Consider the following 72,089-nt stretch of genomic DNA (forward strand, 5'->3'; position numbering starts at 1 on the left):
TTTGAAAGACATATATATGTTAGCGGCAATAAGTGAAATTAGGCATTAACGGCTTAAATCCTAGGCAATAAGCTAACGCCTAGGCAGTAATTCTATTGCATTAATGATGTTAGGCATTATTCTTGAATCCTAGGATTTAAGCTTAAATCCTGCAAAATGTGTCCAGGCATTAATCTTAATGCCTAAAATGTAAATGCGAGAAAATAAAAAGATATCTATTCAAGGTTAAAATGCATTAATATTATTTCTTATATTATTCACACACTGTAAATTAAAATTTATGTGTGTCTTGGATGTGCACTAGTGAATGGTAAATATTGATACGTTTCTGTGTGACTTAACATCAAGAATTCCATTATTATGGAATCGATCACCTTTGTACACTTCGGTATCTAAATAGAGGGTGGTAATAAAAAGGGGAGGGGGGGGGGGGGGTCTCAACACGGAAACACGTGAAATAACAAATCGCAAAAACGTTGCACGGAATAAAACACTCTGGAAAAACGAAGCCAAGGAATAAAATCGTAAATATTTAGGGAAAAAGTACCAAAAGTTATTACTCAGCCGTTCTTGGAGATCATGCAGTCATTATAAATTGACATGGCGACCCTGCATGAGGTCACTTTTTTAGCGTCCTCTAGTTGCATACGATTTATCATAGTAATACAATAGGCTATTAATAAATATCTTGGGACAAGTTAATTAGTTTATAATTTAAAACAATATCTGGGCTGACTTTGAGGTAGTCCCGGTTTATTTTTAATCAAATGCGGGACATGCACGAGAAAATAAGAGTACCGACACGAAACACGGAAAATAATTAAGGGAAAACACGAAGCACGCACGTCGAAACAAACACGAGAAAACGAGAAATAAAACGTCGAAACACGAAATCACGTGAAATAAAAAGGCCGAAAACGTTGCACGATAATAACCATTTACCACCCTCTAAATAGGTCATACTTGATGTCGACACCTCATATTAGAACTTAAGTAGATGGTCAATTTCATTTGCTAGGTTAATGAAATCTTCAACTTACTCTTATTTGCCTGTGAAGACCATAAAACCGTCATCCCTATTGACAGTGTAATTTGATGTTTTCTCTCCATTGGAACTTATCTAAGATTTTAATGAATAGGGCAGACAGATGCAGATCTATGCATGTTGGTGACAATGGGCGCTCCTATAATGTGTTTGTATAACAGTCCATTAAACTCAGATTCATTGTTTCTAAGAATTAATTTAACAAATGCAGTTAAATCTATTTTGTTGAGAATCTTTAATTAAAAGTATATTCTCCTGTGTGTCATTAAATTCTAATGCATTGATAACAGATTCTTCTAAATTATCAATGATCATATTTGTGTACATTGACGTACATCATAGGCAATAAGAATGCATACTTTTTAACCTCGTGTGACTCTATTTTATTAATGATTTTTTTTGTATCTTGAATGTAAAAGTTATGCCTCTTCAATAATTGGATGTTGGATGTGTACTAATTGATAATTTAGTCTTAGATGCATGATTTTTTTTATTAGTTGTTAGTGGCTTTGAACTAACTGTCAGTAACTGCGAGTACTCTCAGATCTGTACTTAGTGTCTATTTGTTGTTGGGATATACAAGTATCCGGCCACTTCCACTCTGTGTAGTATTCTGTTTGCATCCATCTGATGAGTTAAGCCTTTTTCAACTGATTTTTATAGTTCGTTCTTATGTTGTACTGTTACACCACTGTCCCAGGTTAGGGGAGGGTTGGGATCCCGCTAACATGTTTAACCCCGCCACCTTCTGTGCCTGTCCCAAGTCAGGAGCCTGTAATTTAGTGGTTGTCGTTTGTTGATGTGTTACATATTTGTTTTTCGTTCATTTTTTGTACATAAATTAGGCCGTTAGTTTTCTCGTTTGAATTGTTTTACATTTGTCATTTCGGGGACTTTTATAGCTGACTATGCAGTATGGGCTTTGTTCATTGTTGAAGGCCGTACGGTGACATATAGTTGTTAATTTCTGTGTCATTGTCTCTTGTGGAGAGTTGTCTCATTGGCAATCATACCACATCTTCTTTTTTATATTTATAATTAGATCAAGTAAGTATCTCTCGCGGGAGAGTTACACTTATTGATAATTGGTCGGTAACGAACATTAATGTGTCCTGCTAGCTGACCAGTTCGCAATGCCTCATTACTTATTTCTAGATTAATTTTATGAATTTTTGGAAGAAGGTACATGTGTCCTCCATGTTTTGAATTATTATTATTCTTTCAGAAATTATACGTCTGGGAATCTTTTTTTTTCTCTCATTGCTTTATATTCAACACTTCTCTCAACATGACAAAATTGATTTACAATAAAAAGAAAATATTATCCTCCACACACATGGCCAAGATAACACTGATATATAATTTCTTATTCAGTTGAATTAATAATTAGAATAAAAAAGTTCTAAGATTCACGTATTGTCTTTTTTTTTTCAAAGCAACTTGTTTTATGAATTTTTGGAAGAAGGTACATGTGTCCCCCATGTTTTGAATCATTATTATTCTTTAAGAAATTATACGTCTGGGAATCTATTTTTTCCCTCATTGCTTTATATTTAACACTTCTCTCAACATGCCAAAATTGTAATGATTTACAATAAAAAGAAACTATTATCTTCCACATACATGACCATGCAAACACTGATATATAATTTCTTATTCAGTTGAATTAATAACTAAAATAAACAAGGTTCACGTATTGTCTTTTTTTTTTTTAAGAAATCAACTTGTTCTGTATTTTTTCATGAATATTTAACGTTCGTGCTTTATACAGCTATTCATAAAGGAAACTGTAAGGTTAAAATCCGGGTCATTGAATTCGTTAGTATTATTGACATACTATAAAATGTAAATTTACTTTTTGATATGCATAACGTACACTTTGTGGCGTACATGTGACTTTATGCTGGCTATGCATATTCCTTTTCAGTTTCTTGGCGCAAATCATAGCACTGAAACTTTTAAATTTCACAGTTGCTGAAGAGGTACCCATTAGTTACTGCACTAACAACTAATGATAAGACACCAGTTAATCTGATTTTGGAATTCCTGCTTTTGTCCATATTCAAAGCCTCTAAGAATGGCAATATACAATACAACACACATTTTTTTTTACAATTAAGGAATCACACGGGGACATGACAATTGGCAATAATAATTCGAGACATGCAAAAATATAGAACTGGTCACTAAACAGAATAAAGATTCACAACGTTCTGTAGAAAAAACAGCATGACTGTTAAAATAAATATTAATAGAAAACGAATTCGTAAGGAAATCCAGGCGTGGAGAAAGGAATATAAATACTATAAAACTTCAAGTTTCTGATTATTTTTGCCATTTAAAATGTCTATCAATCTATTAAAGTTTTCCAGATTATAGGCAAAAACGCAAAATAATGGTAAATATCGTCATTAAAGAGCAATAACTGACGATTTCTGCCATGTTTGACTTATTCATAGATCGCGCCTTGTCGATAATTTTGCTGTTTAAAGTGTCTATATATCTATTATAGTTATCAGGATAAGCAAAAAAAAAAAAAAAAACACACACAAAAAGTATGTAAAAATTAGTTTTTAAGATTAAAGGTAAAAACGCACATATTGGTAAAAATTGTCATTAAAGGTCAGTAACTCTTATAAGGGGTCGACTGGCGATTTCGGCCCTGTTGATTCTGTTGTGGATCTTTTAGTATAAAAAGTGTCTATCTATTTATTATAGTTTTCAAGAAAGCAAAAAAAGAAAAAAAAAATCGTAAAAAGAGTCGTCATTAAAGGGCAATAACTTCAACAAGAGTCGTATAAAGATTTCAGCCATGTTGATTTATTTGTATATCTCGTCTTGCTGATCATTTTTTCTGTTTAAAGTTTATCTCTATCTATTATAATTTTCAAAATAATAGACAAGATGATTTTTTGTTCAGTGAAATTCGTCTTTGAAGGGCAATAACTACGTTAAGAAGTCGTCTGACAGTTTTGATGTAAATAGACAGTAGGTAGGACTCATCATTCTAAAATCATATTTTCTATATCTATAGCTGTTATAAGATGATAGACAAAGCCTGCATTTTATCCCTATGTTATATTTTTAGCCAGCAGGCGGGGTCATCGGACACATTTTTAAATTGTATATACTATAACGATGATTATGGCCAAGTAATGTTGAATATGGCATATTAGTTTCAGAGGAGAAGAATTTGGTAAAAACCCTTTTGGCCAGGTGAGCTAATAAAAAGGATGAACATCGATCCAAAGACAAAAAAAACCTAAACCAATAACGACAAAAAATCTACACAATGTCTTCGACAATGGACAGAGTGATACAAAAACAGGTACATGTATACTATAGAATACAGAATGGAAGCGGGAAATGTGTCATAAGAGACCAAAGAGCAGAAAACAGCTCAATGCCACCAATGGGCCGTCAACGCACCGAGAAATTCCCGCACCCAGTGGCGGGCTTCAGTTGGCTCCTAAACAATGATGTATACTGGTTCAGTGAAATGGACACCACACTAAACTCCGAAACATACAAATTAACCATAATAAAAAAAAAACATACAGGGCTAGCAAAGGCTAGAGGTTCCTGACTTGGCATAGGCGCAAAATTGCGGCGGGGTTATACAGGTTTTTTGTTATACTAAGTATCTTAACCTATACTTCTAGCCAATGTTGAATAAACAAACAGACAGCAATACGCAGAGTAAAATTCAGTTTAAAAGAAGTCAGAGTATAATGTAAAAAGGTAACAGAAGAAACTAAGCAAAACAATAATGATAACATATGATACGGATAGAGATCGACCTTATGCAAATGAATATCAAACATTTACATCTGTTAACTTATTTCGAGTTGAAAAAATCTCTATGCAAAGTCTGTAACTGTTTGAAAATTGAGTTGATATAAGAACCCTACAAAACACCCAAAATCATCTTTTATTTCGTATTTGAATGTTCTGACATCAATCCAAGTCTTATACATATACATGTATACGTGTACTTGCATAAGGTCGATTTATATCCGACGCAGCTCATATTATTTAATAAACAAAGGACTACTACCAGTACTGCCATGCCATTTCTAGGCATTGATTAAACTGATCGAAAGATTATGTCTTCATCATATAAAAATCAACCACAATCCTTCCCGAGATACAAATAACCCTAGTCTTGAAAATATTGTCAGAATAAGTTTAACAGAGAGTATCCCTATCAAAGGTCTACAATCAACATAAAACCCCCGAAGTATCTTTTTGGTTTATAGCTCTTCAACGTTTTCGGTCCTTACACATCCTTGGCTTTCAAATATTCGGCTTTGAGCGTCCTGATGAAGGTAAATCCAGAAAAGCGCTTCTAACGTGTTGTTTTCATTTTTTAACAGCACTGAGTCGATACCTCTGCTGGTGGACTATCAGTCTCCGAGGGTATCATCAGCTCAGTAGTCAGTACTTCGGTACTGACATGATTTTTAACAGACTATCTAAAATTGCCCGTTTATAAATTTTGAAATTATACAGAAACTAAGGTTTCAACTCACTCAGGCAAAGTTTTTGGTTATTTTTTTTAGGTCCTTTTTGGTTTATAGCTCTTCAACGTTTTCGGTCCTTATACATCCTTGGCTTTCAAATATTCGGCTTTGAGCGTCCTGATGAAGGTAAATGCAGAAAAGCGCTTCGGACGCATGACATTTATAACGTGTTGTTTTCATTTTTTAAATACAACCATTGAATTTTCTGCCTTGAAACAACCACATGACAAGAACTCGTGCAGTTACTGAATTCAATAGATATAAGAAGATGTGGTATGAGTGCCAATGAGACAACTCTCCATCCAAGTCACAATTTGTAAAAGTAAACCATTATAGGTCAAAGTCATATTTGTATGGACCCGGGACGATTTAGAGCTTGACATGTTCTAAAGAAACTTGTATGTAGCCCTATAGTGGTCTTTAAATTATTTTTATCGTTTGTTTGCTGTCTCATTAACTTTCATTTTTTATCTCCTTGAAATGCTAAAATCATGTCACCCCGCACTAATAACCGCGTATCTGGCCGACTCAGAAATGTACATCCTATAAGGAGGAGCTAAAAGGGGGAAAAAAACCTCAATGAAAGTCACGTTTGTCATAATTATTTATGAAGATTATCATGAGAAATTGTAGCAGCAAGTTCTTAAAAAGTACAATGCAATTGCTGGTGAATGCCACATTTTTATTCTAAATTCACAATGAAATTTTCCTAACACTATAGTTGTGATTCCCATCTACATGCCATAAAGCGTTTGGACCAGAAACTTGGTATGATCTTCTTCGTATCGTTCGGCACCATCGTATTGCTACTCCGGCTTCGTCAACTCTGATGAGGGATTCTGCTACTCTTCGTCTTTGCAAAACGATTCCTTCTGTTTTCAAAATTCCTTGGACCATTCGTTGACCTAACGATCTGTTAAACGGGGTTATCCTCCTTACATGATTATCTAAATCGGCGTCACTATTGACTGCATAACGTCTCCTTATGAGTATTCTGTAGTCCCTGAAAATAATTATTTTCTATGTTATTTAGAGTATGTTCGGGATAGTTTACTTAGGTTTCACTGAACATATCAATTATTTTTATAAGTCTATTCAATTATCGAATATATATATCAGAGTAGTTTACATGCAATGGGTAACTCCACAGATACCACTTGCACTTAAGAGTATCAAAAACTGCTAACCCTTCTGATGCAAATGGGATAGAACCGGTTTTTTCGTTCGGTTAGTGTTGTACAATATTTAGTTTTCTTTCAAATGTTTTGTTATTGCTGTTTGCATGTTTGTCCTTATTTACTTTGGAGATGGTGTTGTCTTTTTCTTAAGATTTGTTTTATTCGCCCCCCCCCCCCCCCCCCCCCTTATTATTTAGTTATATAATCTAAGATATATAATCTTTATTGCAAAATTACACCCACAAGGGTCAAAATACAAACAATTATACATTTTAAATACAATGCAATACAATGTATTACAATCAGGCATGGGGCGAATTACATTGCAATGTAATGCATTATATTACAATTACTTTGACCAAACCATGCATTATATTACAATTACAATTACATGCATTTATCAAAGTAATGCATTATATTACAATTACTTTTGCAAAGTAATGCCTTGAATTACACATTACATTTGAAAATTTTATTAGTGAATAGAAAAATTAAACATTTTGAAAAACAACTACAAGTCACAAAAGATTCTAGCATATGCAGTAACTGTTCCATGAATTGAATATAAGTATACATGTAAAAAGTCTATTTAATTTGACTTTTACAATTTTTAATTATTTTAACTTAATGTTGACTTTACTTTTATAAATATATTTTTTGTTGTTTTTCTTTAAATTTTAAACAAAATATTTAATTACTGTGAACTACTTCCCTAATTATAAAATAAACATAGACCTTAATTAAAATTAACATATTCTTAATTAATCAAGAAATCTTAAATTTGGTTTAGTTAAAACTCCAACAATATGTTAAAGATGTAGTATGTGAAAAAAGAAATGACATGTAATGCCATGTAATGCATGAAATTACACAACTTTTTGCTAAAGTAATGCATTATATTACAATTACATGTAATGCACAAATTGCTGCATTACACATTACATGCAATTACTTGGAAAAATGTAATGCATTACCATGCATTACAATTACAAATTTGCATTACCCCATGCCTGATTACAATACAATATAATAGAACATATTTTAAAAGTTCAATTTTAAATTTATGTAAAAAACACAATCATGAGCTTGTCTGACATGGGTCTGACCCCCTCAGTTCTAAAGACTGCTTAATAAAGACTCCAATATGACAAACAAGTTCAGGGATGGGGTTTAGAATGTGTTTTAGTTTATTAAAAGCATCAAGATGTTGAAATAATGGTACATAGTCTTTTAGATAAGCAAAAAAATTGGAACGCAATGATATGTTAATGTCACAATACAAAAAGAAATGAAATTCGTCATCTAGGACTCCACATTTTTTACATAATCTTTGTGCTCTTGGAATGTTTCTGTACCTTCCCAATTCAATGCCTAGGGAATGATCATTGAGTCTAAATTTTGAGAGAAACTGCCTATGTATAAAATTATTGCAATTTAAATATTCCTCAGACTGACAATTAGTTTTTAATTTCCCATAGAGACAAAGTTTGGATGAGAAATCCAATTTTGAAAGTTTATTTCATATTCCTCTGAAACACACTTTTTAATATTACATTTTAACACGTTTTTTGATTGTTTAAAAGGTACATTAATATTAGAGTAATTTTCTGGGTTTATTTTCATATCTTTAAAATTTTTATCTGCAAATGAGTACCAAGAATAAATTCCTGCCGAATGTAAATTTATGTTTGTTTGTAGAGATTCTTTAACCAGGGGATTAATATCATTACAGTTTATTCTATAAAAATACATGAGTGTTTGAGTTTTTATATAAGAGTCCAAAGAAAATCTACCTAATTCTGATCTAGCACCTATGTTAGTGGCTGTCTTTTTCAGTCCTAATACTGCTTTACAAAATTTAGAATGAACCTTCTCAAAAGGATATTTTTCTGCTAATGCAAGAGTATCATAAAAAGTATTATTTACAGCAGCTTTATTAGATGCCCTAAAAGCTGACTGAAAATTATCCATAAACCAAATTTCAGAGTTGTATGTCAAAATAGGTCTTATAAGAGTATCAAATAATTTACATGACAAATTATTGGGAACAAAATTAAAATTGGATATATATTTTCTCAATAAAAATAAAACTTTAATACCTTTTTTAGACAGCTCTTCAGTAGTTTTTGTAAAATTTCCCCTATAGTTAATAATATTCCCTAGAAATTTAAAGTCCTTAACTTCAGTCAAAAATTTATCATTGAACAAGAGGGGTGGGGATTGTTTATAAATATTCTGAAAAACTAGAATTTTAGTCTTGTTTGTATTTACACTCAACTGCCATTTAATGCAATATTTATTTAGTGTGTCTAGCGCATTTTGAAGCCCCTGGTGTGTCTCAGACAGTAACACTAAATCATCTGCGTAACTGAGAGTTTGGATACTTGAAGTATCAAGAACTGGAGGGTTACAAGTTTCATCAAAAATTGAATGTAAATCATTAATATAATAATTAAACAAAGTAGGACTTAAACTGTCCCCTTGTCTTACACCTCTAATATTTGGAAAAACAAAGAGTGTTCATTACCAATCTTCAGTGCAGACTGGGATAAGCTATACATATTTTTCAAAGTAGTATAAAATTTCACACCAACACCATCATTTATCAATTTATACAACAGGCCATTATGCCAAACAGAGTCAAAAGCACCACGCAAATCTACAAAACAAGCAAACAGCTTTGTCTTATTTTTTTTCAAGTATTTGGTGACAAGAGTTTTTAAAATAAATATGCTATCAGACGTTTTATGGTTTGAACGGAATCCAAATTGATGACTGGAGAACTTATTTTCATAATGCTTTATTAGTCTTTTATTTAAAATAGAGCTATATAATTTTGCTAGACAGTTTAAAACCTCTATAGTTACATATGTCTTCTTTATCTCCAGACTTATGGATTAAAACAATAAAAGCTTTTCTCCAGCTGGTGGGGTAAATACCAGATGATAAAATAAGATTAAAAAGTTTAACTATGGCTGTAACTGTTACAATGCTACTACATTTTATTATTTCATTAGATATTAAGTCAGGTCCAGCGCTTTTCCCTGATTTCAATTCTTTTATACAGTTCTTTACTTCTGATATTGAAATTGGACTATCAGTACAAATATTATGTTCTAAAGTACTCTCAAGCATATTTAAATCTTTTTTTACTTTTTCTTTAAAAGAGTTATCATATGTTTCAGCTTTACCAAGATTTTGAAAATGTTCTTCATAGTTATTTAAGTTAATATTTGAACAAGCATCCTGTTTAGTGTCTTCATTTTTTAATTTTTTAAGGAGTTCCCAATATTTTTTGGGGTCCTTTTCTTACAAATTTGTTAATGTTTCAAATAAGTTCTTTTTAAATATAATTTTCTTTCTCTTTACTAATTTTTTAAGTTTTTTAGCATGTGTAAAAAAATTACATTTAAGCTCTAAATTAAATGGTTCTCGTCTGAGTTTAGCTCCTTTTGCTTTGATAGTTTTTTTAAGATCACGTACTTCATGGTCTACCCATGGTTTTCTGTTTAGTATTTTTTGTTTAAATTTTTTATATCTTATAATTTTACAGGCTTTATTTGCTAGGCTCTCAAAAATATTTTTTATATTAGCCTTGTCAATTCCTGAAAAAGTTTGTTCAAACTATGAGTCTTCAAAATCTCTAATTTGTTGTATAATAAAATTTTCCCCTAGTACTTCAATCATTTTGTCTCTTGATGTATTCTCCCATCTATATTTCACTCCTATCTGAGTAAAGTTTTTATGACTTTTACGTTCTGTATGACATATATTACATTTAAGTATTACAGATATAGTGACATGATCTGACAAATATGTTAGTTCGCCAATATAAAAATATTCGATAGAGGACATCAAATCCATGTCAGACAAGGCATAATCAACAGTGCTGGAACCATTATGCTTATAACATGTTACATTACCGAAAAGGTCACCTGCAAATCTACCATTAAGTATTCTGAGCCTGGAGGCAATACATAGATCAATTAGTTGTTTTCCATGAGAATTTAATACTTTGTCTAAAGAATTTCTATATATATGTGAATCACCCAGATAGTCATCTGGCAATAAATTTAAAAGATCATCATGAATATTATTTTCATCAGAAATAAAATCTAAATGATTACTGACTCTAGCGTTAAGATCTCCAATAATAAGAATATTACCTTTGGATGACAGCTTTGAGATTTCATTTTCAAGTAATATAAAGTCATCATTAAAGTATGTAGATGACAATGGTGGAATATAACATGCACACACATATATATCTTTTTTTAAACCAAAGAAAAATTTATCAAGCTTTAACCATAGCCTGTTGTCAGATTTTTTTACATTTAAAACTTCTGATATACCTTTATGTAAGGTAGATTTATAATATACAACGATACCTCCACTGTATCTTTTGGATCTTAATTTCTTTTTTCTAGATTTCTGAACATAATTAAAATGTATAATGTTTGTACTAGAATCAGCGCCCTTCCAAGTTTCCATTAAAATATATATGTCATATTTTAGACTAGATAAAAAATAGTCATCTTCTAATTTACCTCCCAGGCCCTGAATATTCCAACTACCAATCGACAAATTTGTTTTCATTTTGAAATCAATTTCTGGTGTAAAGCAAGATATCAATGAAATTCACTGGGCAAAGGGAAGTAACTCGAATTTTTCCCAGATGCAGAACTTTCACTTTTAATAAATATTTACTCTTTTTTTTCCTTTCCTTTTCTTTGTTTCTTTCTTTGATGCTGCATTAAGATAAATTTAAACTATGAAATGATATGTAGAACAAATAAAATTAACTAGACAAAGGGAATTTTCTCTTTAACCCCTCAATAACATTCAATGAAAATTTAAGGAAACTCATCTTTTTTCCCTTTCAGTAAATATATACCAACAAACTTGAAAAAATTGTAATACATGGTATGGTACATGAAAACTTTCATAATTTTTTGATTACGAGAACAAATTTTAAAATAAGAAACATAAAAAAAACAATTCCACAGTTCTACTCTTATCTAGAAGACTTTCATTGTAATTTTTTTTTTTTTTTTTTTTTAACCAATCATTAATACAAAATGCTATTTATAAGAATAGTAATCAAAACATTTTAATGGTAACAATTAACAGTACATTATGGTGCACATGGTCAGTAACCAAAACATTTTAATAATGCAAGACTTCAAGAGCCCAGCGTAGCAACTTGAGATTCATGTCTGAATTACGAAGACTTGTTTGGTGGTAGTCATTGAAGTTGTTGTTTCTGAATTTGTCTTGCCACTGAGAGGAATGGTCCTGATGTTTGTCCCACGGATTTCTATCAAATGTGTAATGACGCTCATGTTGCTGATTTCTCCAATTACTCTGTCTACTTTCGGTATATTGTGGATTTACGACTCCCACAAGAGGGCTTACAATGCTTTTCAAATTTCTCACATAAATTCCGATTCCTGCATATACATCTAAGTGAATGCCATCACTAAAGTGAATTTGTGTTAGGTTTCTATGACATACAAATTTCAAGTTAAATTCTGTGCATAGCTTTGCCAATAATGCATTGCAATCTAATCTTTTAACTTCATAGTCTTCAGTGTGCTTATAATTATTGTAGTATCTAGGTAAGAGTTCATTAATTATAATATTTGAGCCAGGCACCAATCTTTGTGTGGTCAATACCAATTTTTTCATATCACTTACAACTTCTTCTGCAGACTTCTCGTCTGAGTCATTTGATCCTACTTGATATGCGATATTATCAGCTTTCAATTTTCCAGTTTCAAGGAAAATATAAGATTGCTTGCTGTATCATAAATTGTTAGAATTGAATTTGATATTTACCTCAATCGACGCTTTATGCTAGATACTGATACACGTAGAAGACTTGCCATACATTTTCTAGAAAATCCAATCTCAACCAAAAATTCCAATTGTTCACGAGAGATGTGGTACCTGGGGCGTCCTATTCCGCCATATTGAGATAGCCTTAATCCAATATGTTCTGTTTCCGACCTGTAAAAGAGCGATGAATAAATCTAGTATCCAGATCCATCTCCTCGTTTTACTATTGACAGTTTTTTTTGTGAAGTAGAGTCCTGTAGAGAGTCTATAACAAAACTCTGCATTCCCCGCCTACGACAGTAGAGGGGGCACAATGTTTAGGTATGGGTGTCCGCCCGTTCGTCCTTTTGTTCGCCTCGTATCTGGTTAAAGTTTTGGTTTAAAGTTGAGTAATGTTTTGGTTTGAAGTCCTTTTGGTTATAACAACTTCACACTTAATACACAGATGAGTTAATGCCACAACCTCGTAACGGAAAATGTGTCACTTTTCAGAAAATGATATACAAAGTTTGAATGCCAATATAAATTTCATTTTACTTCAAAAATGTATCAAATTAACTTTGATTGCGCAAATACTCCTAATGGTTATAATTTTATAATTTGATGCTAATTGGATGGCAGATAACCGATACAAATGCTTTTGAAATGTTTAACGGATACTAGTATATAGGCATTCTATAATGATTAAATTTAATGCAGATGTGTTTGCCATGAGGTCATAGCTAGTGATAACATGAAAAAATGGATCAAATTTAGCAGTTAGAAAAGAATTAAGTCGCTATCCATTAGAATTAAAAATAAAGGTCCAAAGTTTACTATATTTAACAAGACTTCTAAATAATTGTATAAATCCCTTATTGTATGCGGCTTTCACTCTATCAAAGAATCTAGACTCAGCAGGATGTTACACATGGTTTACGTATATAAAAAACATTGCAAAGGAAGCAAATGTAGATTTTAAACATATTGAGGAGTGTAAGAATCTAAACCAAATAAAAACACTTAAAACTGAATTAAAAGTTAAACTACTTAATCATTATGAAAAATTATATAAACATAAATTTGAGAAAATAGATGATAGCAGTAAACTTCTATTATATAAAACATTAAAACAAAGTCATAAAATAGAAACATATCTGAATTCTAATATATTTGAAAATAGACGTAATATCACTAAATTAAGATTAAGTGATCATAAATTATTAATAGAAAAAGGGAGACACCTAACAATCCCTAGGGAAAACCAGTTGTGTCAGTCCTGCAATACAATTGAGGATGAAAAACATTTCCTTTTGTATTGCAGGAAAAACGCTTCCATTAGACCAGTTTTTATTGAAAAATTAACAAAGGCTAAAAATATAGAAAATTTTAATAGCCTCAATGAAAATGAAAAAAATGATAAATATTCTTTGCCCATCAACACAAAAACAGGTAGAAAGCGTAGGTTCTTTTATTAAAAAGTCATTGGCACTAAGGATAGGGGACTCATAATTGAATTTTGAACTATTTTCATTAGTTTGTTTAATATGATTATACATGCTTTTTTCTTGTCATTATGTTAATGTTGTTTTTTCACAAATCGTATAAGTTGGTTTATATGGCAATAAAAGTTTGATTTGATTTGATTTGATAACAGGTATCCGCTCTTAGGTATATCATATTTTAAATTTTGTTTGAAAAGCATCATTGCATTTGCAAGCAATGAGAGATTGTGGAATTTAGAATATGAATAAATATAACTGAATGAATTTTATTTACTTTAAACGTTATATAAATTTAACAATGATATACATACACACAATGTTATAAAGCATTGTTAAGGAAAAAAGATGATGTAAAGCAATACAGTAGATGAAGGAATTATGGAAAATGGATTTAAACTGAAAAATATTATTCAATTCGCAATTTCCTCAACCAATAAGAGATGGTTACAAAATTTCTGAAACATATGTCATTGTCTTCATAATACTTGTTTGACCTTTATAACACATAATACTATCTACACAAAGACCTTGGCTTGATGAATTTATTGTGTGAATTAGTATTCATTGAATCTTAGACATAGAAAAGCAATAAAATGTATCGAAATTCCAAAAGAAAATATAGTGTTATAGCTGTGTTTCACAAAAGAATATACAGTAACCCCAAATAAGATTGAAATCATAATCCAACAATGTTTGTTGGTTTTTCGAAATCGTTAATATCATTTAGCTCGTATGAAAGAAAAAAAATACTGAATTAGAATTTCCTTTCAGTATATTTCTTTTCCACCAAAGCCAAGTTATCTTGATTGTTTTCTGTTTATATTATATGATTTTCTTTTAGAATAGACTTTAAAACTTACTTACTGCACTATTTATCACACTATAATATACCATAATATACCATGACAGATTTACCAAAAAGTATGATAAAATACAAAACACAATTATGTAATACAGTTTATGTAATGCATACCGCATTCGGTATATGCTAGAAAAGGAGCAAGTCTCAATATAACTTAAGGTTTTATTATATCTGATAATCCTCATATGCATGGACATTGTAAGATGTTGTTTTCCAAAAACAGATCAGGGTGTAAGTCTGGGGTGGTGTTCTCGAAGCTATCTTAGGATTAGGACGTGACTGTCCTAAGACCATCTAATTACATGTCTTATTTTTATAATTTATTATTTTTCTTCATGAATTTACAGGTATCAACATATATTTATCTTGTGGTACAATAATCAAGCAAGTGAAATAAATAAGCATGATAAGCATTCTATGGACTAACACTATGAAATCTATGGATGAAGTATAGTAATAACATTTTCATTAATATAGTAATAATAGTAATAGTAGAGCAAGAAATATATGAGCATGCATATGGTATAACTACTAGTATACAAGTTCTTTCAAATATTCATGTATATACACATATGTATATACATTAACCTAATTTAAATTTAATTAATGATCTTAGCCCAGGGGTTCCAATACAAGTTGTGTTCTTCCATACTTAAATATTTTGAAGAAATATGTTTCTCTAAAATCAAGTTTTCTTTTATGTAATTTTGGAGACCTTTAATATGAGGTTTTATATCTTGCATCTTACATCTGTAAATGAAATACTTTGTCAGTAAGATAACTTTATTTTTAATAAAATTCAATTTATAATTTTCATAGAGGCCAAAAATGACAATTTTCAAATTTAGTGGAATTTCTATATGAACTATATCGAAAATCCAAGAATTTAGATTGTGCCAAATGTTACAATATGACAACCCCAAAGTAAATGTTCTATAGTTTCAGGCTCTTCCTAGCAAAATGTACACAAATTACAGTTAACAAGTTTCATTTTAAAGAGTAGAGCATTAGTCCCTAAGATATAATGAATAATTCTATATTGAAACCAACATAATTACACGTCTTTGTCTTAAGTCGTGATCTCGAAGCTCTCTTAACTTAGGATACATTGCATTTTTCGTCCTGGTGTTTTTTTGTGTCAGATAGTAATCCTATGTAGAAGCTAAGTTATTGTCTTGGAATAACACCTGACCTCGAGTTAACAGTAAATGCTTAAGCTGGTACAGTCTGTTTAACTTTGCATTATCTTGGACTGTCCCTCCATCAAATTGTTGGACGACCATATCTGGGGTGGTGTTCTCGAAAGTATCATAAGATTCAAATTTAGGATGGATCATCTTTGGACACTCTTATGGTAATGATATACGGTTAAAAAATGCACTAAAGTTGCGATTACAAGACCAATACAAACAGTTGTGGAATACTCAATAACAAGAGTCTACAAAAGCAGTAAATAATATAATTTTTAAGTTAGAATTGAATTTTGAAAAATATTTCGATATCTTGGATTTGCACGAAAGTATTATTTTATGTAGATATAGAACCACAAACCACAGACTCCCAATAGAAACAGGGAGATGGAATAATATTAATAGAGATGAAAGAAAATATAATTTTTGTAATATTGGTAGTATTTGGAGACGAATTTCATTATCTGCTAGAATGTCCATTTTTTTTATCGACAGTAGAAAATTATACCTTGATAAGTACTATATATTTTGCTCTTGTTAATACACTAAAGTTTAGAAAATTGATGAGCAAATTAAACAAAAAGTCAGATCTAAAAAGATTATGTAAGTTTATAAAGTGTATAAATAAATATGTGGGTCCTCCTGGCTAAAATGTATATTATTTTGAAAACCACTGTATTGTATATATGTTTTGTAAATAGATGCATATTCATGTACATATTTTGCACCCTCTCTGTACCTATGTATCTGCAATGGTTATGAGAATAAAAATATTGCTTAAGTTGTGTCTTGAAGCTATCTCAGACGCATCTTATTTAAGGACGGCCTAAACATATCCTAACTTTAAAGTGCGAAATTTCAATTTGTTTAAGTATTTTTTTTTATAAAACATTTATTAATGACGAAACCAATTAATAAAATTGTTTACAAATTTTATAATGACATGTACATGTATACTATTAAATATAAAAAAGAAGATGTGGTATGATTGCCAATGAGACAACTCTCCACAAGAGACCAAATGACTCAGAAATTAACAACTATAGGTCAATGTACGGCCTTCAACAATGAGCAAAGCCTATACCGCATAGTCAGCTATATAAGGCCCCGAAATGACAAATGTAAAACAATTCAAACGAGAAAACTAAAATTGGATGATCTTAAGTCACTAAATTATGTGTTCTAAAATGTGATAAATCCTAAGTTAAGGGAGCTTCCAGAACATGACTTAGGACTTACATATCATAAGATGGTCTTAATTATGTAAAAAAGGATTGTAAACTGGAAAACAATTTGTTTTGAAATGAGAATTAAATTTTTAGTATCATCGTATCGTGAAACACGAAGTTCAAAGTTTAAAAGCCAGCACAATCTCTTTATATACAAGTTAATAACCGATGGTGCGTTTTATTTCATGTTTATCTACACGTAAAAATTGAGCAAAAAGTGAAATTCAAACTTTATTAAGTTAGAATGAAGAAAGGATGATCTTAAGACACCTAATTAGGTGTTCGAAAGTTAAGACGAAAAATGCAATATATCTTAAGTTAAGAGAGCTTCGAGAACACGACTTAGGACAAAGAGTTGTCATAAGTTGGTCTTAGGACACGTCCTAATCATAAGATAGCTTCGAGAACACCACTTCTTTGGTGTTTTCTGTAACGGTCATCTTTACGAATCGGGTCATTAAATTTATAGTTAAAGGATATGTGATTCAGGTCTTTTCAAATCTCCACTATTTCAGCAATGTTATTGTCCTCTTTTAATGTTTCGCACGAATATTTTCAAAATTGTATGTCGAAATAAATGAATGTTCTCGTCTTAAGATTTCCCTTATGTGAATGAAATACACAATAAAGATATTTTGTGTATTCGAAGCGCTTAACTTTCGAAATCCGTGAGTATTTAAATAAATATAATGTTATGATTATGACCAAAAAGGACCGTTAAACCGAAAGGACCAAATATTTCTAAATCGTGCATATATTTAAAGTGCTGTTTTTGTATAAGTAATACATTTCATAGAAATGTCTTTAAGTTTTCGTTTGCTGTTAGTCTATTATGAGGTGATATTTTGTTTTTTTTCCCTAAGTTTTGAAATATTTTAATATATTTATATTATCTTTTATACAATAGAAACTACAGAAGCCGATAAGGGTCATTCGAAAAAAATAATTTATGTCGTAATTACGACATAGCATGTCGTAATAACGACATCCTTATGTCGTTATAATTACATCGCTATATATATAAACAAAGAGTATGTATTATGATTGCCAAGAGACTAAATGACACAGAAATTAACAACTATAGGTCATCATAATGCCTTCAATTATGAGCAAAGCCACTGCATAGTTAGCTTTAAAAGGCCCCGAAATGACAAATGTTAAACAATTTAATTCAAACGAGAAAACTAACGGGCTTTATTAATGTACAAAAAATGAACAAAAAACAAATATGTAACACAGCAACAAACGACAACCACTGAATTACAGGCTCCTGATCGCTATGTCATAATTACGACAACCTTAGCGTTGTCACTTTTTGAGGCGATAGAAAATTCAAAATGGTCGTCAGTGAGGGCAAAGTTTGTAGCGTAAACAAATTCATCTTTTTTTGGAGAATAATGAACACTAAATGCAATCAAGCTTAATTAAAGTTATTTACTTGCACATACTAGAACTTTATTTTATAATCAAGTCAAATGAGACCCAGTTGAACAGGGGAGCGATTCAGGCTCCTTGGAGCCTCTAGTTATATTTGGCATGTACAGATTCGTGTAAAATATGACTGCATTTCCATTGCAGATTCTGAAGAAGATGAATTTTAAGCTTTTCCAAATAAAGACTATGTTAAACTTTGGACTCCCAGTGCTCAGACCTATGGACCTATGTACCTTCATTTGTACACAATTGCATCTTAATGGCCTACTGATGCTTGATGCAAATTATAACTGCATTGCTACTGTTAGTTCTTAATGAGATTCTTACAGCGTCCTCCCCATTGAAGCCTGTATTAAACTTTGGACCCAAAGTTCTTTAAACCAATGTTCCCCAGGACAACTATTCCTACAAACTTAGGGGGAGGGTTAGGATCCCGGTAACATGTTTAACCCCGCCACGTTCTGTATGTATGTGCCTGTCCCAAGTCAGGAGCCTGTAATTCAGTGGTTGTTGCTTGTTGATGTGTTACATATTTGTTTTTCGTTTATTTTTTGTACATAAATTAGGCCGTTAGTTTTCTTGTTTGAACTGTTTAACATTTGTTATTTCGGAGCCTTTTATAGCTGACTATGTGGTATGGGCTTTGCTCATTGTTGAAGGCAGTTGGTGACCTATAGTTGTTAATTTCTGTGTCATTTGGTTTCTTGTGGCAATCATACCACATCTTCTTTTTTTATATTTAATCCTCATCATATAAGGATCATCCATTCTCTAAGATTGATCCAATATGGCCTGGTAGTTCTTAAGGAGAAGATTTTCAAAGCTTTTTCCATTGGGCCCTATATTAAACTTTGGTCCCCTAATAATCGACCCTAATGGATCCTCTGACCTTCACCTATCACCTAAGGAAGTTGTGTCTCGTACTCGAAGTGGTATGAGAGCGATTGCCATCGTTTGTTGTCCGTCGTCATCTGTCTTAAGCGTGTTTTAAAAATCTCCTTTGAAACTAATGTGCAAAATTCTTTAAAAGTTAGTTTGATTTTTCCTTGTTTAATGTTTCCTTCACAATGGTCACACATTAGTTTTTTTGATAATGTCTCGAATATCGTTACATTTATCTCAAATCTGTTGAGGGTTCATGATGACAAAATGGACCTATGCCGAAAATTTCAGAAAGATCAGTTTGACCAATACCTGAGTTGTGTCCTCTAAAACATTTTTTGGGATAGCTACATTTACTGTCATCACTTGAAGTCCGTCGATTTTGACCAGCAACCAACTGCATGGACACTTTTACTAAATAAAGGCAACAGTAGTATACCGGTGTTCAAAGGTCATAAATCGACTGAGAGAAAACAAATCTGGGTTACAAACTAAAACCGAGGGAAACATATCAACTGTAAGAGGAAAATAAACGAACAGCAGGAACACTAAAGTGAACAAAAATAAACCCTTAACATACATAGAACGAACTATTTGATAACAACTGTCATATTCCTGAATTGGTACAGGACATTTTAAGAACAAATGGTGGGTTGAACTTGGTTTAATGGCTAGCCAAACCTCCCGCTTTATGACAATGATAAAAATGTCGCTGAAATGATAACACTACATGACAGAAATACAGATCAAACACACGCAAGAACATTCATCCCAGAGAAACGCACAAACAAATAATATACTACAGTGTAGTAATAGTCGCAAAACATGTAAACTGCAGAACAACAACGAACATATTTCATCAACGACAAACACCACAGGATATAAAAAACAGTTACGCGCTTTCCACAATACTATACAAATAGACCACATAGCGAAATAACAGATTTTTGCCTCGCCTGCGATGAACGTCAAAAATAACTAAACAAAGGAATTGATTTTTCGGCGACGGTGGCTAAACTTTTATCAACATTTTGTGATTTTTGTAATCTTTAATAAAAGTTTAACGGTAACTACAGACGACGACGGACGACACGCGATTGCAATAGCACACATAGTCCTTCGGGTACTAAACACATCTTCTTGATGTGATCTACATACATGCCAAATATAAATAGAGGCTCCAAGGAGCCTGAATCGTTCACCATTTCAATGGGTCCCATTAGACTTGATCATGAAATAAAGTTCTATTATGTGCAGACATATATGGAGTAACTCACTTTAATATTAATTAACTTTGCCCTCACTGGTGGCCATTTTTAACTTCGGATCAGCTCAAAACGTAAAAACTCTTTTTAAGGACCTGGATACTAGGTACACATTGTATATTTATACTAAATTTAAACTCAGTCATTTCAGCAATCTTGAGAAGAAGATATGACATAAGGATGTCATTATTTCCGCATAATATGTCGATATTACGACATAGCGATGTCGTTATTTCCACATAATATGTCGTTATTTCCACATAATATGTCGTTATTACGACATAGCGATGTCGTTATTACAACATACTATGTCGTAATTATGACATACTATGTCGTAATTACGACATACTATGTCGTAATTACGACATAAATTAATTTTTTTGAATGACCCTTATCGGCTTCCGTAAGAAACACATTTTGTTTTGAAAAAAACCCAATTATTTGTTTGAAGTTTTGTATGTTTGAAATCTTACTGAATACTTCATTTGTAAATTTTAGAAATCATAATTACATTTAAAAAAACACATCTATATAACAGCAAGAAACAAAAACAACGAAATCATGATATTAATGCAAATTAGTTGATTGAAATTATACAAAATATGTAATTTTCCTAAAAAGATTTTTTTTTTATATAAATATTATGTTTCTTGAATGTTTTGTAACATTGCAAACTCATATTACAGGCATGTATAACAATAACATTGTTATTATATCATGTATATAATTCAAAATAAATTCTTTTAATTATAATATTCAAAATATAAACCAATTTATACATACACCTTTCTAAATTATCTGAATATGAAAAATTCTATATCAAGAACCCATTTAAATCATAACAATTTAATTTACACTATATATACTATGAGGTCATGTCAGATACACTTAATTGATGACCTGCTGATATTCACTTCATCTTTGCAGCTGTAACCCATTATCTGATGTTGATGGGGATGTGGTTTAAGGTGTCAAGATAAATCAATTAAAATGTCAAATGCAATAACCAAGGAATTCGAACTTCTGTGTTATTGCATTCGATTTTGCAAACGATATCAGTGGCAGGTATAGAACTTTTTGTAAGAGGGGGGAGACACTGACTGACCTAAAAGGGGCGCTCCAGTCATGCTTCAGTGATTCCCTATATAATCAACCAAATTTTTTCCACAAAAGGGAGGGCTTGGGCCACACAGGGCCACCACCCCCCCCCCGGATCCACCTATGGATATTTGTTATTAGGAATGCAACAAAACTTATCTATCGTAACCGTGTTGTGGTTTTGGGGCAAGCTATTTAATAAAAAGTATATTACCTGCATTAATTTTATAAAGTAATAAGAGATAAGTCTTTCCTGCTGCCAGACTTTCTATATCAAACTGATAATACATTTGTCGTACTGACTTTTCTGCTGCGTCTGATGACTTTTAGCGCCTGGTGTAAAACAAGAGAAAGTTCTAGTAAATATAGATGTTTATTTCTTGAAATCAGTAATCAAAGTGCTACAGATTTTACACAATAAAATAGCAAGTCTCACTTGATAATAAATTTAGAATTTCACAACTGAACTAAATTAAGGGACATAACTCTATGCAAATTTTAATCAATTAAATAAAAACTTGCCCAAACTCTATTTTATCAAGTGAAACAGCTTTACAAAACTTTACGTACAGGTTAATGCATAATACAATATGTTAAATAAACCGAATCGTTTCTACTTAAATGGATACTTAATTTCAAATGTTTTGCATAATTATTTGTTGCTATGGAAACAATAAACTTTTAAAATTAATAAAATCTTTGTCATACTATCTTAATATTTAATCGCATAAAATCTAATACCAAATACAACTTATTTATGAATAAATTGGTATGTAAAATAACCTTGCATAATGCTTAAACAGCATTTACTCCTTTTGCAAAATATTAAAATAAGGAATATACCCATGTTGCTAAGCAACAAACATGTACTTCTGTCACGAGTTCCGTGTATGTGTGTAATACAATAAATTAACTAAATTCAACTTAGATATAAGTTCTAAAGTCAATTCAAATGTTCAAACAATTTTGTTAACAAACTGAAAATGTGAAATCCTGCGGACAAGTGTCGCTTTCCAAAACCTAATTTATGAATCTATATACAAAATATAAAAACACAACTTACAGAATAATGAAGTAGAAAATAAGGTTTCATGTCTTTGTTATTTAGCTTTCGATAAAACTCTATAATCATTGCTTTATCAACAAAAGACATTTCTCCCGGCAAATAAAAATTACAAACTATCTCCCCTGGACATTATAACACTTAAAAGTTACTACGGATACAATGTGAAATATTTCCGGACTTTCAATAAACTTTTGAAAATAACTATTATAAAATTAACTAAATATTTCTAAACATAGAATAGATATATATTAAATAAATTCTCGAAACGTTTATCAATTGTTTACATAAACTAAAAGTGACTCGTCCTAAGCGTAACCAACACAAAAATAATATTAATCACAATGGAAACGAAATACAATCTATACAAAACTATATACAATTAGTTTAAGTGAATTTCTTAAATGAATTTTAACTTTCGTTAGCTTTTCCCAAAAATTTAAAGTAATTTAAACTCTTTAATTTAAATAAAACAAAAATACAAAAAATAAAATTCAACTTACCTGGTGTAAAACAAGAGAAAGTTCTAGTAAATTTAGATGTTTATTTCTTGAAATCAGTAATCAAAGTGACCGTTGAAAACATAAATTGTTTCCATGCGGGCGTGGTCACATGATCACTGATTTCTTAACTTTCTCCTGTTTTCACCAATCAAAAAGTACCTTGTGAAGCTCCCTTGACCACAACCTATTTTCACTGGTTGGCCAATAATCAAGTCATGGGTGACAGGTGTTATTAACAATTTCACACATGAGTAATAGGAAAAGGTTGTTTAACAAAAGCCTTAATTTACATGTAAGGTACATAATCCAAGTAAATAATTTAGCGCTTACATGTCTCTTTGTTATCCGTCTTAATTACGTAATCTAAATATTCAAGTTGTATGTCATTCTTCTTTATCAAAATTTAACATTCCAAAAATAATGTAACTTACATAAGGAGAAATTTTAGAAATAAAATAAAAAATTTAAACTTCAAAATACTTTAACTTAAATTGTAAAAATTGAATAATTTTCACTTTAGTTTGGTCAGTAAAATTATGAATTGCCAAAGACAAAATTTTAATATAACACATTGATGAACATGTCAATTAAAATTTTACTGTATATCCAATTGCTCTAAAAAAAAATGTGAAAATATTCTTTAATACCATTACGTTATTTAAAAAATAAAAAAATCTCAAAACTGCAAAATTTTCAGTTAAGTGGTTGTTGCATTAAACCCTCGATATGACCGATATTTCAAGGTTCACTTATATGGACTCACAAACTTATTTAACAAAGTTTCAGATAAAAAAATCATATCATATCTTATTTTCATCAACAAGTTCTATACTTTTTGTCGTAATATATTTTATTGCATATAAAGGGAATATTGTATGGTAAGGCTTTTTAAATATCGCACCCGTATAAACCCGAAACGCCAATATAATCCCGAAAGGTGAGCGTTAATATAGAGTGCATTTCTTTCGCACACGTTTAGATCATTTGTTTCTAACATACGTTTGCAAAGACTGCATAAACTTTGACAAACTATACACTCGCTGATAATGCGTCTACTGTTTGTAGTTCGTCTTTTGTTAGTGCAAACGCTGCATTTTTTTTCTAACTTTACATTTAATGAATTATCTAAACATATTTTTCCAACTAAAAAAGAGGTTTTATAACTCAAAGCAATGTCTAAAATTATTCAAATTTAGGTATTGCCGTCCTTTCTTTCATTGCTGATATTTTCAATAAAAAGGCTTAATCATCACTATCTTCATACATTCATCTGATGAAGACAATGAACTGACAATAAAATTAAATATGCATAGAGGATCGATGTCCTCTGTGTCTATAACATCTTATACAGAAGCTATTTTCCCGCGTAATAAGTTTAAATACCAACAACATGTGCATTTTTGACAGTTCAAACAGGTTTAGTAATCAATGATTAAACGATGCATTTCTTTCTACATTTGTAACGTTTAACAAACTATAACAAACGACACACAAAAAGACAGCTTCCCAAATCACTTTATAACGCCGTATTTGCGTGAAAACAATCGCATTACATAGTCGTAAACTTTTCCTCCAAAACTACTGAACCAAATGTTTCCAAACATATCATATTTGTTTTTCGTTTATTGTTTTGGACATAAATCAGGTCGTTAGTTTTTCGTTTGAATTTGTTTACGTTTTGTCATTTCAGGGCCTTTCGTGGCTTACTATGCGTGTATGTGTTTTGCTCATTATTTCCGTATGGTAATTATTCATGGTTTTTAACTTCTATGTTATTTGTTCTTTGGTGGGGAGTTGTCTCATTTTGGTTATCATACCACATCTTCTTATTTTTACATGTTCAGGTATATTTATAAATCTCCTGAAACAAGATTATCTACGTTTCTCATGCAGAACATGTGGACTGATTTAAGGTGTGGATCCTCAAACAGAATTGTCTTATACTTTTCCTAAATGTAGATTTGATCATGCTTTGTTCAAGCTACAAGTCATGCAAAATTGGGAAAGGAGTATAGGTCCGGTAAGTGCCGATTTTGGCCTCAAATTTCAGGTTCATTGCTCTTCTCTGTATATTTTTGTGTAAAGATTAAGCTAATGCGGCAACAAATACCGCAAATGCTACATTAATTACCGCAAATGCACCAGATGAATATATGAGGTCCGAGTACACAGTTATTTCGTAGTGCATTTCTTTTAGACAATAAATGAAAATTAAAAAAATCACATCTGCGCTTTCTCAATAATATTTTTACAGTGTGTTGTACTACTTTTGGGACAAATTATATCAAAATTATAGAAAACTTCATCAGCTCTAACTCAAAATATGGACAATTTCATGTTAAGGGGGTCTTCAAATCTTTTGACAGCTTCAGAAGTGCTAATTTCTAACATTTTTCAGCTGGACCAAATCACTACTTTACTTTAAAATTCATGACCCAAATTGTTTTACAGTGTCATTTCACCCCCTACTTACTATTTGAGTCATAAAACATGGAGAAATAAATTTGGAAGGGGTATAAAAAAAATCGACAAGTAACACACTGTCCACACTAGGGACTATATTCGTAATCAAAGGACGATAACTGTGTACCCGGACCTAATAGGGTAGAAAAAGTTGACCAATCTTAATGAAACTTGGTATGACCAAAGCTTATTAAATTATAAGACTGCTTACAAAGTTTCATGGCAATAGGATTTACATTATAGACAATATGACTAATTCTATATTCAACTTTGCATGTTAAATTTAGACGTTAAAATTGAAAATTTTCAACTATCAACATTTGGGGCTTAAAAAATTAAAATATTGCAAAAAAATACTTTTGAAATGCCTTAATATATAATATATTATGTATTAAAAGCAATAGAGTACTCATTTGATTTATCAGACTTATCATAATTATTAAAAAGTCAAATTTATATGAGCCTGTGGCTAAAAATGGAGGTTTTCCAATGAAGGGGGCCTTACATGAAGATGTAATATTTTCCAGCAATTTTAAATTTGTAAAGCTTTTTGGTTATAAATAATCCTTACATATGTATTTAATGTACTTTAAATGGAAAGAAAACTTACAAATAACATATCACATTAGTTTAAAAGGGTCTTAGGCCAAGTAAGACTGAAAATAATTTAGGGTCAATTTAGGCCGTATCACATATTTACATTTAAAAATGCATATTGAATCTATAGGAAATAAAATTTTGTGTCTTTTCTATCATTTCTATACTCAGGTGACATGATACAATAAATCTGAGCACAAAAAGACTCTTGCATTCAACTTTTTTTGCAGACAGTATGGTCTGATACAAAGATTTTTCACTTTTTAGTGAAAAACATGCATGCAATTTTAGTCTCAACAGGCTTATATTTGAACCACTTGCTATCCTACAGAAGAAAAGAAAGATATTATGTGACATAAAACAGGTACAAAAGACATTGTTAAGTGCTTTTTATACAAATTTAGTGAGGTCTTTATAATGGACTTCAACTTTTATGTTCCAAGCTCCTCACATTTAACTTGATCCAAACAGGGCGTTAGACAAGGATCATATATACAACACATTTTGCACATATTGTCTGAGATAATCTTCTTTTCTGTAGATTCAGAGTTCACAAATGAGTAATACAACTGGATTGAAGCATAGAAACACAAATATTGACACATAAAAACCTGTCAGATAGAAAGTCAGAATGCCACTTATGCATCAAAATTGAAAAAGCTATGAAATGCTTATTTTGACCATAAAATGCCAAAATTGGTCATTTTTGCAGAAATTCTATCATAAAAAAGTTTAAATCCTTTAGTTTTATGCTATTTGATAAATTGACACCATCAAATCATTCAGGGAAGTTGCCAAAGTACAGATTCTATATTTCCTGATTTCACCTCTTAGGTCCGAGTACACAGTTATTTCGTAGTGCATTTCTTTTAGACAATAAATGAAAATTAAAAAAATCCCACCTGCGCTTTCTCAATAATATTTTTACAGTGTGTTGTACTACTTTTGGGACAAATTATATCAAAATTATAGAAAACTTCATCGGCTCTAACTCAAAATATGGACAATTTCATGTTAAGGGGGTCTTCAAATCTTTTGACAGCTTCCGAAGTGCTAATTTCTAACATTTTTCAGCTGGACCAAATCACTACTTTACTTTAAAATTCATGACCCAAATTGTTTTACAGTGTCATTTCACCCCCCTACTTACTATTTGAGTCATAAAACATGGAGAAGTAAATTTGGAAGGGGTATAAAAAAAATCGACAAGTAACACACTGTCCACACTAGGGACTATATACGTGGACAACGAAAATCAAAGGACGATAACTGTGTACCCGGACCATGAGCCTAATGGTATGTTAGCCGATAGGATTTGCTACGAAATATTACAAGAAGCGCAAAAGCTACAATTATATAGCATTTGCAACATTAAATATAGCATTTGCAATAAATTAGTGCTTTTGCATGAAAAAATTACTTTTGACCCTTTTGATAATTTGGTTGATTATGTAGGGAATCACTGATGCATGAATGGAGCGGGCCCCCTCTTTAGCAGTCAGTGGGCCCCCCTTTTGAATTTTTTTCTGGATCCGCCACTGGTTGAGACATCCCTGTGCTGTATGATTATTCTATATTTGTATGCATCCTTTTAACATTGTCCTTTGTTGGATAGTGGTCTCATTGGCTTTCATACCAAAGGTCATTATTTTATATTTAAAAGAAAAAAAATTGCAAAAACAGGTCATATAATTAAGTTATGGCAAAACACTCTTAAACATTTATTTTTAGCCCTCATGTTGGCTTACATACATAGTTGACCTATTATTCATTACAAATGAGATACTGACCTATTTGTGTCTTAAAAGGGTTTTGTATCGCTCCCATAGAATTTTTGCATAAAATTGATATTTTGCAATAAGAATAATTATGATTGTTTCTGGGCAATTAAGTCCTTAATAAAGTTGAATGCTAATTTTGGCCATGTCAATTGATTGGAAAAAATAATCCTGATTGTATTTTTTGCTGTTTCAATCTACTGTAGTTTCACTGACAAATAAACTGTTAACACAGAGATATGTCTCGCCTATCTGTTATTTTGATAATGCTAATATTTGTTGAAATTAAAATAGCAATACTTTAACATGTAAGTTATGCAAATATTCAGTCAATGAACCATGACTGAAGGTACAGGGCTAAACAATCTCCATGGAAATGAGATGTGTCAATGCTTATACAACTGCAAACCAAATACCATTGACTTAAACAAACCTAGTAAACACAAACAGTAACTTGTAAACTAAGCAAAAGTTTCAAAGTCAATAAACCAAGACTGAGGGGTAAAGACCAAATATTCTCCATGGAAATGAGATGTACTAATGCTTATACAACTGCATACCAATTATCACTGACCTACCACTAACAGTTCCCCTTAAACTGACCTAATCACAAACTAATACATGAAAACTAAGCAAAAGTTTCAAAGTCAATAAACCATGAATGAGGGGGCGGGGCCAAATAATCTCTATAGAAATGGGATATGCCAATGCTTATACAACTGCATACCAAATATCATTGACCTACCACTAGTGGTTCCCCATAAACTGACCTAATCACTAACTAATACATGTAAACTGCGAGTACTTTCAGATCTGTACTTAGTGTCTTTTTGTTGTTTGGATGTACAACTACCCGGCAACGTCCATTGTATTTGTATTTTATCCATCTGATGAGTCAAGCCTCTTTCAACTGAATTTTATAGTTCGTTCTTATATTTTACCGTTACACCACTGTCCCAGGTTAGGGGGAGGGCTGGGATCCTGCTAACATGTTTAACCCCGCCACATTCTGTATGTATGTGCCTGTCCCAAATCAGGAGCCTGTAATTCAGTGGTTGTCGTTTGTCTATGTGTTACATATTTGTTATTCGTTAATTTTTTGTACATAAATTAGGCCGTTACACCACTGTCCCAGGTTAGGGGGAGGGCTGGGATCCTGCTAACATGTTTAACCCCGCCACATTCTGTATGTATGTGCCTGTCCCAAATCAGGAGCCTGTAATTCAGTGGTTGTCGTTTGTTTATGTGTTACATATTTGTTATTCGTTAATTTTTTGTACATAAATTAGGCCGTTACACCACTGTCCCAGGTTAGGGGGAGGGCTGGGATCCTGCTAACATGTTTAACCCCGCCACATTCTGTATGTGTGTGCCTGTCCCAAATCAGGAGCCTGTAATTCAGTGGTTGTCGTTTGTTTATGTGTTACATATTTGTTATTCGTTAATTTTTTGTACATAAATTAGGCTGTTAGTTTTCTCGTTTTAATTGTTTTACATAAAAACTTTGAGAAAATAAGGATTTTACAAGATTTTCAAATATGGCTTTTGAAACTAAATGTTATAAAATTATGAAAAGAAAAGTAGGGCTTAGTGGGCAAAATGTTTTAATGGCACTATACATGGATAAAACCAGAGGATTACGAATATCTGACAAAAATTCAAAAACAAGAGCGAACATCTGAAATGTCTGGCCTGCTTTAAAAATACTATTTATAATTTATTTTATGCTGATAGTTTTGGGTCATGTTCAGATAAACCAAGCCAGAAAGACACCTTACAATCATTACAAACACCCGGGGTGGGGGGAGTGTTACTTCCTATATTTTTAGTGGTACGAGTGTGGATCGAGCAAAACAGGGTCGCTTTTTCATGCCCTGTTGGTTAGAACAGGGTCCCTTTTCATGTCCTGCTGGTTAGAACAGGGTCGCTTTTTCATATGCCTTTCTGGTGAGAACAGGGTCTTACAGGGCCTTTTTTTTAAACAAAGTATTCGTCTAGACCAGGATCGCTTATTTAACTGCTTAAGATACAGTCTAGAACCCGGGTCTAGAACAGCATCTATTCTACATTTTCTTGAACATGTCTAGAACAGGGTATGTTTTTAAATATTTCTGTTTAGAACAGGGTATATTTTTCAATGTTTTCTGGTTAGAACAGGGTATGCTGTTTAGAACAGGGTATATTTTTCAATGTTTTCTGGTTAGAACAGGGTATGATTTGGCAAGTGCTGTCGGTACAGTTAAACCAGAAAGGATAGTCAGTAACCCCACCCGGGCAAACACCAAATATAGTTGACCTATTGCTTATATAGTATACAAGAAACAGACCAATTAATATATATAATTAAATCATGAATACTAGACATCGATATTTGTAATAATGATAATAATAATAATTTATTTATATTCAACAAAATGTGTTTAAATAGTTTTAAGTATTAATTGTTTTGATGTTCTTAAAGAAACTGATCCAGTTAAGTAGTGCCAGTGTCAAAGGCGAAAAATATAGTTCAATGGTTCGTTGTTAAAAACTTGGACTAAGAAAAATGTCCACTTCTATGTATTTAACTGCACACCTCAGTACCCTTATTACTGTCATTATACTTTGAACAATGAATGAAGTGATTCCTATTACCAAATTTGTTTTGGGTGAAAAATTTAAAACTTCGGATGTGTTTAAATCGAAACTAAAACAAAAATCTAGACTCAAATTTTTATCTTCAAAAAAGTGCAGAATGGAATTGAACTATATGCAATACAAACGTGTGAAATGACGCATCACTGGTTTGTAATGGCTGCTTGGATCGAGTGGTTTCACCAACAATGCGTCGGACTAAAACTGTGACTGAGATGACGAAAAACAATTAAAGCTCTCTTCCTTAGACTTTCCCAGGTTAGGGGAGGGTTGAGCCCTTGTTAAACCCTGCCACATTCTTTAAGTGCCAGGTGTGAGGAAGTCAGGAACCTGTAGTTCTATGGCTGTTGTTGGTTCATGTCTCATATTTGTTTTTCATAAATAGTTTTGTTATAAATTAGGTCGTTTGAATTGTTTCATATTTTTCATGTCAGGGCCTTTTAAAGCAGACTACACGGTATGGGTTTTTCTCACTGCTGAAGGCTGTACTATTGCCTATAATGCTTACACCCACTTCATTTGAACTTTTGTTAGTTGTCTCATTGACAATCATACCATATCTCCTTATTTTCATATTAACCAGGAAAACTTAACATTCAGACAAAGAAAATGAGGTCAAGGTCAGATAAAACCTGCCAGACTGACATGTACACCTTACAATCATTCCATACACCAAATAAAGTTGAAATTCTGCTTACAGTATCTGGGAAGCAGATCAAAACATGTGACTTTCACCTTGATCAATGAGGTTGAGGTCAGGTGAACCCTGTCTGAAGAACATATAGACATTGCAATGACCCATATCAAATCCTATTTCTCATCATTGAGAAATTCAAATAAAAACAAATCTTTTTTTAAGCAGTTGCTGAACCATGAAAATAAAATCAAGGACAACAGACATGTGACAGACGGAAACTTCCAAACATATGGCATCTGTCTGTATTAATGGTATGATTAAATCCTCCAAGCCTATCAATTTCTGAAATATAAAGCTTAATACAAATAGTTTCTGCCGCTGCCAGATCCCAATGTCTTGCATTCTGAAGTTTTCGTGGCAGGTGAGACAAAAACATTTTATACAAACATCTTTAATAACAGAGAATAACCAGAAAAATTTGCATCACATATTATTTTAATACTGAATGGAATTCAAATGTTAAAAGTTAAGAGTTAACAAAGACATTCAAAATCATAATATTGCAGAATTTAAGACACTGTTATACACAGTATAAATATATACCGAGATGATAGGTTTTATCGCAAAACATCTAAAATTGAAAGAATTCTACTTCCATTTAAACATTCAAACTTTAAGGCCATTTAACAATTCAAAATATACCCACTTTTTACACCACCCTTAATGTTTATTATCTAGAACTCTGCAATTTTGTTTTCATATTATTATTTTTTTTTTTTTTTTACAGAGCTCTAGATGATAAAAATATTGGATGTCTAAGGTTAGAGGTATAAGCAAAGACATTGCAAATCTAAGACACTGTTAAGGTGAAATATACAGAGAAGATTGGCTTTGTCTCCAATATCTAATAATAAAAAAATTCTTCAAAGCCATTTTCAATACCCAAGAAAAATGTACAGCTTGAAAAAAACATTTTTTTAAAATACACTAATGAAAAGAAAAAACTTATTCAACACAAATCATTTACCAATAAATATCTCTTGTATTTTATTTCGTAAATATATTGGGGAGGGGGAGAATTCAAAATATAAAAAATATAACCACTTTTTACACCACCCTTAATGTTTATTATCTAGAACTCTATTTACAATTTTGTTATTTTTTTACAGAGCTCTAGATAATAAAAATATTGGATGTCTAAGGTTAGAGGTATAAGCAAAGAAAATCAAAATAAGAATATTGCAAATTAATGACACTTTTAGAGTGTAATAAATGGAGAAGAATAGGTTTTGTCCCCAAATATCTAAAATCAAAACAATTGTACGTCCAATTAAACATTCTGACTTTAAAGTTTTAAATTTCATAAATACATTGGTGAAAAAAAGAAAATTTAAAATATGCCCACTTTTTACACCACCCTTAATGTTTATTATCTAGAACTGTTTAAATTTTGTTTTCATATTATTTTTTACATTTTTTTTTAAACAGAGCTCTAGATAATAAAAATATCAGATGTCTAAGGTTAGACACATCAACACAAGCCATGAGTTTGGTTGAAGACAAATTTACCGGTTGCAATAATTGTTCTCTATTTCTCCCCACTCATCATCATAAGTATTCTCCCTCTCCCACTCTGACCATTCTACATCTTTCTCTCTCTCCCACTGACCATATACAATTATGAAATTTCAGTCATATATTTTCATTGCCAAGAATATTTTGTCTCTGAAGTGTTCATTGTTCAACTATGCTGATAATCTGTTAAGTGTGTTATAAGTTCATCATTTGAGTCAGTTAGAGACCTAACCTCTGAGATGGTGATGAAGCAGCTGTTATGTTGATTATTGCTTTTGTTAATTTCAAAGTGTTGATAGTTTCGTCTACCCTTTACTCTATGAGTTAATCTTTCTCTTTCCTTATTCTATGTGGTCTGTTTTTACCCTTTACTCTATGAGTTAATCTTTCTCTTTCCTTATTCTATGTGGTCTGTTTTTACCCTTATCTCTATGAGTTAACTCTTTCTCTTTTCTTATTCTAGGTGGTCTTTTTTTCTTATGTATACCTTTCAGATGTTTCCAAGTTTATCAGTTCAAAGTTCATCAGTTCAACTGTTCCTCCTCACTACAAACAACAATTTAATTAGTTAATTCAATTGGATAACAAAAATTTCAAAAGAATATGGGACCAGCACTTGAATTTTGAACAAAAAGGTTTTACAGCAATAATGGAGAGCAGTTCAGTACTATTCTGAAAATTAATGTCACTACCATAGAAATATTTTCCCCAATTTAGGTCCCTCAAGCAGGCTTAGATTAAAAACTCTCAAAACAGCGTCGTTTTGTTCTAATTTCAGATATGATACAAAAAAGTGAGGTATACGGACAAAAACTAAAAATAACCAAAATACATCGACAATTATTTCATTCTTTTGACGTCTAATAATCTTTTCATAAAATTTTCCTATTTGGTCTCTTTATTTAATACAGTTGATACCTCCAGTTGGAGTCATGTTACCATTATTGCACATATAATGTTCAAGTTGACCATAGGGGGCATCTTGACATTGTTATTAAGTATAAACATTTCAGTTCATAGGTGAATACTCTACAGCAACTGTTATGATGAAGAACAATAATTAAAGTAGTTACTTTAATCAACTGGTTATTTCCAGTACATCATGTTCATAAGTTGACTGAGTGAAACAGTTCTTAAGCAGCTCTGTCACATTGCCAACCGAGAAAGATATATTTGTAAACTTCCACATCATTTGGTCTCTGGTGGAGAGTTGTCTCATCGCCAATCAAACCACATCTTCTTTTTATTAGAACATTGTGACATCAGATGGACAGATAATTAATTCGCTAAGGAAGTAAGAATACCAACCTTGTATGAGGTGAGATCCTGCTCCTGTTTTACTCCCATCAAATAATTCTGCTGGTATGATACTTGTAGCACGATTTGTCGTACATCTGAAACACAGAAAATATGTCTTAGTATTTTGGATCATCTGCATGAACAATATTTATTTATACTTTATACCTTTAAGAATTTTACAGTATACCCTTACAATATTAGAAACAACTTGAACTTATTATTTGGTCCAATACATCTCACATTTACCCCAGTAGTACTTTTTTATCAATCCGATCAATTTGCAAAACAGAATGACAGAATTACAAGAAACTACTAGGTTTTTTGAAAATTGACTTTTTTTTGTTTTGAATATTATTATTAATCCGATCAAATTTGTAAAACAGATTGACACAATTTCAAGAAATTACTAGGTATTTTGAAAATATTTTGTTTTTGTTTTGAATATTGAAAGCATATGCTGGCTGCTATTAGAGTGCTGTACAATGGTTCCAATTCCATATTAATTCATATCAGGTGATTGTATGCATCACAATCAACCCACCAGATTCCTTAAGGTAAACACTTACCGTTAATTTATCAGAATATTCTTCATAAGTCTAATATCCATATTGTGATGGATCCTTGATATGAGATGTCCAGCATAAATTTTAAGAATTTCTCCTTTCAGGTTGAACATTGAAATCTGGAATATAAAAATAATTCATATTTATGAATTGGCAGTCACATACTTCACATGAAATAATCATTTAAATTAAAACTATTTCATTAAGATTTTTGTATGTTTTTTTTTTAAATTTTATAAGAAGATAATCAAACTAATTGATTTCATTTGGTCACTGCTATATAGATTTCTCCATTGTCAATCCTACCACATCATCTTAATGTCATAGCTAATATGACATTATTGTTAAATACATTTTTTTCCCTTTTCTATCAATATATCTATGGCTGTTATTACCCTCCATCAGTGTTATTCAATAAATGATTGTAAGAAGATTCTCATTTTGCAAAGAATTCTCTCAGTTGTATGCTTGGTACAGTTGTTACTTTTAAGCTTTTTTCAAGTGCTCACTTGTATTTTTCTTTCACAATTTGATAAACTATTTCCCCTTGTTAGCATTCAATTATTATTTTTTTACTTTGTAAAAAGTTTTGGCTGATTTTACAAATAACCAACAAATCAAAATAACATGCTGCCTTACAATAGATTCTAATGAAATATTAAGCTATTATTTTTATAGGCATTTTCAATGTTTTCAACTGAGGAAATATCAATGTCTTCATCTAAGGAAATTTATTGTCAAAAAGTATTTATTGGCAGTTTTGATATAACTTTTCTTTTCGATACTAAGTATCTATATCAAGTCATACAAATTTCATAATTCTTCATGTTCAACAATAAAAAAGAAAACCAGAAAAAATTACAAAACATTATCAAAAATATATTAGCCACGAAAAATTAAATATTCAAGAAGCATCATAAATCAGGAACAAGAAAATCATAAAATAAATACACACTAACAGGTTTGGCCATTAAAATTCAAAATTTAAATTCTGTGCAAATAATACACTTTTTACAGACTTGAACTATATCAATACCTTGTGTTTTTCTTGAGAAAATGTCAGGTATGTAATGAACTGGAAATCTAATCAACTATGTGTTCTGGATAATTTCATTGCAAAAGGAAACTCTGTCTGTCTTCTGAACACTTCATTGCAACTTAGGAACATCTGTTTGTGCTATAGAATATCTGTCTTCACTATAGAACAGTATGTAGGAACATGTCTGCACCTATAAGACATTATGTAGGAACATGTCTTCACTATAGAACAATATGTAGGAATACGTCTTCACTATAAGACATTATGTAGGAACATGTCTTCACTATAGAACAATATGTAGGAATATGTCTTCACTATACAACATTATGTATGAACATGTCTTCACTATAGAACATTATGTAGGAACATGTCTTCACTATAGAACATTATGTAGGAACATGTTTTCACTATAGAACATTATGTAGGAACATGTCTTCACTATAGAACATTATGTAGGAACATGTCTTCACTATAGAACATTATGTAGGAACATGTCTTCACTATAGAACATTATGTAGGAACTTGTCTTCACTATAGAACATTATGTATGAACATGTCTTCACAATAGAACATCTGTCTTCATTAATGTTATTATACAAGTCCATAATTTTATTTTAATAGCTATTTAACTTTTAGCTTGAGTGTGCCAGTTGTCTGACTGTACATAATCCACCAATCTCATAGAAAACCTTTTAGTATTTCTGTCTTTTGTCTCTTTAGATATCATTGAAAACTTTTGTTGGATCTTTCTTGATATAAAAAAGTCATTTTCTACACAGAGCTATATTTAATTGTCCTCAATTGCCATGACAATCATTGAAGACTGAATATAGACATCTCAAATAAAAACAGTTCTAAAGTTTCACAATTTTCCAAGACTTCACAATAAACATTTTTACAAATTATACAGTGCACTATTCATAATAATAAACAAAATTTTAAATATGCCTACTTTTTACAACATCCTCAATGTTTATTATCTAGAACTCTGTTTACAAACGATTTTGTTTTCATATTTTTTGGTATTTTCTTTTTTTATTTTTTTTTTCATATTTTTTTACAGAGCTCTAAATAATAAAAATATCAGATTTTAAAGTTTAGAGGCAAAGTCATTCTAAATCAGAATATTGCAAAATTTTAATGTTAGTTGATTTTCTCATTGTTGAAGTCCATACAGTAACCTATTTTACATCAACATCATTTGGTCTCTGTAGGATAGTAATGTCTCGCATCTCTTCATTTCATAACAAATCAATTTGTAGGTTCTATAAAAATTGGCTGATGATGAAGGTAGGGGAAATTTTGACTGCCAACTGAGAGGAGGATATGTTTGGCAGTAATTAAGCCTTGCAACAGGCCACCTACTGACCCCACAAAGAGTTGTGGCAAGGGTTCTTTAACATGCAGAGTGGCACTGTCCCTACACATAGGAACTATACTTTTTAAATTGCCATTCAAATTTTTGTTTGTTTTAAATATGATAACTTTAGAAGACTTTAAGGTGGGGGTCATAAAAAATATTACAATAATCCCACCTTTTACACCACCCTCAATGTTTTTTATCTAGAACTCTGTTTACAAACAATTTTGTTTTCATATTATTTTTTGGTATTTTCATTTTTTATATATTTTTTAAATATTTTTTTACAGAGCTCTAGATAATAAAAATATCAGATGTTAAAGGTTAGAGGTATTAACAAAGTCATTCTAATTCAGAATATTGCAAAATTTTAATGTTGGTTGATTTTCTCATTGTTGAAGTCCATACAGTAACCTATTTTAAATCAACATCATTTGGTCTCTGTAGGATAGTAATGTCTCGCATCACTTCATTTCATTAAAGTGGGCCGATGATGAAGGTAAGGGAAATTTTGACTGCCAACTGAGAGGAGGATATGTTGGACAGAAATTAAGCCTTGCAACAGGCCACCTACTGACCCCTCAAAGACTTGTGGCAAGGGTTCTTTAACGTGCAGCGTGGCACTGTCTCTACACATAGGAACTATACTTTTTAAATTGCCATTCCAATTTTTGTTTGTTTTAAACATGATAACTTTAGAAGACTTTAAAACGGGAGTTATAAAAAATATTACAATAATCCCACCTTTTACACCACCCTCAATGTTTATTATCTAGAACTCTGTTTACAAACAGTTTTGTTTTCATATTATTTTTTGGGATTTTCATTTTTTATATATTTTTTTTATATTTTTTTACAGAGCTCTAGATAATAAAAATATCAGATGTTAAAGGTTAGAGGTATTAACAAAGTCATTCTAATTCAGAATATTGCAAAATTATAATGTTAGTTGATTTTCTCATTGTTGAAGTCCATACAGTAACATGCAACTTCATTTGGTCTCTGTAGGATAGTTGTCTCGCATCTCTTCTTTTCATAACAAATCAACTTGTAGGTTCTATAAAGTGGGCCGATGATGAAGGTAAGGTAATTTTGACTGCCAACTGAGAGGAGGATATGTTGGACAGAAATTAAGCCTTGCAACAGGCCACCTACTGACCCCTCAAAGACTTGTGGCAAGGGTTCTTTAACGTGCAGAGTGGCACTGTCCCTACACAAAGGAACTATACTTTTTAAATTGCCATTCCAATTTTTGTTTGTTTTAAACATGATAACTTTAGAAGACTTTAAAGCAGGGGTCATAAAAAATATTACAATAATCCCACCTTTTACACCACCCTCAATGTTTATTATCTAGAACTCTGTTTACAAACAATTTTGTTTTCATATAATTTTTTGGTATTTTCTTTTTTTATATTTTTTTTGATATTTTTTTTTACAGAGCTCAAGAAAATAAACATATCAGATGTAAAAGGTTAGAGGTATTCACCAATTCATTCTAATTCAGAATATTGTAAAATTTTAATGTTAGTTGATTTTCTCATTGTTGAAGTCCATACAGTAACATGCAACTTCATTTGGTCTCTGTAGGATAGTTGTCTCACATCTCTTCATTTCATAACAAATCAATTTGTAGGTTCTTATTATTATTATAAAGTGGGCCTATGATGAAGGTAAGGGAAATTTTGACTGCCAACTGAGAGGAGGATATGTTGGACAGAAATTAAGCCTTGCAACAGGCCACCTACTGACCCCTCAAAGACTTGTGGCAAGGGTTCTCTAACGTGCAGAGTGGCACTGTCCCTACACATAGGAATTATACTTTTTAAATTGCCATTCCAATTTTTGTTTGTTTTAAACATAACTTTAGAAGACTTTAAAGCGGGGGTCATAAAAAATATTACAATAATCCCACCTTTTACACCACCCTAAATGTTTATTATCTAGAACTCTGTTTACAAACAATTTTGTTTTCATATAATTTTTTGGTATTTTCATTTTTTATATTTTTTTTTTTTATATTTTTTTACAGAGCTCTAGATAATAAAAATATCGGATATTATTGATTGATTGATTGTTGGTTGCTTAACGTCCAGTGGCAAATATTTCATGCATATTCAGGACGAGAACAAGTTCACAATAAATACAATAGGTAGGTTCTGTAATAGATTAAGGGATTAAGGTCGGAGAAATTTAGACTGCCACTGGAAATGAGGGTATATTGGATAGGGACAAAAATTTAGCCTTGCAACAGGTCACCTATGGACCCCTCAAAGAGTTGTTGCAAGGGTTCTTAACGTGCAAAGAACGTGGCACTTTCTTTACAAGAGGCATCGGATTTAACATCCCCATTCTGACCGGACGTGGCTGCAAATTTGTACATCCCGCACAGCCAAACGGACACCCCACTTTAGCACGGGTTTTACTGCCGGTCGGAGGAAGACCAATGGTGACCATACTTCTATTCCCCAGTCAGCCTTGGGGCTATCGGATATTAAAGGTTAGAGGTATTATCAAAGTCATTCTAATTCAGAATATTGTAAAATTTTAATGTTGGTTGATTTTCTCATTGTTGAAGTCCATACAGTAACATGCAACTTCATTTGGTCTCTGTAGGTTAGTTGTCTTGCATCTCTTCATTTCATAACAAATCAATTTGTAGGTTCTATAAAGTGGGCCTATGATGAAGGTAAGGGAAATTTTGACTGCCAACTGAGAGGAGGATATGTTGGACAGAAATTAAGCCTTGCAACAGGCCACCTACTGACCCCTCAAAGACTTGTGGCAAGGGTTCTTTAACGTGCAGAGTGGCACTGTCCCTACACATAGGAACTATATACTTTTTAAATTGCCATTCCAATTTTTGTTTGTTTTAAAAATGATAACTTTAGAAGACTTTAAAGCGGGGGTCATAAAAAATATAACAATAATCCCACCTTTTACACCACCCTCAATGTTTATTATCTAGAACTCTGTTTACAAACAATTTTGTTTTCATATCATTTTTTGGTATTTTCATTTTTGATAATTTTTTTTGTATATATTTTTTGGCATTTTCATTTTTTATATTTTTTTTGTATATTTTTTTACAGAGCTCTAGATAATAAAAATATCGGATGTTAAAGGTTAGAGGTATTAACAAAGTCATTCTAATTCAGAATATTGCAAAAATTTAATGTTGGATGATTTTCTCATTGTTGAAGTCCATACAGTAACCTATTTTACATCAACATCATTTGGTCTTTCTGTACGATAGTAATGTCTCGCATCTCTTCATTTCATAACAAATCAATTTGTAGGTTCTATAAAGTGGGCCTATGATGAAGGTAAGGGAAATTTTGACTGCCAACTGAGAGGAGGATATGTTGGACAGAAATTAAGCCTTGCAACAGGCCACCTACTGACCCCTCAAAGACTTGTGGCAAGGGTTCTTTAACGTGCAGAGTGGCACTGTCCCTACACATAGGAACTATATACTTTTTAAATTGCCATTCCAATTTTTGTTTGTTTTAAAAATGATAACTTTAGAAGACTTTAAAGCGGGGGTCATAAAAAATATAACAATAATCCCACCTTTTACACCACCCTCAATGTTTATTATCTAGAACTCTGTTTACAAACAATTTTGTTTTCATATCATTTTTTGGTATTTTCATTTTTGATAATTTTTTTTGTATATATTTTTTGGCATTTTCATTTTTTATATTTTTTTTGTATATTTTTTTACAGAGCTCTAGATAATAAAAATATCGGATGTTAAAGGTTAGAGGTATTAACAAAGTCATTCTAATTCAGAATATTGCAAAATTTTAATGTTGGATGATTTTCTCATTGTTGAAGTCCATACAGTAACCTATTTTACATCAACATCATTTGGTCTCTCTGTAGGATAGTAATGTCTCGCATCTCTTCATTTCATAACAAATCAATTTGTAGGTTCTATAAAGTGGGCCTATGATGAAGGTAAGGGAAATTTTGACTGCCAACTGAGAGGAGGATATGTTGGACAGAAATTAAGCCTTGCAACAGGCCACCTACTGACCCCTCAAAGACTTGTGGCAAGGGTTCTTTAACGTGCAGAGTGGCACTGTCCCTACACATAGGAACTATATACTTTTTAAATTGCCATTCCAATTTTTGTTTGTTTTAAAAATGATAACTTTAGAAGACTTTAAAGCGGGGGTCATAAAAAATATTACAATAATCCCACCTTTTACACCACCCTCAATGTTTATTATCTAGAACTCTGTTTACAAACAATTTTGTTTTCATATCATTTTTTGGTATTTTCATTTTTGATATTTTTTTTGTATATATTTTTTGGTATTTTCATTTTATATATTTTTTTTGTATATATTTTTTACAGAGCTCTAGATAATAAAAATATCGGATGTTAAAGGTTAGAGGTATTAACAAAGTCATTCTAATTCAGAATATTGCAAAATTTTAATGTTGGATGATTTTCTCATTGTTGAAGTCCATACAGTAACCTATTTTACATCAACATCATTTGGTCTCTCTGTAGGATAGTAATGTCTCGCATCTCTTCATTTCATAACAAATCAATTTGTAGGTTCTATAAAGTGGGCCTATGATGAAGGTAAGGGAAATTTTGACTGCCAAATGAGAGGAGGATATGTTGGACAGAAATTAAGCCTTGCAACAGGCCACCTACTGACCCCTCAAAGACTTGTGGCAAGGGTTCTTTAACGTGCAGAGTGGCACTGTCCCTACACATAGGAACTATATACTTTTTAAATTGCCATTCCAATTTTTGTTTGTTTTAAAAATGATAACTTTAGAAGACTTTAAAGCGGGGGTCATAAAAAATATTACAATAATCCCACCTTTTACACCACCCTCAATGTTTATTATCTAGAACTCTGTTTACAAACAGTTTTGTTTTCATATAATTTTTTGGTATTTTCATTTTTTATATTTTTTTACAGAGCTCTAGATAATAAAAATATCGGATATTATTGATTGATTGATTGTTGGTTGGTTGCTTAACGTCCAGTGGCAAATATTTCATGCATATTCAGGACGAGAACAAGTTCACTATAAATACAATAGGTAGGTTCTGTAATAGATTAAGGGATTAAGGTCGGAGAAATTTAGACTGCCACTGGAAATGAGGGTATATTGGATAGGGACAAAAATTTAGCCTTGCAACAGGTCACCTATGGATCCCTCAAAGAGTTGTTGCAAGGGTTCTTAACGTGCAAAGAACGTGGCACTTTCTTTACAAGAGGCATCGGATTTAACGTCCCCATTCTGACCGGACGTGGCTGAAGATTTGTACATCCCGCACAGCCAAAGGGACGCCCCACTTTAGCACGGGTTTTACTGCCGGTCGGAGGAAGACCAATGGTGACCATACTTCTATTCCCCAGTCAGCCTTGGGGCTATCGGATATTAAAGGTTAGAGGTATTATCAAAGTCATTCTAATTCAGAATATTGTAAAATTTTAATGTTGGTTGATTTTCTCATTGTTGAAGTCCATACAGTAACATGCAACTTCATTTGGTCTCTGTAGGTTAGTTGTCTTGCATCTCTTCATTTCATAACAAATCAATTTGTAGGTTCTATAAAGTGGGCCTATGATGAAGGTAAGGGAAATTTTGACTGCCAACTGAGAGGAGGATATGTTGGACAGAAATTAAGCCTTGCAACAGGCCACCTACTGACCCCTCAAAGACTTGTGGCAAGGGTTCTTTAACGTGCAGAGTGGCACTGTCCCTACACATAGGAACTATATACTTTTTAAATTGCCATTCCAATTTTTGTTTGTTTTAAAAATGATAACTTTAGAAGACTTTAAAGCGGGGGTCATAAAAAATATAACAATAATCCCACCTTTTACACCACCCTCAATGTTTATTATCTAGAACTCTGTTTACAAACAATTTTGTTTTCATATCATTTTTTGGTATTTTCATTTTTGATAATTTTTTTTGTATATATTTTTTGGCATTTTCATTTTTTATATTTTTTTTGTATATTTTTTTACAGAGCTCTAGATAATAAAAATATCGGATGTTAAAGGTTAGAGGTATTAACAAAGTCATTCTAATTCAGAATATTGCAAAAATTTAATGTTGGATGATTTTCTCATTGTTGAAGTCCATACAGTAACCTATTTTACATCAACATCATTTGGTCTTTCTGTACGATAGTAATGTCTCGCATCTCTTCATTTCATAACAAATCAATTTGTAGGTTCTATAAAGTGGGCCTATGATGAAGGTAAGGGAAATTTTGACTGCCAACTGAGAGGAGGATATGTTGGACAGAAATTAAGCCTTGCAACAGGCCACCTACTGACCCCTCAAAGACTTGTGGCAAGGGTTCTTTAACGTGCAGAGTGGCACTGTCCCTACACATAGGAACTATATACTTTTTAAATTGCCATTCCAATTTTTGTTTGTTTTAAAAATGATAACTTTAGAAGACTTTAAAGCGGGGGTCATAAAAAATATAACAATAATCCCACCTTTTACACCACCCTCAATGTTTATTATCTAGAACTCTGTTTACAAACAATTTTGTTTTCATATCATTTTTTGGTATTTTCATTTTTGATAATTTTTTTTGTATATATTTTTTGGCATTTTCATTTTTTATATTTTTTTTGTATATTTTTTTACAGAGCTCTAGATAATAAAAATATCGGATGTTAAAGGTTAGAGGTATTAACAAAGTCATTCTAATTCAGAATATTGCAAAATTTTAATGTTGGATGATTTTCTCATTGTTGAAGTCCATACAGTAACCTATTTTACATCAACATCATTTGGTCTCTCTGTAGGATAGTAATGTCTCGCATCTCTTCATTTCATAACAAATCAATTTGTAGGTTCTATAAAGTGGGCCTATGATGAAGGTAAGGGAAATTTTGACTGCCAACTGAGAGGAGGATATGTTGGACAGAAATTAAGCCTTGCAACAGGCCACCTACTGACCCCTCAAAGACTTGTGGCAAGGGTTCTTTAACGTGCAGAGTGGCACTGTCCCTACACATAGGAACTATATACTTTTTAAATTGCCATTCCAATTTTTGTTTGTTTTAAAAATGATAACTTTAGAAGACTTTAAAGCGGGGGTCATAAAAAATATTACAATAATCCCACCTTTTACACCACCCTCAATGTTTATTATCTAGAACTCTGTTTACAAACAATTTTGTTTTCATATCATTTTTTGGTATTTTCATTTTTGATATTTTTTTTGTATATATTTTTTGGTATTTTCATTTTATATATTTTTTTTGTATATATTTTTTACAGAGCTCTAGATAATAAAAATATCGGATGTTAAAGGTTAGAGGTATTAACAAAGTCATTCTAATTCAGAATATTGCAAAATTTTAATGTTGGATGATTTTCTCATTGTTGAAGTCCATACAGTAACCTATTTTACATCAACATCATTTGGTCTCTCTGTAGGATAGTAATGTCTCGCATCTCTTCATTTCATAACAAATCAATTTGTAGGTTCTATAAAGTGGGCCTATGATGAAGGTAAGGGAAATTTTGACTGCCAAATGAGAGGAGGATATGTTGGACAGAAATTAAGCCTTGCAACAGGCCACCTACTGACCCCTCAAAGACTTGTGGCAAGGGTTCTTTAACGTGCAGAGTGGCACTGTCCCTACACATAGGAACTATATACTTTTTAAATTGCCATTCCAATTTTTGTTTGTTTTAAAAATGATAACTTTAGAAGACTTTAAAGCGGGGGTCATAAAAAATATTACAATAATCCCACCTTTTACACCACCCTCAATGTTTATTATCTAGAACTCTGTTTACAAACAGTTTTGTTTTCATATAATTTTTTGGTATTTTCATTTTTTATATTTTTTTACAGAGCTCTAGATAATAAAAATATCGGATATTATTGATTGATTGATTGTTGGTTGGTTGCTTAACGTCCAGTGGCAAATATTTCATGCATATTCAGGACGAGAACAAGTTCACTATAAATACAATAGGTAGGTTCTGTAATAGATTAAGGGATTAAGGTCGGAGAAATTTAGACTGCCACTGGAAATGAGGGTATATTGGATAGGGACAAAAATTTAGCCTTGCAACAGGTCACCTATGGATCCCTCAAAGAGTTGTTGCAAGGGTTCTTAACGTGCAAAGAACGTGGCACTTTCTTTACAAGAGGCATCGGATTTAACGTCCCCATTCTGACCGGACGTGGCTGAAGATTTGTACATCCCGCACAGCCAAAGGGACGCCCCACTTTAGCACGGGTTTTACTGCCGGTCGGAGGAAGACCAATGGTGACCATACTTCTATTCCCCAGTCAGCCTTGGGGCTATCGGATATTAAAGGTTAGAGGTATTATCAAAGTCATTCTAATTCAGAATATTGTAAAATTTTAATGTTGGTTGATTTTCTCATTGTTGAAGTCCATACAGTAACATGCAACTTCATTTGGTCTCTGTAGGTTAGTTGTCTTGCATCTCTTCATTTCATAACAAATCAATTTGTAGGTTCTATAAAGTGGGCCTATGATGAAGGTAAGGGAAATTTTGACTGCCAACTGAGAGGAGGATATGTTGGACAGAAATTAAGCCTTGCAACAGGCCACCTACTGACCCCTCAAAGACTTGTGGCAAGGGTTCTTTAACGTGCAGAGTGGCACTGTCCCTACACATAGGAACTATATACTTTTTAAATTGCCATTCCAATTTTTGTTTGTTTTAAAAATGATAACTTTAGAAGACTTTAAAGCGGGGGTCATAAAAAATATAACAATAATCCCACCTTTTACACCACCCTCAATGTTTATTATCTAGAACTCTGTTTACCACCAATTTTGTTTTCATATCATTTTTTGGTATTTTCATTTTTTGATAATTTTTTTTGTATATATTTTTTGGCATTTTCATTTTTTATATTTTTTTTGTATATTTTTTTACAGAGCTCTAGATAATAAAAATATCGGATGTTAAAGGTTAGAGGTATTAACAAAGTCATTCTAATTCAGAATATTGCAAAAATTTAATGTTGGATGATTTTCTCATTGTTGAAGTCCATACAGTAACCTATTTTACATCAACATCATTTGGTCTTTCTGTACGATAGTAATGTCTCGCATCTCTTCATTTCATAACAAATCAATTTGTAGGTTCTATAAAGTGGGCCTATGATGAAGGTAAGGGAAATTTTGACTGCCAACTGAGAGGAGGATATGTTGGACAGAAATTAAGCCTTGCAACAGGCCACCTACTGACCCCTCAAAGACTTGTGGCAAGGGTTCTTTAACGTGCAGAGTGGCACTGTCCCTACACATAGGAACTATATACTTTTTAAATTGCCATTCCAATTTTTGTTTGTTTTAAAAATGATAACTTTAGAAGACTTTAAAGCGGGGGTCATAAAAAATATAACAATAATCCCACCTTTTACACCACCCTCAATGTTTATTATCTAGAACTCTGTTTACAAACAATTTTGTTTTCATATCATTTTTTGGTATTTTCATTTTTGATAATTTTTTTTGTATATATTTTTTGGCATTTTCATTTTTTATATTTTTTTTGTATATTTTTTTACAGAGCTCTAGATAATAAAAATATCGGATGTTAAAGGTTAGAGGTATTAACAAAGTCATTCTAATTCAGAATATTGCAAAATTTTAATGTTGGATGATTTTCTCATTGTTGAAGTCCATACAGTAACCTATTTTACATCAACATCATTTGGTCTCTCTGTAGGATAGTAATGTCTCGCATCTCTTCATTTCATAACAAATCAATTTGTAGGTTCTATAAAGTGGGCCTATGATGAAGGTAAGGGAAATTTTGACTGCCAACTGAGAGGAGGATATGTTGGACAGAAATTAAGCCTTGCAACAGGCCACCTACTGACCCCTCAAAGACTTGTGGCAAGGGTTCTTTAACGTGCAGAGTGGCACTGTCCCTACACATAGGAACTATATACTTTTTAAATTGCCATTCCAATTTTTGTTTGTTTTAAAAATGATAACTTTAGAAGACTTTAAAGCGGGGGTCATAAAAAATATTACAATAATCCCACCTTTTACACCACGCTCAATGTTTATTATCTAGAACTCTGTTTACAAACAATTTTGTTTTCATATCATTTTTTGGTATTTTCATTTTTGATATTTTTTTTGTATATATTTTTTGGTATTTTCATTTTATATATTTTTTTTGTATATATTTTTTACAGAGCTCTAGATAATAAAAATATCGGATGTTAAAGGTTAGAGGTATTAACAAAGTCATTCTAATTCAGAATATTGCAAAATTTTAATGTTGGATGATTTTCTCATTGTTGAAGTCCATACAGTAACCTATTTTACATCAACATCATTTGGTCTCTCTGTAGGATAGTAATGTCTCGCATCTCTTCATTTCATAACAAATCAATTTGTAGGTTCTATAAAGTGGGCCTATGATGAAGGTAAGGGAAATTTTGACTGCCAACTGAGAGGAGGATATGTTGGACAGAAATTAAGCCTTGCAACAGGCCACCTACTGACCCCTCAAAGACTTGTGGCAAGGGTTCTTTAACGTGCAGAGTGGCACTGTCCCTACACATAGGAACTATATACTTTTTAAATTGCCATTCCAATTTTTGTTTGTTTTAAAAATGATAACTTTAGAAGACTTTAAAGCGGGGGTCATAAAAAATATTACAATAATCCCACCTTTTACACCACCCTCAATGTTTATTATCTAGAACTCTGTTTACAAACAGTTTTGTTTTCATATAATTTTTTGGTATTTTCTTTTTTTATATTTTTTTTGATATTTTTTTTTACAGAGCTCAAGAAAATAAACATATCAGATGTAAAAGGTTAGAGGTATTCACCAATTCATTCTAATTCAGAATATTGTAAAATTTTAATGTTAGTTGATTTTCTCATTGTTGAAGTCCATACAGTAACATGCAACTTCATTTGGTCTCTCTGTAGGATAGTAATGTCTCGCATCTCTTCATTTCATAACAAATCAATTTGTAGGTTCTATAAAGTGGGCCTATGATGAAGGTAAGGGAAATTTTGACTGCCAACTGAGAGGAGGATATGTTGGACAGAAATTAAGCCTTGCAACAGGCCACCTACTGACCCCTCAAAGACTTGTGGCAAGGGTTCTTTAACGTGCAGAGTGGCACTGTCCCTACACATAGGAACTATATACTTTTTAAATTGCCATTCCAATTTTTGTTTGTTTTAAAAATGATAACTTTAGAAGACTTTAAAGCGGGGGTCATAAAAAATATTACAATAATCCCACCTTTTACACCACGCTCAATGTTTATTATCTAGAACTCTGTTTACAAACAATTTTGTTTTCATATCATTTTTTGGTATTTTCATTTTTGATATTTTTTTTGTATATATTTTTTGGTATTTTCATTTTATATATTTTTTTTGTATATATTTTTTACAGAGCTCTAGATAATAAAAATATCGGATGTTAAAGGTTAGAGGTATTAACAAAGTCATTCTAATTCAGAATATTGCAAAATTTTAATGTTGGATGATTTTCTCATTGTTGAAGTCCATACAGTAACCTATTTTACATCAACATCATTTGGTCTCTCTGTAGGATAGTAATGTCTCGCATCTCTTCATTTCATAACAAATCAATTTGTAGGTTCTATAAAGTGGGCCTATGATGAAGGTAAGGGAAATTTTGACTGCCAACTGAGAGGAGGATATGTTGGACAGAAATTAAGCCTTGCAACAGGCCACCTACTGACCCCTCAAAGACTTGTGGCAAGGGTTCTTTAACGTGCAGAGTGGCACTGTCCCTACACATAGGAACTATATACTTTTTAAATTGCCATTCCAATTTTTGTTTGTTTTAAAAATGATAACTTTAGAAGACTTTAAAGCGGGGGTCATAAAAAATATTACAATAATCCCACCTTTTACACCACCCTCAATGTTTATTATCTAGAACTCTGTTTACAAACAGTTTTGTTTTCATATAATTTTTTGGTATTTTCATTTTTTATATTTTTTTACAGAGCTCTAGATAATAAAAATATCGGATATTATTGATTGATTGATTGTTGGTTGGTTGCTTAACGTCCAGTGGCAAATATTTCATGCATATTCAGGACGAGAACAAGTTCACTATAAATACAATAGGTAGGTTCTGTAATAGATTAAGGGATTAAGGTCGGAGAAATTTAGACTGCCACTGGAAATGAGGGTATATTGGATAGGGACAAAAATTTAGCCTTGCAACAGGTCACCTATGGATCCCTCAAAGAGTTGTTGCAAGGGTTCTTAACGTGCAAAGAACGTGGCACTTTCTTTACAAGAGGCATCGGATTTAACGTCCCCATTCTGACCGGACGTGGCTGAAGATTTGTACATCCCGCACAGCCAAAGGGACGCCCCACTTTAGCACGGGTTTTACTGCCGGTCGGAGGAAGACCAATGGTGACCATACTTCTATTCCCCAGTCACCCTTGGGGCTATCGGATATTAAAGGTTAGAGGTATTATCAAAGTCATTCTAATTCAGAATATTGCAAAATTTTAATGTTGGTTGATTTTCTCATTGTTGAAGTCCATACAGTAACATGCAACTTCATTTGGTCTCTGTAGGTTAGTTGTCTTGCATCTCTTCATTTCATAACAAATCAATTTGTAGGTTCTATAAAGTGGGCCTATGATGAAGGTAAGGGAAATTTTGACTGCCAACTGAGAGGAGGATATGTTGGACAGAAATTAAGCCTTGCAACAGGCCACCTACTGACCCCTCAAAGACTTGTGGCAAGGGTTCTTTAACGTGCAGAGTGGCACTGTCCCTACACATAGGAACTATATACTTTTTAAATTGCCATTCCAATTTTTGTTTGTTTTAAAAATGATAACTTTAGAAGACTTTAAAGCGGGGGTCATAAAAAATATAACAATAATCCCACCTTTTACACCACCCTCAATGTTTATTATCTAGAACTCTGTTTACAAACAATTTTGTTTTCATATCATTTTTTGGTATTTTCATTTTTGATAATTTTTTTTGTATATATTTTTTGGCATTTTCATTTTATATATTTTTTTTGTATATTTTTTTACAGAGCTCTAGATAATAAAAATATCGGATGTTAAAGGTTAGAGGTATTAACAAAGTCATTCTAATTCAGAATATTGCAAAATTTTAATGTTGGATGATTTTCTCATTGTTGAAGTCCATACAGTAACCTATTTTACATCAACATCATTTGGTCTCTCTGTAGGATAGTAATGTCTCGCATCTCTTCATTTCATAACAAATCAATTTGTAGGTTCTATAAAGTGGGCCTATGATGAAGGTAAGGGAAATTTTGACTGCCAACTGAGAGGAGGATATGTTGGACAGAAATTAAGCCTTGCAACAGGCCACCTACTGACCCCTCAAAGACTTGTGGCAAGGGTTCTTTAACGTGCAGAGTGGCACTGTCCCTACACATAGGAACTATATACTTTTTAAATTGCCATTCCAATTTTTGTTTGTTTTAAAAATGATAACTTTAGAAGACTTTAAAGCGGGGGTCATAAAAAATATTACAATAATCCCACCTTTTACACCACCCTCACTGTTTATTATCTAGAACTCTGTTTACAAACAATTTTGTTTTCATATCATTTTTTGGTATTTTCATTTTTGATATTTTTTTTGTATATATTTTTTGGTATTTTCATTTTTTATATTTTTTTTGTATATTTTTTTACAGAGCTCTAGATAATAAAAATATCAGATGTTAAAGGTTAGAGGTATTAACAAAGTCATTCTAATTCAGAATATTGCAAAATTTTAATGTTGGATGATTTTCTCATTGTTGAAGTCCATACAGTAACCTATTTTACATCATCATTTGGTCTCTCTGTAGGATAGTAATGTCTCGCATCTCTTCATTTCATAACAAATCAATTTGTAGGTTCTATAAAGTGGGCCTATGATGAAGGTTAGGGAAATTTTGACTGCCAACTGAGAGGAGGATATGTTGGACAGAAATTAAGCCTTGCAACAGGCCACCTACTGACCCCTCAAAGACTTGAGGCAAGGGTTCTTTAACGTGCAGAGTGGCATTGTCCCTACACATAGGAACTATATACTTTTTAAATTGCCATTCCAATATTTGTTTGTTTTAAAAATGATAACTTAAGAAGACTTTAAAGCGGGGGTCATAAAAAATATTACAATAATCCCACCTTTTACACCACCCTCAATGTTTATTATCTAGAACTCTGTTTACAAACAATTTTGTTTTCATATCATTTTTTGGTATTTTCATTTTTGATATTTTTTTTGTATATATTTTTTGGTATTTTCATTTTTTATATTTTTTTTGTATATTTTTTTACAGAGCTCTAGATAATAAAAATATCGGATGTTAAAGGTAAGAGGTATTAAAGTCATTCTAATTCAGAATATTGCAAAATTTTAATGTTGGATGATTTTCTCATTGTTGAAGTCCATACAGTAACCTATTTTACATCAACATCATTTGGTCTCTCTGTAGGATAGTAATGTCTCGCATCTCTTCATTTCATAACAAATCAATTTGTAGGTTCTATAAAGTGGGCCTATGATGAAGGTAAGGGAAATTTTGACTGCCAACTGAGAGGAGGATATGTTGGACAGAAATTAAGCCTTGCAACAGGCCACCTACTGACCCCTCAAAGACTTGTGGCAAGGGTTCTTTAACGTGCAGAGTGGCACTGTCCCTACACATAGGAACTATATACTTTTTAAATTGCCATTCCAATTTTTGTTTGTTTTAAAAATGATAACTTTAGAAGACTTTAAAGCGGGGGTCATAAAAAATATAACAATAATCCCACCTTTTACACCACCCTCAATGTTTATTATCTAGAACTCTGTTTACAAACAATTTTGTTTTCATATCATTTTTTGGTATTTTCATTTTTGATAATTTTTTTTGTATATATTTTTTGGCATTTTCATTTTATATATTTTTTTTGTATATTTTCTAACAGAGCTCTAGATAATAAAAATATCGGATGTTAAAGGTTAGAGGTATTAACAAAGTCATTCTAATTCAGAATATTGCAAAATTTTAATGTTGGATGATTTTCTCATTGTTGAAGTCCATACAGTAACCTATTTTACATCAACATCATTTGGTCTCTCTGTAGGATAGTAATGTCTCGCATCTCTTCATTTCATAACAAATCAATTTGTAGGTTCTATAAAGTGGGCCTATGATGAAGGTAAGGGAAATTTTGACTGCCAACTGAGAGGAGGATATGTTGGACAGAAATTAAGATTTGCAACAGGCCACCTACTGACCCCTCAAAGACTTGTGGCAAGGGTTCTTTAACGTGCAGAGTGGCACTGTTCCTACACATAGGAACTATATACTTTTTAAATTGCCATTCCAATTTTTGTTTGTTTTAAAAATGATAACTTTAGAAGACTTTAAAGCGGGGGTCATAAAAAATATTACAATAATCCCACCTTTTACACCACCCTCAATGTTTATTATCTAGAACTCTGTTTACAAACAATTTTGTTTTCATATCATTTTTTGGTATTTTCATTTTTGATATTTTTTTTGTATATATTTTTTGGTATTTTCATTTTTTATATTTTTTTTGTATATTTTTTTACAGAGCTCTAGATAATAAAAATATCGGATGTTAAAGGTTAGAGGTATTAAAGTCATTCTAATTCAGAATATTGCAAAATTTTAATGTTGGATGATTTTCTCATTGTTGAAGTCCATACAGTAACCTATTTTACATCAACATCATTTGGTCTCTCTGTAGGATAGTAATGTCTCGCATCTCTTCATTTCATAACAAATCAATTTGTAGGTTCTATAAAGTGGGCCTATGATGAAGGTAAGGGAAATTTTGACTGCCAACTGAGAGGAGGATATGTTGGACAGAAATTAAGCCTTGCAACAGGCCACCTACTGACCCCTCAAAGACTTGTGGCAAGGGTTCTTTAACGTGCAGAGTGGCACTGTCCCTACACATAGGAACTATATACTTTTTAAATTGCCATTCCAATTTTTGTTTGTTTTAAAAATGATAACTTTAGAAGACTTTAAAGCGGGGGTCATAAAGAAAATTACAATAATCCCACCTTTTACACCACCCTCAATGTTTATTATCTAGAACTCTGTTTACAAACAGTTTTGTTTTCATATAATTTTTTGGTATTTTCATTTTTTATATTTTTTTTTTTAATATTTTTTTACAGAGCTCTAGATAATAAAAATATCGGATATTATTGATTGATTGATTGTTGGTTGCTTAACGTCCAGTGGCAAATATTTCATGCATATTCAGGACGAGAACAAGTTCACAATAAATACAATAGGTAGGTTCTGTAATAGATTAAGGGATTAAGGTCGGAGAAATTTAGACTGCCACTGGAAATGAGGGTATATTGGATAGGGACAAAAATTTAGCCTTGCAACAGGTCACCTATGGACCCCTCAAAGAGTTGTTGCAAGGGTTCTTAACGTGCAAAGAACGTGGCACTTTCTTTACAAGAGGCATCGGATTTAACGTCCCCATTCTGACCGGACGTGGCTGCAAATTTGTACATCCCGCACAGCCAAAGGGACGCCCCACTTTAGCACGGGTTTTACTGCCGGTCGGAGGAAGACCAATGGTGACCATACTTCTATTCCCCAGTCACCCTTGGGGCTATCGGATATTAAAGGTTAGAGGTATTATCAAAGTCATTCTAATTCAGAATATTGCAAAAATTTTAATGTTGGTTGATTTTCTCATTGTTGAAGTCCATACAGTAACATGCAACTTCATTTGGTCTCTGTAGGTTAGTTGTCTTGCATCTCTTCATTTCATAACAAATCAATTTGTAGGTTCTATAAAGTGGGCCTATGATGAAGGTAAGGGAAATTTTGACTGCCAACTGAGAGGAGGATATGTTGGACAGAAATTAAGCCTTGCAACAGGCCACCTACTGACCCCTCAAAGACTTGTGGCAAGGGTTCTTTAACGTGCAGAGTGGCACTGTCCCTACACATAGGAACTATATACTTTTTAAATTGCCATTCCAATTTTTGTTTGTTTTAAAAATGATAACTTTAGAAGACTTTAAAGCGGGGGTCATAAAAAATATAACAATAATCCCACCTTTTACACCACCCTCAATGTTTATTATCTAGAACTCTGTTTACAAACAATTTTGTTTTCATATCATTTTTTGGTATTTTCATTTTTGATAATTTTTTTTGTATATATTTTTTGGCATTTTCATTTTATATATTTTTTTTGTATATTTTTTTACAGAGCTCTAGATAATAAAAATATCGGATGTTAAAGGTTAGAGGTATTAACAAAGTCATTCTAATTCAGAATATTGCAAAATTTTAATGTTGGATGATTTTCTCATTGTTGAAGTCCATACAGTAACCTATTTTACATCAACATCATTTGGTCTCTCTGTAGGATAGTAATGTCTCGTATCTCTTCATTTCATAACAAATCAATTTGTAGGTTCTATAAAGTGGGCCTATGATGAAGGTAAGGGAAATTTTGACTGCCAACTGAGAGGAGGATATGTTGGACAGAAATTAAGATTTGCAACAGGCCACCTACTGACCCCTCAAAGACTTGTGGCAAGGGTTCTTTAACGTGCAGAGTGGCACTGTCCCTACACATAGGAACTATATACTTTTTAAATTGCCATTCCAATTTTTGTTTGTTTTAAAAATGATAACTTTAGAAGACTTTAAAGCGGGGGTCATAAAAAATATTACAATAATCCCACCTTTTACACCACCCTCAATGTTTATTATCTAGAACTCTGTTTACAAACAATTTTGTTTTCATATCATTTTTTGGTATTTTCATTTTTGATATTTTTTTTGTATATATTTTTTTGTATTTTCATTTTTTATATTTTTTTTGTATATTTTTTTACAGAGCTCTAAATAATAAAAATATCGGATTTTAAAAGGTTAGAGGTATTAACAAAGTCATTCTAATTCAGAATATTGCAAAATTTTAATGTTGGATGATTTTCTCATTGTTGAAGTCCATACAGTAACCTATTTTACATCAACATCATTTGGTCTCTCTGTACGATAGTAATGTCTCGCATCTCTTCATTTCATAACAAATCAATTTGTAGGTTCTATAAAGTGGGCCTATGATGAAGGTAAGGGAAATTTTGACTGCCAACTGAGAGGAGGATATGTTGGACAGAAATTAAGCCTTGCAACAGGCCACCTACTGACCCCTCAAAGACTTGTGGCAAGGGTTCTTTAACGTGCAGAGTGGCACTGTCCCTACACATAGGAACTATATACTTTTTAAATTGCCATTCCAATTTTTGTTTGTTTTAAAAATGATAACTTTAGAAGACTTTAAAGTGGGGGTCATAAAAAATATTACAATAATCCCACCTTTTACACCACCCTCAATGTTTATTATCTAGAACTCTGTTTACAAACAGTTTTGTTTTCATATAATTTTTTGGTATTTTCATTTTTTATATTTTTTTTTTTTATATTTTTGTACAGAGCTCTAGATAATAAAAATATCGGATATTATTGATTGATTGATTGTTGTTTGCTTAACGTCCAGTGGCAAATATTTCATGCATATTCAGGACGAGAACAAGTTCACAATAAATACAATAGGTAGGTTCTGTAATAGATTAAGGGATTAAGGTCGGAGAAATTTAGACTGCCACTGGAAATGAGGGTATATTGGATAGGGACAAAAATTTAGCCTTGCAACAGGTCACCTATGGACCCCTCAAAGAGTTGTTGCAAGGGTTCTTAACGTGGCACTTTCTTTACAAGAGGCATCGGATTTAACGTCCCCATTCTGACTGGACGTGGCTGCAAATTTGTACATCCCGCACAGCCAAAGGGACGCCCCACTTAAGCACGGGTTTTACTGCCGGTCGGAGGAAGACCAATGGTGACCATACTTCTATTCCCCAGTCACCCTTGGGGCTATCGGATATTAAAGGTTAGAGGTATTATCAAAGTCATTCTAATTCAGAATATTGCAAAATTTTAATGTTGGTTGATTTTCTCATTGTTGAAGTCCATACAGTAACATGCAACTTCATTTGGTCTCTGTAGGTTAGTTGTCTTGCATCTCTTCATTTCATAACAAATCAATTTGTAGGTTCTATAAAGTGGGCCTATGATGAAGGTAAGGGAAATTTTGACTGCCAACTGAGAGGAGGATATGTTGGACAAAAATTAAGCCTTGCAACAGGCCACCTACTGACCCCTCAAAGACTTGTGGCAAGGGTTCTTTAACGTGCAGAGTGGCACTGTTCCTACACATAGGAACTATATACTTTTTAAATTGCCATTCCAATTTTTGTTTGTTTTAAAAATGATAACTTTAGAAGACTTTAAAGCGGGGGTCATAAAAAATATTACAATAATCCCACCTTTTACACCACCCTCAATGTTTATTATCTAGAACTCTGTTTACAAACAATTTTGTTTTCATATCTTTTTTTGGTATTTTCATTTTTGATATTTTTTTTGTATATATTTTTTTGTATTTTCATTTTTTATATTTTTTTTGTATATTTTTTTACAGAGCTCTAGATAATAAAAATATCGGATGTTAAAGGTTAGAGGTATTAACAAAGTCATTCTAATTCAGAATATTGCAAAATTTTAATGTTGGATGATTTTCTCATTGTTGAAGTCCATACAGTAACCTATTTTACATCAACATCATTTGGTCTCTCTGTAGGATAGTAATGTCTCGCATCTCTTCATTTCATAACAAATCAATTTGTAGGTTCTATAAAGTGGGCCTGTGATGAAGGTAAGGGAAATTTTGACTGCCAACTGAGAGGAGGATATGTTGGACAGAAATTAAGCCTTGCAACAGGCCACCTACTGACCCCTCAAAGACTTGTGGCAAGGGTTCTTTAACGTGCAGAGTGGCACTGTCCCTACACATAGGAACTATATACTTTTTAAATTGCCATTCCAATTTTTGTTTGTTTTAAAAATGATAACTTTAGAAGACTTTAAAGTGGGGGTCATAAAAAATATTACAATAATCCCACCTTTTACACCACCCTCAATGTTTATTATCTAGAACTCTGTTTACAAACAGTTTTGTTTTCATATAATTTTTTGGTATTTTCATTTTTTATATTTTTTTTTTTTATATTTTTTTAGAGCTCTAGATAATAAAAATATCGGATATTATTGATTGATTGATTGTTGGTTGCTTAACGTCCAGTGGCAAATATTTCATGCATATTCAGGACGAGAACAAGTTCACAATAAATACAATAGGTAGGTTCTGTAATAGATTAAGGGATTAAGGTCGGAGAAATTTAGACTGCCACTGGAAATGAGGGTATATTGGATAGGGACAAAAATTTAGCCTTGCAACAGGTCACCTATGGACCCCTCAAAGAGTTGTTGCAAGGGTTCTTAACGTGCAAAGAACGTGGCACTTTCTTTACAAGAGGCATCGGATTTAACGTCCCCATTCTGACTGGACGTGGCTGCAAATTTGTACATCCCGCACAGCCAAAGGGACGCCCCACTTTAGCACGGGTTTTACTGCCGGTCGGAGGAAGACCAATGGTGACCATACTTCTATTCCCCAGTCACCCTTGGGGCTATCGGATATTAAAGGTTAGAGGTATTATCAAAGTCATTCTAATTCAGAATATTGCAAAATTTTAATGTTGGTTGATTTTCTCATTGTTGAAGTCCATACAGTAACATGCAACTTCATTTGGTCTCTGTAGGTTAGTTGTCTTGCATCTCTTCATTTCATAACAAATCAATGTGTAGGTTCTATAAAGTGGGCCTATAACGAAGGTAAGGGAAATTTTGACTGCCAACTGAGAGGAGGATATGTTGGAAAAGAAATTAAGCCTTGCAACAGGCCACCTACTGACCCCTCAAAGACTTGTGGCAAGGGTTCTTTAACGTGCAGAGTGGCACTGTCCCTACACATAGGAACTATATACTTTTTAAATTGCCATTCCAATTTTTGTTTGTTTTAAAAATGATAACTTTAGAAGACTTTAAGGCAGGGGTCATAAAAAATATTACAATAATCCCACCTTTTAAACCACCCTCAATGTTTATTATCTAGAACTCTGTTTACAAACAATTTTGTTTTCGTATTATTTTTTGGTATTTTCATTTTTGATATTTTTTTTGTATATATTTTTTGGTATTTTCATTTTTTATATTTTTTTTGTATATTTTTTTACAGAGCTCTAGATAATAAAAATATCGGATATTAAAGGTTAGAGGTATTAACAAAGTTATTCTAATTCAGAATATTGCAAAATTTTAATGTTGGATGATTTTCTCATTGTCGAAGTCCATACAGTAACCTATTTTACATCAACATCATTTGGTCTCTCTGTAGGATAGTAATGTCTCGCATCTCTTCATTTCATAACAAATCAATTTGTAGGTTCTATAAAGTGGGCCTATGATGAAGGTAAGGGAAATTTTGACTGCCAACTGAGAGGAGGATATGGTGGACAGAAATTAAGCCTTGCAACAGGCCACCTACTGACCCCTCAAAGAATTGTGGCAAGGGTTCTTTAACGTGCAGAGTGGCACTGTCCCTACACATAGGAACTCTACTTTTTAAATTGCCATTCCAATTTTTGTTTGTTTTAAACATGATAACTTTAGAAGACTTTAAAGCAGGGGTCATAAAAAATATTACAATAATCCCACCTTTTACACCACCCTCAATGTTTATTATCTAGAACTGTTTACAAACAATTTTGTTTTCATATTATTTTTTGGTATTTTCATTTTTCATATTTTTTTGGATATTTTTTTACAGAGCTCTAGATAATAAAAATATTGGGTGTTAAAGGTTACAGGTATTAACAAAGTCATTCTAATTCAGAATATTGCAAAATTTTATGTTAGTTGATTTTCTCAATTTGTTGGAAGTCCATACAGTAACCTTTTGTACATCAACATCATTTGGTCTCTCTGTAGGATAGTAATGTCTCGCATCTCTTCATTTCATAACAAATCAATTTGTAGGTTCTATAAATTGGGCTGATGATGAAGGTAGGGGAAATTTTGACTGCCAACTGAGAGGATATGTTGGGCAGAAATTAAGCCTTGCAACAGTCCACCTACTGACCCCTCAAAGACTTGTGGCAAGGGTTCTTTAACGTACATATATAGTGGCACTGTCCCTACACATATAGGAACTGTACTTTTTAAATTGCCATTCCAATTTTTGTTTGTTTTAAACATGATAACATAAGAAGACTTTAAGGTGGGGGTCATAAAAAATATTACAAGAATCCCACCTTTTACACCACCCTCAATGTTTATTATCTAGAACTCTGTTTACAAACAATTTTGTTTTCATATATCATTTTTTGGTATTTTCTTTTTTTATATTTTTTTTTATATTTTTTTTTTACAGAGCTCTAGATAATAAAAATATCAGATGTTAAAGATTAGAGGTATTAACAAAGTCATTCTAATTCAGAATATTGCAAAATTTTAATGTTAGTTGATTTTCTCATTGTTGAAGTCCATACAGTAACATGCAACTTCATTTGGTCTCTGTAGGATAGTTGTCTCGCATCTCTTCATTTCATAACAAATCAATTTGTAGGTTCTATAAAGTGGGCTGATGATGAAGGTAGGGGAAATTTTGATTGCCAACTGAGAGGAGGATATGTTGGGCAGAAATTAAGCCTTGCAACAGGCCACCTACTGACCCCTCAAAGACTTGTGGCCAGGGTTCTTTAACATGAAGAGTGGCACTGTTCCTACACATAGGAACTATACTTTTTAAATTGCCATTCCAATTTTTGTTTGTTTTAAACATGATAACTTTAGAAGACTTTAAAGCGGGGGTCATAAAAAATATTACAATAATCCCACCTTTTACATCACCCTCAATGTTTATTATCTAGAACTCTGTTTACAAACAATTTTGCTTTCATATTATTTTTTGGTATTTTCATGTTTTATATTTTTTTACAGAGCTCTAGATAATAAAAATATTGGATGTTAAAGGTTACAGGTATTAACAAAGTCATTCTAATTAAGAATATTGCAAAATTTTAATGTAAGTTGATTTTCTCAATTTGTTGAAGTAAATACAGTAACCTTTTTTACATCAACTTCATTTGGTCTCTGTAGGATAGTTGTCTCGCATCTCTTCATTTCATAACAAATCAATTTGTAGGTTCTATAAAGTGGGCTGATGATGAAGGTAGGGGAAATTTTGACTACCAACTGAGAGGATATGTTGGGTAGATATTAAGCCTTGCAACAGGCCACCTACTGACCCCTCAAAGACTTGTGGCAAGGGTTCTTTAACGTGCAGAGTGGCACTGTCACTACACATAGGAACTATACCGTAGTGCATAGTTCTGAATCTCGGTCAAGGTTTTACTATATTTTTGGTTTAAAGTTCTTAAATGATTGTATTGGGTTCTTGACTTTCCAATACTTTAGCCTCAAATATCACTGTCTGGAGAGATTTTGTTGAAATAATTTCAAAATGAATTTCTCAAACGTTTTCTGATCATTTTTGGTTAAAAAATATTCATATTTCCTTAAATAACAGTTTTGTTGACTGAGTGCTCACGTCAATAGATATAAACAATTCACCAAAGTTTCATGGAAATTGTTGAAAGTGTTTTTGAATTAATGTCGACGACGGACGGACAGACAGAGAGACAGATGGAAGGACGGACAGACGGTCAACGGTATACCATAATACGTCCCGTAAACGGGCGTATAAAAAGTCAAAAAGAAACAGTGAACATTGCCTTGATTCCCCAAAAAAGTAAAACATTTGTATAAATTTTAAAACTAGACACCATCAAATTAAATGTTGAGAATATGGCCTCTAAAGTCTGCAGATGTTCATATCAAATGATGTACACATAAATATAAAAAAAAAGTCTGCAGATGATCATATCACATGATGTACACATAAATATAGACAAAAACATGCAATGGTATAGTACCATTTGAATTAGTCGGTTTGATTTCACGTCAAAGATTAAAAATTTCATAAGGGGTTTAAAAATTTCATAAGGGGTTGTGTGGAACCTAATGTATTGCCTGCTATAGCCGCTGTCAGTGTAATATAGAATTTAAAAATAGAGAGAGTCTATTTATCAGTAAAATACAGAAATTAAAAAAAGATCAAACTTTGGTCTTAGATGCTGTTTAATTTCTAAATAATTTACAAACTTATATTTGTATCTATCATACACCATTATAAGGATTTAATATTTGAATAATTTTTTATTTCTAGAATTTTGGTTAATCATGAATAAATCATACAAAGAAATGAACATGCACAACAAGGTCATGGTTTTCTCCAACTGTTAATGATGTCTTTACACTCAATCCATTGGTGTGGATGTGTACTGATTGATATTTTAGTCTTAGATGCATAATTTTTTTATTAGTTGTTATTGTCTTTGAACTAACTGTCAGCAACTACTTAAAGCTTGTACTCTTATCAGATCTGTACACGGTAGTTGCGAGAATGTATAAGTACCCTTCTCCTTCCGGTCAGTTTTGTGTATTTGTTAGTGGTATTTCTGCTTTGTATCAATCTGATGAGTTATTAGCCATCTTCAACTGATTTTAATAGTTTGTTATGTTGTTCTGTTACACAACTGTCTCAGGTGAGGGTACTGGAACCGTCAAACTAGTTTAACCCCAAACCCCTTGTTCTGTATATGGCTGTCCCACGTCAGGAGCCTGCAATTCAGCGATTGTCATTTGTTCATGCTATATATCATGTTTATTTTTCTTTCTCGTTTTAATTATTTTATAGCTGTAATTTCAGGGCCTTTCATAGCCGACTATGCTCATTGTTGAAAAATTTCACATTTACAAAGGTAAAAGTGACGACAAACAAATTAAAACTTGATCTACGTTTTGTAGTAAATTAATCGTTGTGTACACATTTTATAACATAAGGTCCAGTCAAGCTAAAGTTAGGAGAATGGAGACCAATTTTGGAATGAATGTACAGCGGGTGAATAAATAATATTTAAAATAATCCCACTTTTTTGTGGAGAGTTGTCTCATTGGCAATCATACCACATGTTCTTGTAATTATGTTTACAACTTTTATCATTAAGAACCCTTGGTTCAGTGATATCCTTTAAAAACAGCAAACATTTTATTAAGGAAAAATGTCCTACAGCACATGCAAAGAGTGGAATAATCAACATGGTGATACAAAATCCATATATACAAGTATACCTGGATTCATGCTACATAGTAATAGAAGGTTCACAATAAGAAAAAAGAAGTCTCCTTTGTTGTAATTTTTTATAGTTCCCAACTGACCTCACCAACAACCCCCAGGCTAAGGTCAAGATATGAGCCAGTTCCTGTATCGGATGCTCCTTATAACTAGCTATGTAGGAATTACAGAAGGATCGAATCAATAATGTCAACAAACTTTGAAAAAAGAAATGCCTAAATTGGGAAGTGTGAAGTAAAAGTACAATGTAAGTTTCTCTGTCATCCCCAAGAAGCCCCTGAATAAAGTCTACTTCATATGTAAAAATGAAAGATAGGGTGGATATCTAAAACCAGCAGCATACTTGTCCCAATGGCAATCATACCACATCTGATGTTTATATGTAAATGTGATTTGAATATGAAATATTAGGTCGTTGCTCCATTGTTAAAGACCCTGTATCAATCTCTGTCATTTGGTCTTGATGAAGAGTTTGTCTATTGGCAATCATATCACATCTCCATATTTGTATTCTAGAACAGCATTTTATTGTTGAAGACAGTATGTTAACCTAGTTATTATGTGTCTTGGCCATATTTTGTTGTTGGTGAGTAAATGCTGTCTCATTGACGTTAATTATCCCACATATCCTTTTATACATATGCTGAGTCATTTTTAGAACAATTACTAGATAAGATAAAGACTCCTTAAGAAAAAGATCTAGTTTTTCTTCAAAGCCAACTTGTCTTTGCTCTTTCTCTTTAGGTTTTTTTGGGTAGTGAAGGAATATAGCAATACCAGTTTTGAAGTCTCTACCTTTGACTCAGCTGGGGCGGGGAATAAAGGATTATTTAGACTGCTACAGGGGGATGACCAAGACTAGAAGAGGAGCATACTGTGAACCAACTCATTTTTCGGACAATTTATTTAATAGACTTCAAAGAAAAGAAGTAAGCCGAATATAAATCACGAGAATTTCAAAATAGAATTGTCTGTTGTATGAAATAACCCGAAAAATTAGATAATCACGAAACATATCCGTGAAATATGCTAAAAATGGCTATATGGTCGTTAAGTCTTTTCGTTTGAATTTTTTCACATTTGTGATTTCTGGGCCTTTTATAGCTGACTATGTGGTTTGGGCTTAGCTCATCGTTGAGGGCCGTACAGTTATCTATAGCTGTTAATTTCTGTGTCATTTAGTCTCTTGTGGAGAGTTGTCTCATTGGCAATCATACCACATCTTCTTTTTTTTTATATACATGTAAGCAGAAAAAATCCTATGTGAAATATGAGAGAAATGGCGATACGCGAAAAAAAATATCAGCTGCAAATTATGATAGAAATGTCTATATGGTCGTTAGTTTTTTCGTTTGAATTGTTTTACATATGTGATTTCTGGGCATTTTAAAACTGACTATGTGGTTGGGGCTTTGCTCATAGTTGAGGGCCGTACAGTTACCTACAATGTATAGCTGTTAATTTCTGTGTCATTTAGTCTCTTGTGGAGAGTTGTCTCATTGGCAATCATACCACATCTTCTTTTTTATATATACGTGGAAAAATTCCTATGTGAAATATGATAGAAATGGCGATACGCGAAAAAAAATATCAGCTGCGAAATATGAATGAAATGTTGCTACGCAAAAAAAAATATCAGTTGTGAAATATAATAGGAATGGCGCAACACAAATAAAATGTCCATAAAATAAGTTGGTTTACAGTAGTTGGTTCCTATAGAAATGTCAACTGTGTTACAAAAATAGGACATTAAATTGGTGATAAACTGAGTTTAAAAGGAAGGTGGTCATTAACTGTTCCCCATTAAATTGAAATTTGAATATTATAATAATGGTCAATCGAAATGCAAAGAACAAATGTTAAAAAAAAATTCTAAACGTGAAATTCAGTCTGAATTTTACATTTCATCACCCCAAAGAGATTCCTTATTTAACTGTCCCATTCTGAATTTTAGGTATTAGGTACATATTTATCTGAAGTTATAATCATGTTAGACTAAATTTATGGCACTTTTTCTTTTTTTGAAAGTTATTTACTAACGACAGTAAGTCTCAGCCCAATAAATTCTATTGTGCACACATACTTAATAAATACAAAGCAACCATATCCCTCCATCTGGTTAGTACCCCAAACCCTTATTAGAATGTCATACATCAATCTCTCTCTCCCTTGCGCCATCTATCACGCCACTAATACCTAACAACCTATTTAGGAAGTATCATGTTAGTAAACCCCCCAGGTTAGTGTTGATACTTCAAAAAATAAAAAGATTTTTAAATGAAGTACTAGACATGGAGGGACAAGTATAATTTTTTAAAGAAATTAAAATATTTCATAAACTTAAATGAATGGATGTTACAATTTTCAGTGTAGCCAACTGGTTAGTGGAATAACCTTCATTAAGATTGCCTGAGAGACCAAAACTTTGTGGAGCCAAAAACAAAGTTTTTCATGATCATTAAAAAGCCAACCAAAAAGAGATATTTCATTATCTCATAATTAATAAACTGGAAATTTAGAAGAATAAAAATAATAATTTAAATTTCTAAAAGCATTACTGCAGACCTTAATACTGATTCAGAATGAGAAAAAGGTTATAATTAATTAAATAATGAAATAATGTTGAAGAAGGAGAATTTTTTTTCATCTGAAAAAAGGAAAAAATGGCATAAGAAAACTATTGAAAAATTTAAAAAAAGAACTAAAACAAACTAGAGGCTCTCAATAGCCTGTGTCGCTCACCTGATTCTACTTTGGTTTGGGAAATCATAACGGATACCCTAATGATGATTGAGGCCAAATTTGGTTTAATATTGGCCCTGTAATTAAATAAAAAATCTTGGGGTATGACTTATGTTAAACTAAGTCCCCTGCTGGTAGCCATCTTGAAGGATGGTTCGGCTACAAAGTAACAACACTTAGTCAGCACCTCATTAGAAACATTCATGCCATGTTTGGTTTCATTCTATTCTGTGGTTCTCTAGAAGAAAACATTTGTATGTATAATTCCCATAGGGTCCTATGTTAAACTTACTACCCCTGCTGGCATCCATCTTGGATTACAAATCAGCTACAAAGTAACAACACATGGTCAGCACCTCTAAAGAAACATTCATACCATGTTTGGTGTCAATCCATTAAGAGGTTGTCTAGAAGAAGACATTTGTATATATTTCCCATAGGGTCCTTTGTTAAACTAAGTCCCCCTGCTGGCATCCATCTTGGTTGATGGATTTGCTACAAAGTAACAACACTTGGTCAGCACCTCATAAGGAACATTCATGCCATGTTTGGTTTAATTCCATTCAGTGGTTCTTCAAAAGAAGACTTTGTATGTATTTCACATAGCTAGTGTCCTTTGTTAAACCAAGTTCCCTTCTGGTAGCCATCTTGGATGATTGCATGGCTACGAAGTAACAACACTTGGTCAGCACCTCATAAGGAAAATTCATGCCATATTTAGTTTCATTCCATTCAGTGGTTCTCTAAAAGAAGACATTTGTATGTATTGTCCATAGGGTCCTATGTTAAACTAAGTCCCTCTCTGGTGGCCATCTCGGATGATGGATCGGCTTCAAAGTATCAACACTTGGTCAGCAGATCATAAGGAACATTTATCCTATGTTTGGTTTCATTCCATTCAGTGGTTCTTTAAAAGAAGACATTTGCATGTATTTCCCATAGGGTCCTATGTTAAACTAAGTCCCTCTCTGGCGGCCATCTTGGATGACTGATCAGCTTCAAAGTAACAACACTTGGTCAACACCTCATAAGGAACATTCATACCACATGTACCATGGTTTGGTTTAGTTCCATTTAGTGGTTCTCTAAAAGAAGACATTTGTATATATTGTCCATTATGGTCCAATGTTAAACAAAGTCCCCCACTGGCGGCCATCTTGGATGATTGATCACCTACAAAGTAACAACACTTGGTCAGCACCTCATAAGGAACATTCATGCAATGTTTAGTTTCATTCCATTCAGTGGTTCTCTAAAAGAAGACATTTGTAAGTATTGTCCATAGGGTCCTTTGTTAAACTTAAGTCCCACGCTGGCGGCCATCTTGGAAGATGGATCGGCTTCACAGCAACAACACTTAGTCAGCACCTCATTAGAACAATCATGCCATGTTTAGTTTCATTCCATTCAGTGGTTCTCTAAAAGAAGACATTTGTATGTATTGTCCATAGGGTCCTATGTTAAACTAAGTCCTACTCTGGCGGCCATCTTGGATGATGGATCAGCTACAAAGTAACAACACTTGGTCAGCACCTCATAAGGAACAATCATATTATGTTTGGTTTCATTCCATTCACTAATTCAAAATGTAAAAAGTTAATGACGACGACGGACAACGACAACGGACGCCAAGTGATGAGAAAAGCTCACTTGGCCCTTTGGGCCAGGTGAGCTAAAAATGTTGACATTGCTATGGGAACCCTGCCCCTTTTTAAGACAGACTTCATACAGGCACTTATCAAGGATAAAAAGAATCAAGCATTAAGGGATATCCCTTAATTTCACATTCCACAATGTAGGCAATCTCTTTTAATATAGATAACTCAAAAGTTGATCACACCTAACCCACTGAACCAGAAGAAGGATACAACAGATACGGCACACTGTGCATCAACACTTGCCGTTGCCCAGAAACTATCAGCAAGGACCAGCTGAGAGCTAATAATTTGACAAAAGAGACTTCAATTTCCTGATTGTGAACTTTTCTTATGTAGCAGCAATCCAATTATACCTGAAAATGAATTTCATGTCTCCTTGCTGATTATTCCACTCTTTGCATCTCATTCATGTAGGTATTTCCTTTAAAAAAAAACAGTTGCTGCTTATGCTTAAAAAGAAACTTCTAAAACAATGGTTGTTAATGATCAAGTTGATTGAAAGTCACTCTTTACATGATTTATTGATTACAAAAATTCTAGATGTGAAAAAAATAATCATATACAGTCAAACCTGCCTTAAGGTCACCCACCACCTTGTTTAAGAGGTCAACTATCTCTAACGGTCTCTTGGTGACCCTCTCAAGCATTTTCTCTATATATTTAACACATTTCAGTGGTCACCTGTCCGATGCGGTCACCTTATTTTATGCACGAAATCATCATTTTACTGTTTTTAATTATAATTATAATCATGATGAAAAATATGTGTGTTCAGTATCGAAATCAAAATTAGAATCGGAACCCGTTTCACGGTTTGCAACATAGATCTTGCAATAGGAAGTAAATTTGTGAATCCTTGTATTCCACTCCCTTCAATTAATACCATTGAAAAGCATTTCATAGACTTGTTTATCCAATTATATCAACACCTTTAAATCAATAAATGTCTTCTTCAAATTGACAGTGCAAGAGTCCACCCTTTAATATTTGTCTGCTCACACAAACTAACAAACCATAAATCTTCCAACTAAAACACTAAACCAAGTTGCATTCCCAGCCACAGAAACTCTTTTTAAAGGTCACTTTTCTCAAGCCGTCCCTTTTGATACTTCCCATGAGTGACATGCTTAAAACAGGTTTGACTGTACAAGATCCTTAATACTTATATCTTTATATTCAAATTTTATAAAAACTCAAATCCCACAAATTTTCAGCAGTATCATATTTTTTTCTCCATCTTTTTTTTCTTAAATATACTGCCGTCCCAACAAAAGATGTGTAAATTATAAAGACTAGATTCATGGGAAATACTAAAATTTCATATTTTATCAAATTTTTTACCTTAATTGCAATGGGCCTGTTTAAAAAGAATCTACTGAATAAATAAATTATAATTAGGGTTTAAAAGATAAAGTTGAAAGTCAATTCTTCCCATGATTCTAAACTAAAATTCTGTATGTGGTTAAACTGCAATGAGTCATCTGCAGACTTCCTTTCTGGGAGCATGTGTATTAAAAAATAAAGGAAATAGATCTTCAGCCTAATAAAACATATTAAAAAGGTCTTATTTAACAAATCTCATAACCAATTTCTTTTAACTCAAATTTATAGAGAAACTCAAACCTCTTTATCACACAGGTTTTCAGCAGTATCATAATTTTTCTTCAGTTCTCCACATTTTTTTTTTTACTTTTTTCATTTTTTCTTAAATATACTGCCATGCCAACAAAAGATGTGTATTAACATAAAGGCTATTTATTCATTGGAAATTCTAAAATTTCATATTTTATCAAAATGTTTACCTTAATTTCAATGGCTGTTTAAAAAGAATCTACTGAATAATTAGGGTTTTTAAAGATAAAGTTGAAAGTCAATTTTTCCCCATGGTTCATAAACTAAAATTCAGCATGTAGTTAAACTGCAATAAGTCATCTACAGACTTCATTTCAGGGAGCATGTGTATTAAAAAATAAAGGAAATAGATCTTCACCCTTATAAAACATACTTTAAAAAATAAAGGTCTAATATAACAAATCTCATAACCAATTTCTTTTAACTCAAATTTAGAGAAACCCAAACCTCTATATCACACAGGTTTTCAGCAGTATCATATTTTTTTCTTCAGTTCTCCACATTTTTTTTATTACTTTTTTCATTTTTCTTAAATATACTGCCGCGCCAACAAAAGATGTGTAATATAAAGGCTAGAGTTTTTTGGGGAAATTCTAATATTTTGATATTTCAGCATAATTTCACCTAAATTTTGGTGGCTACTTAAAAAGAATCTACTGAATAATTTAAGGGTTTTTAAAGATAAAGTTAAGGTCGATTTTTCCCATGATTCATAAACTAAAATTCAGCATGTAGTTAAACTGCAATAAGTCATCTGCAGACTTTATTTCTGGGAGCATGTGTATTAAAAAATAAAGGAAATAGATCTTCATCCTTATAAAACATACTTTAAACAATAAAGGTCTAATATAACAAATCTTATAACTAATTTCTTTTAACTCAAATTAAGAGAAACTCAAACCTCTATATCACACAGGTTTTCAGCAGTATCATATTTTTTTCTTCAGTTCTCCACATTTTTTTTTTTTACTTTTTTCATTTTTCTTAAATATACTGCCGCGCCAACAAAAGATGTGTGATATAAAGTCTAGAGTTTTTTGGGGAAATTCTAATATTTTGATATTTCAGAATAATTTTTTTTTTACTTTTTTCATTTTTCTTAAATATACTGCCGCACCAACAAAAGCATGTGTATTAAAAAAATAAAGGAAAGAGATCTTCACCCTTATAAAACACACTTTAAAAAATAAAGGTCTAATATAACAAATCTTATAACCAATTTCTTTGAACTCAAATTTAGAGAAACTCAAACCTCTATATCACACAGGTTTTCAGCAGTATCATATTTTTTTCTTCAGTTCTCCACATTTTTTTTTTTACTTTTTTCATTTTTCTTAAATATACTGCCGCGCCAACAAAAGATGTGTGATATAAAGGCTAGAGTTTTTTGGGGAAATTCTAATATTTTGATATTTCAGCATAATTTCACCTAAATTTTGGTGGCTACTTAAAAAGAAAAATAACTCAATAATTAGGGACTTTTTAACGGTAAAGTAGAAAGTTGATTCTTCACAGGATTCTGGATGTAGTTAAACTGCAATAAATCATCTGCAGACTTCATTTCTGGGAACATGTATATTTAGAAAATAAAGGAAATGGATCATCAGCCCTTAAAAACATCCTTTTTTTTTTAAATGTCTAATTTAACCAATCTCATTACCAATATCTTTAAGTCAAATTTAGAGAATCTCAAACCTCGCTACATCACAAAACTCTCAGCAGAACTGTCTTTTCAGTACAACATTAGATCTTCCATCTCAAAAGTTTCATCTACGGCTGTCCCCTCCATTATAGTTCCGCTCTATACCAAAAACATCATCTACAATATAAAAATAATTCAATTATTGAAAACTTTAGATTTGTAAACTACTGATATAATTGTAATAGGTGCCATATCCAACTTAGGATAAGCATCCAATATCATATAAAGTAAACAATATGTTTAAGCCTATCCATGTTAATAATGACTACACATTTTATAAAAACTTAATTGATCAATTTAAACAGAGTTAAAAGTATATGTCAAGTTTGAAATGATCTCAACACTTACAGATATTTAAACTGTGCTATGATATGAAGAGCCTTCGATATACCAAAGTCAATAAGGGAAATAACACATGTATTTTTTTTATTTCTAAGGTACGTTATGCTGGTTTCTGCAGTTGGGCCAAGTTTTGCTAAAAAATTTGAGACACTCATGTGCAATGCTCAGAACCAAAACTCGTAAAAAGTGTTCGAATTTGAGCTGTGAGTCACTTATTGTTCTAGAATTATGTCCCTTTATAACCTGGAAAATTGCACACTAATAGTGACATCAAATGCTCTCAAAAAGTATATTTGCTTAATCATAAACACGAAATATGTGAAAGTTTTGATTGATAAATACTCTTCATTAGCCAGAGACAAGAATAAGTCAGTTTTAGACAAGCGTAATAAGAATAAATATGAAAATCAGAAGAAGTGGTATATTGCCAATGAGACCATTCTCCACTAGAGACCAAAAGACATAGAAGTTAACAATAATAGCTATATTGGTCACCAAATAGCCTTCAACATTATGACAAATGTAAAACAAAAAAATTTAGATGAGAAAACTTGCAGCCTGATTTATATGTACAAATTTAACAATAGATGATAAAACAAATATGATATACAGCAAAAAAACAACCACCCCTATATTACAGGCTCCTGACTTGGGACAAGCACATTAAAATGCAGTGGGGTTAAACATGTTTGCTGGCATCCAATCCTCCCACTTACTTAATTGGGACAGTGGTTTAACAGCATAACATTATTATATTAAGAACAAGCTATAAGTGGTTTAACAGCATAACAAGAACAAACTATAACAAGAAATGATTGTAACAGGATGCTGTTACGAAGTCTCCCAAACGAAGCTACCATAATTCGTAATTCCCAGGGTCGCCTGATATTGGGCAACGTCCAGTGAAAATTGGTTTGGTCCAGTAAAGTTATATGCATTAGTGATGCCTGGGGACTAACCTTGTATATCATTCAAATCATCTTGGCATGACAAACCAGAATATATATGGTTTAGGGGTGGGGATCTCGACTATTTAGAAGATACTAGAACATTGGGGGTGGGGGGAACCCCTGGGGACTGACCGTATACGTCATTCAAATGTTCCAGACATGACAAATAGGAATATATATGGTTTAGGGGTGGGGATCTCAACCATTTACAAGATATTAGATCTTTCTCAAATGGCAGGGGGTTGGGATGACCCCTGGGGACTAACCCTGTATATCATTCAAACCATC

General features: G+C 32.3%; 1 protein-coding gene and 3 long non-coding RNA genes across 12 annotated transcripts in view; all 4 read right to left on the bottom strand.

Moving 5' to 3' along the window:
* Window positions 1–6,207: 6,207 nt before the first annotated feature.
* Window positions 6,208–23,419, bottom strand: LOC127704903 (uncharacterized). Of its 2 annotated transcripts, XR_007983562.1 has the most exons (5): window positions 23,092–23,419; window positions 22,243–22,361; window positions 12,585–12,755; window positions 11,454–11,494; window positions 6,208–6,571 (listed from the first exon to the last, which is right to left on the bottom strand). XR_007983562.1 is itself a non-coding variant. In XM_052209136.1 (4 exons), exon 4 carries the CDS (start codon window positions 11,340–11,342, stop codon window positions 10,371–10,373), a length of 972 nt encoding a protein of 323 aa, XP_052065096.1. In that variant the 5' UTR covers window positions 11,343–11,494; window positions 12,585–12,755; window positions 22,243–22,361; window positions 23,092–23,419; the 3' UTR covers window positions 9,258–10,370. The 2 variants fall into 2 exon arrangements, 1 of the variants encoding a protein (XP_052065096.1); XM_052209136.1 differs by lacking the exon at window positions 6,208–6,571 and having other exon boundaries at window positions 9,258–11,494.
* Window positions 23,420–32,146: 8,727 nt separating this feature from the next.
* Window positions 32,147–36,360, bottom strand: LOC127706490 (uncharacterized). The gene is made up of 4 exons (XR_007984484.1): window positions 36,177–36,360; window positions 35,144–35,259; window positions 34,587–34,672; window positions 32,147–33,824 (listed from the first exon to the last, which is right to left on the bottom strand). It is a non-coding gene; the product is annotated as an uncharacterized LOC127706490 (long non-coding RNA).
* A 15-nt stretch (window positions 36,361–36,375) lies between these two features.
* LOC127706491 (uncharacterized) lies at window positions 36,376–59,983 on the bottom strand. 8 transcript variants are annotated; one of them, XR_007984488.1, is made up of 7 exons: window positions 59,651–59,983; window positions 58,880–59,060; window positions 54,661–54,940; window positions 50,466–51,102; window positions 46,956–47,592; window positions 45,132–45,307; window positions 36,376–38,109 (listed from the first exon to the last, which is right to left on the bottom strand). It is a non-coding gene; the product is annotated as an uncharacterized LOC127706491 (long non-coding RNA). The 8 variants fall into 8 exon arrangements; XR_007984487.1 differs by having other exon boundaries at window positions 53,639–54,940; XR_007984489.1 differs by lacking the exons at window positions 54,661–54,940; window positions 58,880–59,060 and adding an exon at window positions 57,581–58,600 and having other exon boundaries at window positions 59,831–59,983.
* A 10,507-nt stretch (window positions 59,984–70,490) lies between these two features.
* LOC127704755 (uncharacterized) overlaps window positions 70,491–72,089 on the bottom strand; it is an 18,260-nt gene continuing 16,661 nt past the window's right edge. The window contains exon 3 of the long non-coding RNA XR_007983485.1: window positions 70,491–70,626. This is a non-coding gene — a long non-coding RNA (uncharacterized LOC127704755). The remainder of the gene's footprint in view (window positions 70,627–72,089) is intronic.

This window comes from Mytilus californianus, unplaced genomic scaffold, assembly GCF_021869535.1.
Source record: "Mytilus californianus isolate M0D057914Y unplaced genomic scaffold, xbMytCali1.0.p SCAF_6, whole genome shotgun sequence".
Classification (NCBI taxonomy): domain Eukaryota; kingdom Metazoa; phylum Mollusca; class Bivalvia; order Mytilida; family Mytilidae; genus Mytilus; species Mytilus californianus.

What these genes read in the sequence shown, in the direction of transcription:
- LOC127704903 (XM_052209136.1), bottom strand. Translation starts at nt 11,342, where the DNA reads ATGAAAACAAATTTGTCGATTGGTAGTTGGAATATTCAGGGCCTGGGA.